This window comes from Solanum pennellii, chromosome 12 (genome assembly GCF_001406875.1).
Source record: "Solanum pennellii chromosome 12, SPENNV200".
NCBI classification, from domain to species: Eukaryota; Viridiplantae; Streptophyta; class Magnoliopsida; order Solanales; family Solanaceae; genus Solanum; species Solanum pennellii.
The window spans coordinates 5,549,155-5,620,830 of NC_028648.1; the positions used below are offsets into that span (position 1 = coordinate 5,549,155).

General features: G+C 33.0%; 8 protein-coding genes across 18 annotated transcripts in view; 2 read left to right on the forward strand and 6 right to left on the reverse strand.

The window, feature by feature from the left end:
• The first annotated feature begins 3,229 nt into the window (after positions 1–3,229).
• Positions 3,230–6,353, forward strand: LOC107005856 (receptor-like protein 7). Its single transcript, XM_015204508.2, has one exon. It carries the CDS (start codon positions 3,280–3,282, stop codon positions 6,250–6,252), a length of 2,973 nt encoding a protein of 990 aa, XP_015059994.1. The 5' UTR covers positions 3,230–3,279; the 3' UTR covers positions 6,253–6,353.
• Positions 6,354–14,698: 8,345 nt separating this feature from the next.
• On the reverse strand, positions 14,699–16,451 carry LOC107006831 (mannan endo-1,4-beta-mannosidase 3). Its single transcript, XM_015205349.2, has 5 exons — positions 16,050–16,451; positions 15,763–15,957; positions 15,565–15,687; positions 15,288–15,490; positions 14,699–15,206 (listed from the first exon to the last, which is right to left on the reverse strand). Exons 1-5 carry the CDS (start codon positions 16,368–16,370, stop codon positions 14,834–14,836), a joined length of 1,215 nt encoding a protein of 404 aa, XP_015060835.1. The 5' UTR covers positions 16,371–16,451; the 3' UTR covers positions 14,699–14,833.
• A 1,199-nt stretch (positions 16,452–17,650) lies between these two features.
• On the reverse strand, positions 17,651–20,280 carry LOC107005972 (gibberellin 20 oxidase 3-like). Its single transcript, XM_015204611.1, has 3 exons — positions 19,778–20,280; positions 18,877–19,207; positions 17,651–17,908 (listed from the first exon to the last, which is right to left on the reverse strand). The coding sequence occupies exons 1-3, from the start codon at positions 20,278–20,280 to the stop codon at positions 17,651–17,653; spliced, it is 1,092 nt and encodes a 363-aa protein (XP_015060097.1).
• A 1,256-nt stretch (positions 20,281–21,536) lies between these two features.
• Positions 21,537–25,133, reverse strand: LOC107005510 (RNA-binding protein 25). Its single transcript, XM_015204119.2, has 8 exons — positions 24,562–25,133; positions 23,565–23,610; positions 23,264–23,313; positions 23,101–23,142; positions 22,748–22,861; positions 22,102–22,180; positions 21,930–22,001; positions 21,537–21,855 (listed from the first exon to the last, which is right to left on the reverse strand). Exons 1-8 carry the CDS (start codon positions 25,083–25,085, stop codon positions 21,808–21,810), a joined length of 975 nt encoding a protein of 324 aa, XP_015059605.1. The 5' UTR covers positions 25,086–25,133; the 3' UTR covers positions 21,537–21,807.
• A 1,878-nt stretch (positions 25,134–27,011) lies between these two features.
• On the reverse strand, positions 27,012–29,722 carry LOC107005321 (E3 ubiquitin-protein ligase RMA3-like). 4 transcript variants are annotated; one of them, XM_015203886.2, is made up of 3 exons: positions 29,581–29,692; positions 28,158–28,229; positions 27,012–28,036 (listed from the first exon to the last, which is right to left on the reverse strand). In XM_015203886.2, exon 3 carries the CDS (start codon positions 28,029–28,031, stop codon positions 27,279–27,281), a length of 753 nt encoding a protein of 250 aa, XP_015059372.1. In that variant the 5' UTR covers positions 28,032–28,036; positions 28,158–28,229; positions 29,581–29,692; the 3' UTR covers positions 27,012–27,278. The 4 variants fall into 4 exon arrangements, with proteins under 4 accessions (XP_015059372.1, XP_027769651.1, XP_027769650.1 ...); XM_027913850.1 differs by having other exon boundaries at positions 28,154–28,229; XM_027913849.1 differs by having other exon boundaries at positions 28,130–28,229.
• A 1,215-nt stretch (positions 29,723–30,937) lies between these two features.
• Positions 30,938–33,720, reverse strand: LOC107007428 (thioredoxin 1-like). The gene is made up of 2 exons (XM_015206052.2): positions 33,387–33,720; positions 30,938–31,418 (listed from the first exon to the last, which is right to left on the reverse strand). The coding sequence occupies exons 1-2, from the start codon at positions 33,610–33,612 to the stop codon at positions 31,105–31,107; spliced, it is 540 nt and encodes a 179-aa protein (XP_015061538.1). The 5' UTR covers positions 33,613–33,720; the 3' UTR covers positions 30,938–31,104.
• A 2,276-nt stretch (positions 33,721–35,996) lies between these two features.
• Positions 35,997–42,497, reverse strand: LOC107005689. Of its 3 annotated transcripts, none has more exons than XM_015204334.2 (8): positions 42,340–42,497; positions 40,057–40,159; positions 39,075–39,164; positions 37,769–38,953; positions 37,626–37,689; positions 37,276–37,415; positions 36,823–37,134; positions 35,997–36,456 (listed from the first exon to the last, which is right to left on the reverse strand). In XM_015204334.2, the coding sequence occupies exons 1-8, from the start codon at positions 42,378–42,380 to the stop codon at positions 36,172–36,174; spliced, it is 2,220 nt and encodes a 739-aa protein (XP_015059820.1). In that variant the 5' UTR covers positions 42,381–42,497; the 3' UTR covers positions 35,997–36,171. The 3 variants fall into 3 exon arrangements, with proteins under 3 accessions (XP_015059820.1, XP_015059821.1, XP_027769142.1); XM_015204335.2 differs by lacking the exon at positions 42,340–42,497 and adding an exon at positions 40,647–41,342; XM_027913341.1 differs by lacking the exon at positions 42,340–42,497 and adding an exon at positions 40,552–40,636.
• A 25,856-nt stretch (positions 42,498–68,353) lies between these two features.
• LOC107007180 (protein SPA1-RELATED 4-like) overlaps positions 68,354–71,676 on the forward strand; it is an 8,540-nt gene continuing 5,217 nt past the window's right edge. For 3 of the 6 annotated variants that reach the window (XM_027913347.1, XM_027913348.1, XM_015205680.2), the window contains exons 1-3: positions 68,354–69,598; positions 69,711–69,868; positions 70,626–71,616. In XM_027913347.1, coding sequence (XP_027769148.1) covers positions 68,843–69,598; positions 69,711–69,868; positions 70,626–71,616 — 1,905 coding nt within the window. In that variant the 5' untranslated portion in view covers positions 68,354–68,842. The remainder of the gene's footprint in view (positions 69,599–69,710; positions 69,869–70,625; positions 71,617–71,676) is intronic. The other 3 variants (XR_001455015.2, XR_001455016.2, XM_015205679.2) reach the window with 1 other exon arrangement.

Here is a 71,676-nt window from a genome sequence, read left to right on the forward strand (position 1 = left end):
TTTTGCTAGTCTTGAGTTGTTTACAAATGCCTAATACCACTTCTATTTATAGTTGTGTAAGGATGATTCTAGATACTAATATAATAATCTAGACTATTCTAACCTCTTCCTACACATATCTAAAACTCTGGGACTATTTAGATTTTTTCTAACTATAAATATCCAATTCTCTAGAATATTAATATTTTTCTTAGATACTACAAATATTAAAAATATCTCTATAAACTCTAGAAAATTCTAATAAATATCTAAAATTATTTGTACCTTCAAAAAATCATCTTTATTTTTCACAACTATTACTCATCCATCGACCACAATCTGTGTATTTAGTGATGCCAAAGTTATATTATTTTATCTCAATTTATGCCAAAGTTGAGCAAAACAAATATTGTATAATTGTTACTATCAACAAAAGACTGAAAAACTCGGTCAGTCTTTTTGGAAATAGACTTATGAGGGGTAAAGCCCCCACTTTTATTTGTATGGATATTTTTCTTTTATTTAATCCAAATAAGTTGGGGCCGGTGATATGAAATCTTCAAAATAGTAATAACTATATTGATATAATGATCAAAAAGCCATTTATGATAATAAAGATTTTAGGGCCATTTTTAGCATAACTTGATATGACATACAATAATAAAAACGAGATTGATGGAGGTTCATAAGAAAGGAGTCCAAAGTCATCAATTTGGATTTAATTAATGATGATCTTGTATCAACGTGATGTTCCACTTTACTTGGGAGCAGGGGCGGACCCACCTTATAGCAAGGTATGTCACCCGACACTGCTTCTTCGAATTTTTTTTTATATTTATGTTCATATAAAACCTAAAAAACAAAATATGTTACTAGTAAAATGAATTGTAGTAGATGGTCACGTAAGAGATCTTGGTCTATTGGTTGGGCGCATGACTTGTGTGCAGGAGGTTGTGAGTTTGATCCTTAGCAGAGCAAACCCTTTTTTATGAATTTAATTTCATGAAAACGTTTCGTTAAGAGTTTGACTAGTTTACATAATCATGTTTATTAACACGTCTTGAGTAATTTTTATTAATATAATATTGTTATATTATTTATTTTAAATATCGACACCGTTTACACAAAATACTGCGTACGCTACTGCTTGGTAGTGTTGTAGTTCGACGTTTTTTGTCTCTTTTATAACGTTTGATGTTGTTCTTTATAACTTTTTGGAATTTAAAAAATTTCTTTACATCTGACCAACTATTTCTAGGGAGATTTTCTTAGACTTTTTTTTTATACTTAAAATCATCTTCTATGACTCATAATTTTTGTATAACAAACACAAAAATTATTCTTGACAATTTAGTGTATGTATCGAAAAGACGAACATTATCGAATGATCATATGTAAGCTTAATAAAATAGTTCAAATCTCGTGCGAAGCATGAATAATTTACCTAATTTAAAATAAAAGTAAAGAAAAAAGATTCCCCCTTTATATGTAATATGTGAGAATTATATTTTATTTTTGCTATTTTATTTTAATTTTAATTTTATTTATTTCTAACTCAAACGAACACTAAAAAACAATTTCTTGATTTATCGAAACCACAAATAAATTCTAATGAAAACTACAACCCTTCAGTTTCCATTGAAGCACCACTGCCACCATCTCTTGAAGAGCAATCACTGTAGTGGCTACCTATTTAATATTTTCTGCAACTTTTGAAAATTTAAAATATCCAATTTTGCTATGCTAGTAATTAATATTTTTAGGTAATGTTCCCAACAGACACAAAAATAAATTAATATGGGTAAATGTGTAATTTATTATTTCAATACATGTTTAATTAATATTTACATAACTTATTCTACATTCTAACATCATAATTTATACATAAATTTCCTCATTTCTTATGTTAATATTAATTATGTAGGACTACAAAAAACACAACCAAATGCAGTATAAAATTTATACATAAATAATTTTTAAAATCCTACCAACCAAACATGGTATAAGTTAGATTGATTTTTCTACCAAAAATAAAACTTCTATCAAACATAATAAAACTAATATATTTTTTTATACATGAATAAAATGCAAGTTATACAATAACCAAACAGCGCCTTTGCGATGCCAACACTGTATTATTTTCTCTCAATTTATGCCGAAGTTGAGCAAAACAAATATTTGGTATAGTTGGTACTATATCAACCATGACTAAAAACTTGGTCAGTCGTTTTGGAAATGGAATTATTAGGGGGAAAGTACCCCATTTTATTTGTCTTTCTTGTCTCTTTTTAATTTAAACCTATATATCCAGTGTAATTCCTTAATTTGGGGTTTTAAAAAGGTATAGTAAACGGAAATCTTATCTCTATGAGATAGAGATAGAGAGGTTATTTTTGAGGATAAAATACAAGTTATGAGATAGAGATAGAGAGGTTACTTTTAATTTCTCACTTTTCTTAGTCAAGCAATAATATCTCTCATTGGAATTTGTTGCAAATTTACATTATTTTGCGTAACACAAGATAGTGGATGACCTCCAAAATGAAAACAACATTTAGAGAAAACAGATTGGTACTAGCAACCAAGACTTAAAAGACTTGAGAGTCTTAATGGAAATTGACTCAACATTTTGGACAACTTTTTTCATTTGTGGTAGATGGGGGGCAAGTACCCCATTTTGTTTGTCTGGATGTTTTACCTAACAGTCCGATAGACAAGTCAATAACAACAATAACATATTCAATATAATCTTATGAATGGGTCTAGAGAAAGTAGAGTATGCGACTACTTTATCTCTATGAGAGGTTGCTTTCGATAGACCTTCGACTCAAAATAAAGTATGGCAATAGCATTTTGATGAAAGCAATAATTTATTTCCTACATGCATATGGTTAAACTATTTGTATTAACATCATAATATGAATTTTTAGAAATAAATTATTTTTTTTCATTTTAATAAATTGTAAATAATAAAGTATATAATTCATTTAAGCTCTATCTACTAAAACATCTAAAAATTAAATCGTAAAATTCAAACACTAAAAATAAATTAAATTAAGAGTCTTTGTAAGAAAATAGCTCTCAATATCTTTTTTTCAATATATTTTATGTGTGAAGTTCAAATGGATTGTTTGTGTGATATAGTTGTTGTGAACAACTATAAAACAGAAAAGTTGGTTGTTATGTGTACACACTTGACACTACCTTTTCATGTATATATATATATATATATATATTACGATTATGATGATTGATTTAGCAACATCATCTTATTATTTGCTGAAAATAAGCAAAAAGAAGATGGGAATTCTCTTTTTGTTTTATTCACTTGTCTGCTGTATTTTGTTGATAGTTAGTGAAAGCTTTTCTTCATCCATGCATCATCTTTGCTCTCCCACTGAAGCTTTTGCTTTGCTTCAATTCAAACAATCCTTTCAAATCGATGACCTCTGCGTATGTTGGGATGATAGTAATCTGAAATATGTTGATATCCCAAAAACGAAGTCTTGGAATGAGAATAGGGACTGCTGCAGTTGGGACGGGGTCACTTGTGACATGTTAACCGGTCATGTTATCGGATTGGACCTTAGTTGCAGTTTGCTTGATGGAACTATTCATCCCAATAGTAGCCTCTTCCAACTCCATCATCTCCGGACACTAAACCTTGCTTATAATAACTTCCATTCTTCTTTAGTCTCGCAAAACATTGGCCGATTGGCGAATTTGAGGCATCTCAACCTTTCTCATTCTTTCTTTGAAGGGGAAATCCCAACAGAAATCTCATACCTTTCCAATTTGGTTTCACTTGATCTTTCTTCTATACTGGTGTATGGATTACAACTTGATGAGACAACATTTGAAACAATGCTTCAGAACCTGACAAATCTGGAGGTAGTTTCTCTCTCTGCTATCAACATCTCATCTCCGATACCTGTGAATATTTCTTCTTCCTCCTTAAGGTACCTGGATCTTGAATCTACTAATCTGCAAGGTGTTATCACAGAGAGTTTTTTCCTTGTGCCAGAATTGGAAAATCTCAAATTGGGTGGAAATAATCTTCTCAAAGGAGTTTTACCAAAGATCCACCCGAGCAACAATACTCTGTTGGAGTTGGATATTTCTAAAACAGGAATCTCCGGTGAGCTGCCTGATATAATTGGCACCTTCAGTTCCTTGAATCGCTTGGACATGTATGGATGTCAATTCTCTGGTTCCATTCCTGATTCCATTGGCAATATTACACAAATTAGGTATTTGGATTTCAGTTATAATCATCTCACCGGCCATATTCCTTCCACAATCTCTAAATTGAAGCACCTCACAATTCTAGGTCTTTCGTCCAACTCCTTTTCAGGTGAGATTCCCAATATTTTTTCTAACCTCCAAGAGTTACGTTATTTATGTCTTTCTAAAAACACTTTCATCGGTTCGTTTCCTTCTACAATTGTAAGCTTGACACATCTTCAAGAGTTAGACTTGTCAAGTAATTCCTTATCTGGCCCACTGCCTAATAATTTTAGCATGCTTCAAAAGCTAACCGAACTGGGTTTGTGGAACAACTCACTGAATGGTATCATACCATCTTCGCTGTTTAGCCTCCCTTTGCTAGGTAAGTTGTGTCTCGATAATAATCGGTTTAGTGGACTACCCAATGAGCTCAAAACAAACCCAACATTGGTACGCCTGGGTTTAAGCCATAATCAACTCAGTGGTTTTTTTCCTCAATCACTTGTGAATCTCACAAATCTTTCTACCCTTGACCTCTCATCAAATAACATCACCATCGATGAGGGAATACAAATCACTTTTCCTAACCTAGAAATTTTGCAGTTATCATCATGTGAACTGAAGGATTTTCCACACTTCTTGAAAAATGTAAAGAAACTTTGGGTCTTGGATATTTCTAACAATAAGATTCGTGGAGAAATCCCAAACTGGTTTAGCGGCATAAGGTGGGACGAATTGACGTACCTAAATCTTTCGCATAATTCTTTAACAGGCCACCTACATCAATTTCATTTCCATAATCTGAAGTTTCTTGATCTTAAATTTAACTCCCTTCAGGGTCCACTACCATCATCCATTTGTAACATGAACAATCTTGAATTTCTAGATTTATCACGCAACAACTTCAGTAACTCGATTCCAAGTTGCTTGGGAAGCATGTCTAGTCTAAAAGTGTTGGACTTAAGAAGGAACAATTTCACAGGGAGTATTCCCCCATTATGTGCGAAGAGCACTTCCTTGATTACTATTGTCTTGAATGACAATCAATTTGAAGGAACTCTGCCTTTCTCGTTGATCAACTGTAGTAATTTAGAAGTTGCTGATATGGGGAATAATGCAATAAATGACACATTTCCAGCTTGGCTAGGAACACTTGAAGAACTGCAGGTCCTAATATTGAAGTCTAATTTGTTCCATGGACCAATTAGTTCTTGTCAGAGTACACTTTGCTTTCCCAAGTTGCGAATTATTGATCTTTCGCATAACCAATTCAGTGGCTCACTTCCAGTAAAAATCTTTGGAAACTTCAAGGCAATGATTAAATTAGATGGTGAAGACACAGGAAAGATTAGGTATATGGAACCAGATATGATTTCATCGTACACATCGTATGAGGATTCTGTGAGTTTGGTGATCAAAGGCCATGACATTGAGCTAGAAAGAATCAGCACAATTATGACAACCATAGACCTCTTGAGCAACCATTTTGAAGGTGTCATTCCAAAAACACTAAAGGATCTCAGCTCACTTTGGCTACTAAATTTATCCCACAACAATCTCATAGGTCACATTCCAATGGAATTGGGGCAATTGAATAAGCTTGAAGCGTTAGATCTCTCCTGGAATCGTCTCACAGGAAAGATTCCAAAGAAATTGACAACAATGAAGTTTCTAGCAGTCTTAAACCTCTCTCAGAATCTTCTTATTGGATCGATTCCTCAAGGTCTACAATTCAACACATTTGAAAATGACTCGTATGGTGGTAACCTTGATCTATGTGGTCCTCCTTTATCAAAGCAATGTGGAACGACTGATCCATCCCATGTTCCTCAACCATTGGAATATGAAGACGAGTCATATTTTTTTAGTGGCTTTACGTGGGAATCAGTAGTCATAGGCTACAGCTTTGGACTAGTTGTTGGAACTGTTGTGTGGAGCCTCGTGTTTAAATACCGTAAGCCAAAATGGTTTGTCGAATTTTTTGAAGGCATTTATCCCAAGAAAATGAGAAGGTCAATGAAGAGAGCTCAGAGACGACGCACTTAATGGAAGAATGCAAGAGTGAACTTTTCTGTTTTTTTAGTTATCTTTTTTGTTGTTTGTATATGTGCTTGATAACAATATAACTGCATGTGTTATTTTGTGAATTTCCACTGGATTAAAATAAGTGTTCTTGGTCTTTGCTTTCAAACTTAAAAATTAAACTAAAAATAAAACACCACTTTCCTTTTTACTAAAACAATTTTTTTAATTACATTCTTGAGTTTAATCAACTTGAACATGTTTGGTAATATTATCTCAAATTAATAATACTAAAAATGATGGATTATAAATTGATTATTATGATGTCTTCACTCATGAATTGAGAGAATGAGCCAAAGCTGTCATGGTATGAGCTTGGTTTGAAATAATTTGTGTAGTTGAAGGATTTAGTCCCAAAACAATAGCATAACCATCATCATAATTCTCCATTCCATGTGCCATTAGTTGCCATACTAATTAAACTTTCTCCCATTGTTCCACCTTCTTTTGCCAAATTATACACATTTCTATACACACTACTCATAAATATATCTCTTGATCCTTCACCTGATCTACTAGACTTTCCAAATTCAGCAAGTACTAAAGGTTTCTTCGATATATTTCTTACATCTTTCCAATGACTTGTTATCCACTTCTCCATCCACACCAATTGTGCTTCATCACTTTGTCCAGATACCCTGTAACCATCGATCTAAATAAAAATTTAAACATATGAAATTATACGTACAGGATAGATCATGTAAAAACTACGTACCATTGGTCAATCTATGAACGGATTGTAGCAAAATCAATTTCATTGATAAGATGGTTACTAATGAAATTTGTTCCAACTTGATAACCAGGATTCACTGATTTCCTTTAGGAATTGAATCACCATAAAATCCTTCAATTTCAACTTCCATTTCTTGAACCCAACCCTATAACAATATTCATCAAAAACGTCATTCACAGATTTAATATTGCTAAAATTAAACTTAAATGTAGAACTTACATTAACAGTTTTTCCTGAATCATCAGCTTGATCGCGAGGCTCATTCATAAGTTCCCATGCCATAATTGTTGGATCGTCTTTGTAAGCAACTTTAGTGATACTATTCAACCTTGTAACAACTTTCTCTAACAATTTCATAATATTATTTATAAAAAAAAAAGTTGTTTATATGTATTAAATAATAATTACCCCATGAATACTCAGGTGCCACTCGACACATTTGCTTTGCAAAAGAAGCCTTTGCAACGTACACTCCTGCTGAGTTCAATGAAGATTTGTTCATGGAAAACACAACAACAACAAGAATTGCAGGAACTGGAAAACTAATGTTGAAAATGACACTCGACAAGGTGTTGACTTTGAAGAGTGTTCTGTATGTCCCTACTATTAGGAAGAATGTAGTTTCCGCTGCACTGATCATTAAGAACAAATTTAAGTGTGTCCTATTTAGTGACAATATTGTAATAAGTATGAATATGTTCTTAGGAAAGAGTTGCCTCAATGAGGGCCTCTTCAAACTGAATGTAATGATTGTTGGCAATATTAATAAGAATTCTGCTTCTGTTTACTTATTGGAGTTAAATGATTCATGGCATATCCGTTTGGGACATTTAAGTTATAAAGCCTTGCGAAAATTGTTTACTTTAGAAGTATTGCCTTATTTTAAATGAGATAAATCGAAATGCGAAATTTGTGTGGAAAGTAAGTTTGTTAAACATCCTTATAGGTCTGTTAAAATAAATTCAAAACCTTTATACTTAATTCACACAGATATATTTGATATGAAGTCGACACCATCTCGTGGTGGGAAAAAGTATTTTATAACTTTTTTGATGATTGCAGTTGATTCTTTTACGTATATTTGATTAATAGTAAGGATGAAACAATTGATGAGTTTAAGCAATACAAAAATGAAGTGGAGAATCAAGTGAATCTAAAGATAAAAATGATTCAGAGTGATAGCGATGGAGAATATGAATCTTCTTTTGAAGAGATATATTTGGAATATGGTATTATTCATCAAACTACTGCACCTTATGCACCACAATCAAATAGTTTGGCGGAACATAAGAATAGAACATTAAAGAAAATGATGAATACATTGATAATCAGTTCTGATTCACCGCGAAATCTTTGGGGGAGTCCATCCTTATGGCTAATACGATACTCAAAAGGGTGATTCGTATCAAAACACAATCAATTCCATATGAGTTGTGGAAATGAAGGAAACACAACTTGAAATATTTCAAAGTGTGGGGTGTCTAAATTGGACCTGTCACGCCCCGAGCCTACACCCTGGACGGAACTGACACTCGAAGACTCTGGCCTCGAGCGGACCCTTGGTCTGACTTACTTAACTCAGCAGAAGACAATAATCATATCTATCACATCAATGAACATAACTAAACTGAAAAAGGATGTAATAACTGAGAATGTTTAAAACTGAAACATTCAACTTGGCCAAAATTGGCAACCTAAGTCTTAACAATAAGAGATAATATTAAAAGACTTAAAGAACTAACATCTGATTGTCAATCTATGGAGCCTCTAGAACTGAGATGGATGTTGGGACAAACCCCACAACATCCTAATGAATTAAACAATAAAACAAGTAAAAGAGTCCTCTGGAATGCAAGGAGGCTCACCAACTTACTCTAGAGTGACCAATTGTATCAACGGTGCGCTAGATGTCGATCCTTGTTACCTGCATCTGCATCACAAGCCAACTGGTATAAATACATTAAATGTACGAGTATGCGAGTTAGAATGGTAAATAATACAATGTACGCTTGAAAGGAGAATATGAAGAACTTACCTGACTCAACTCAACTCTAGAAGACCGAACTCATTTCAATATGAAACAATTTTAAAACAAGTGCAATATAAAGAAAAGTTGTTTGAAACATGTTGTCAACTCTTTATGTATGCAAAGATACAATATAACTCTGAGGTGTAAGTAAAAATACAAATAATTGTATATAAAATTCATTTAACTTCTGTGGGAGTTTTCTCTAACCGACAACCATCACTTAGGAGTTATGGTTATGATACAATATTTTGCCTCACGCTGCCAAGGTCGTCCTATTCTGTGCCATTGGTATAGAACCTGAACTACTAAGTGGATCCACTAGTCTATGCTAAAAAACACTACAAGAATCATCTAAAAAGTTGACCCTTTTCTATCCATGGTGGCTACATGGTTTATGGGGGTTGGGAGTTATTTGAACTCTCCCCCCATAAAGGTGCTCAATACTACTCCCAAAAATATTATTATATTAGCTCTTATGTTTTTAAAAAATACTTACTTCTGTGATTTGAGATTAGTGCTCAAAGGATATCTTGGAAATCTTAGTTTCCCTGCTTGTTTTATTTAAAAAATTATTAATCTTTTATAAAAACTAGTCTGAGGGCTCTTTGAAAATCTCAGTTTCCATTCTCATTAAATCTGAACTCTTTCTCATAAAGGTGCTCAATACTACTCCCAAAAATATTATTATATTAGCTCTTATGTTTTTAAAACATACTTACTTCTGTGGTTTGAGATTAGGGCTCAAAGGATATCTTGGAAATCTTAGTTTCCCTGCTTTTTTTATTTAAAAAAATAATTAATCTTTTATGAAAACTAGCCTGAGGGCTCTTTGGAAATTGTACTTCTTTGTGAATACTCAGTCCCTATGTACTACTTTGAAGAAAAGACTTCACCTTACTATGAACTAAACTCAAACTTAAATCTTAAAACGGCGTTAAAACATTTGTGAAAGACTTATGAAACTTGAAATGAATTTATTATCATTATCTTTACTCTTTACTCAACTTGATCTTTAAGTCTTAAAGCAAAGTTAAAAGCATTTGTAAAAGACTTTCTGAAAAGACTCTAAGAACTTTCTGGACTTGACTCTTAACTTTCCTTGAATTTGAAGTTATAGATTCAAGGTTTCAATTAATATTTCTAGATGATTTCTATATGATTAGAAGTTATTAAGAATAGTTAGAATCATTAGGAAGTGTTAAAACACTTTAGAAAGGCTTAAACGGAATGAACTATGAAAACTGGATGAAAAATACTAATTCAGGCATATTTGGGGGGCGCCGTGCCAGCCTCACTTGACTGAGGCTCCATTTGGAAGAACTGTAGCATGCCACCCTGGTCCCACTGGCGCAGATGGGGCACGCCGTGCCTAACCCTCCGCAGATATGCCTGCCAAATTTTTCAACTCGTTTTCTTATCTTAAATCGTTTTAACTCGTTTCTTTTTCTCACTTTCACTTTAAGATTCATGTACCCACATCATATATACAAGGATATAACCCAATGAATTCAATAAACAACACTTAGATCATCAAGGAACTCCTAAATCACAACTTATGTTCAAGAACAAAAGCAATTCAAAAACAACATTCAAGAAAATTCAAAATCCAATCTTTTTAAGATGAAATCACGTTGAATCAGACATGATTGACACGTGGGTGAACAAACCCAATGTTGAGATAGACTCACATAATAGATCGAAGTAAATCCTTGGCAAAACCAGTATCAATCTAGAACGATCTTGGTCAATCTTGCCCTTTTCTTCTTCTCCTTTCTCATTAGCCCTAGCATGAAAATTTCCAACTTCTAAAATTGATTATGTTCTGATTTGGCCCATATTAAGCTCCTAGAAATGGATTTAAATAATAGGATTGTGAAAAGACTAAATATCTTTTAAAATCTTGGATTTGGACATTTTTTCTTAATCTGATAGCCCAACTTCCAAAGTGCATAACTCACTCATATGAAGTTAAAATTGCAGAAACTTGGCGGTGTTGGAAATATCGTTCCAAAAGCTTACCATATCTGGAACTACCTCATTTATCCTGAGCTAGAAGTTATGACCATTTGAAGTTGACCAAAAACTCTTTTTTCAACTTTTTTAAATTTCTAGATTTTCTTATACTTTCCAAAATAAGTATCTCCAGATTTTAAACTCCTTTCTAGTTATGTCTAGTCGCGAGATGTTACGAGAACCAAAACGGTAGATCGTGTATTTATTGAACATGTTGTGAACAGTTAGGCCTGCCGATTTTGATTCACAAATATAATAATCCTGAGATTCATGTTAATATGATAATTGAGTAAGATAAAACAAAGTTTTTTGAACATATTTATCCGTATAAAACTGAATGTGAATCGACAAGTGAAAGACTTAAACGACTACGAGAAAAATCAACAGAAAATACACTACCTTAGTGAGGATACTAGGCGTAGCACTCGCCAACGGAAATCCACTTCTAGCGGATCAGATTTTCTGGCACTGTTGCTTGAAAATGAACCTCAAATATTTAAAGAAACTATTTCTTCATCTGAGTCAACTTATTAGAAAGAAACAATCAATAGCGAGATCGAATCAATTTTAAGTAATCATACTTGGGAATTGGATGATCTTACTCAAGGAATAGGCCTTTAGAATCAAAGTGAATATTTGAAAGGAAAAATGAAAGTTGATGGGACTATTGAAAAATATAAGGCTAGAGTTGTAGTCAAAGGATACAGACAAAAGGAAGGTCTTAACTACTTTGACGCGTACTCTCCAGTGACAAAGATAACATCAATTAGAATGTTAATAGCACTAGCGGAAGTGCATGGTCTTAAAATCCACATGGATGTAAAGAAAGTCTTGTTAAATGGTGGAGAGTTAGAGAAAATTTTTTACATGAAACAACCTAAAGGGTTTGTAGTTCCTAGTAAAGAAGATAAAGTGTGCACACTTGTGAAGTCGCTTTATGGGTTCAAGCAAGCACCCAAACAATGACATTCTAAATTTGACCAGACAATGTTGGCAAATGAATTCAAAATTAATGAATGTGATAAGTGTGTTTACATTAAAAATGTTCCAAATTATGAAGTCGTTGTTTGTCTGTATATTTATGACATGTTAATAATACGTAAATTTATTGACGATATAAATGCTACTAAGCACATGTTGTCTAGAAAGTTTAATTTGAATAACTTAGGAGTTGCTGATTTGATCTTAGGGATCAGGATTCTCAAAACTTCTCACGGACTAGCATAATCTCAATCTCATTATATTGAAAGAGTATTGGATAAGTTCAAGTACTTGAATTTCAATGTTGTCAAAACTCCAATTGATTTAAGTTTTTTACATTTCAAAAGAATGCAGGTGAAACTAACTCTCAATTGGAATATGCAAGAGTAATGGAAGGTGTTGCAAAGTTTTATGTACATTATGAATTGTACGCGACCAAATAAAGTGTATGCTATTAGCAAATTGAGTCGGTTCACTAGTAATCTGACTCTAACTCACTGGATGGCAATGAAACGTATGTTGGGGTAACTGAAACATACACAACACTATGTTTTGAAGTATAATAAATATCTTGTTGTGATTGAAAGATATAGTGATGCAAATTGGATCACCGAGTCAAATGAAGTATAATCTACAAGTGATTATGTGTTTACACTTTGTGGAGGAACAATCTCTTGGAAATTGTCCAAATAGACATGTATCGCTCACTCAACAATGAAATTTGAATTTATTGTTTTAGATAAGGCTGGTGAAGAAGCTGAATGGCTCCGGAATTTTCTAGAGGATATTCTATTTTGGCCCAAAACTGTGGGACCTATTTGAATACATTGCGATCGTCAAGCTGTAATAGCTAGGACAGGGAGCGTCATGTACAACAGAAAGTCTAGTCAGATAAGACGGAGACATAATATCATAAGACAACTGCTCTCTAGTAGAACTATCACAATAGATTATGTGAAGTCAAACAATAATGTGTTAGATCCACTAACGAAAGGCCTAACGAGAGAAGCAATTGAAAGATCATCTAAGGGAATGGGGGTACGGCTTAGGACAAGTCATCATGACGGTAACTCTATCTAGCAGACTAGAGATCCCAAGAGCTATATTCTAGGAGAAAAATAAAGTTGTGACTGGTGGTTCAGCATTGTCAATCAACTCAATTCATTCTCATGATGAAGACAATGTTCAGGAACAAGGTTAAGACTTTAAGACTTGTTAATGAGTTAATAAAGCTTAGAGTTTTTAATGATTTGCTAAGTTTGACATATTCGACCAAATAATGTATCTACGAGATGACAGTTAGAAATCACCTATTTGAGTGTGAAGTGTAAGCCGCTTCAAAGAGAATTTTATGTCAAAAGTCTATTCTCTATATACTCATAAAACCAGGAGGTATTCATGGTTGAAACTAACACAATTGCAAGAACCATAAACGGTAAAAAGCTAATTTAATGACATATGGTTGTCTAGGTATACATCAAAACTCGATAGTTCAAAGATATCGCATCTACCGATTGACTGAGTATGTTCGACATATGTTCACTAGAGAAAGTCCAAGGCAAAACCTACTTATCCAGATGCAATTGGTCCTTTCTTGTAAAGTACACATTTTTCCGTGCATTCCTTCTGTTATAATCATTCTCCATTCATGTGTGGAACTGCTGGGTATGTATCAAAAGATGAAAAGAAGAGCAACTTGGAAAGTTGAGAACTTGAAGAGTAGGGAACTTGAAAAGTCCTCTTATGCTTTAGTGAAAAGGCATTTGTCCCTCATTGGTGATGGAAAGAAAAACAAGAGAGTTTAAATATAGAGTCACTCTTATTAATTGTTAAAAGTGTTGGAAAGAGGAACCCCCTCGAGCCGTCATCGTCACTCGCTCGGCTTCGGACTTAGAAATGTTTTTTTGTGTACTTTACTGTTGTTGAGTGGTTCGCTGATACCAGAGTTTTGAGTATCAATACGCTGGTGATTGAGATCATTTTATCCAAACTTCGGATACTAGAGGGAATAATTTCCTTAAGAAGACATTGTACATTCAGTGGGCTTGATCTTTTACGTTCTGTCTTTTTCCAAATTCTGGTACGTTAGCAGATTTAGTTGTTGTTAATTAATTTTTGTTCTTCTTAACTTACTGATTGATTAAACTTTGGTTACTTGTGTTTCTGCAAAGTTATTTCTAGCCGCCTTAAACCTCTCTCAGAATCTTCTTATTGAATCGATTCCTCACGGTCTACAATTCAACACATTTGAAAATGACTTGTACTGCGGTAACATTGATCTATGTGGAACGAGTGGTTCATCCCATGTTCCTCAACCACTAGAGCTGGAATATGAGTCATATTTTTTAGTGGATTTACGTGGGAATCAGTAGTCATAGGCTACAACAGTGGACTAGTTGTTGGAACTATTGTGTGGAGCCTCGTGTTTAAATATTGTAAGCCAGAATGATTTGCCCAACTTTTTGAAGGCATTTATCCCAAGAAAATGAAAAGGTATAGAAGATGGATTTTTCTGTTTTTTAGTTTTCTTTTTGTTGTTTGTATATATGCTTGATAACAATACAATTGCATGTGTTACTTTGTGAATTTCCACTGGATTAAAATTAGTGTTCTTGATCTTTGCTTTCAAACTCAAAATAAAAACATGTGGACATATAACATAACTTTCCTTTTTACTAAAACAATTTATTCAATTACATTCTTGTGTTTAATTAATCAACTTCAACATGTTTGGTAATATCATCTCAAATTAATAATACTAAATATGATGGATTATAAATTGATTATTATCATGTCTTCACTCTTGAATTAAGAGAATGAGCCAAAGCTGTCATGATATGAGCTTGATTTGAGATAATTTGTGTAGTTGAAGGAATTTGTCCCAAAACAATAGAATAACCATCATCATAATTCTCCATTCCATGTGCCATTAGTTGCCATACTAAATTTCCTCCCATTGTTCCACCTTCTTTTGCCAAATTATACACATTTCTATACACACTACTCATAAATATATCTCTTGATCCTTCACCTGATCTACTAGACTTTCCAAATTCAGCAAGCACTAAAGGTTTCTTTAATATATTTCTTGCATCTTCCCAATGACTTGTTATCCACTTTTCCATCCACAACAATTGTGCTTCATCACTTTGTCCAGATAACCTATAACCATCGATATAAATAAATATTTAAACTTATGAAAATGTACGTACAGATTCGAAAGATCATGTAAATACTACGTACCATTGATCAGTGTATGCATGGATTGTAGCAAAATCAATTTCATTGATAAGATGGTTACTAATGAAATCTGTTCCAACTTGATAACCAGGATTAACTAATTTCCTTTCAGGAATTGAATCACCATAAAATCCCTCCATTCCAACTTCCAACAAGTGTTTGTTATCTAATGACTTCACAAAACTCGCCATTTCTTGAACCCAACCCTATAAGAATATTCATCAAAAACGTCAATCATAGATTTGATATTTCTAAAATTAAACTTGAATTTCGAACTTACATTAACAGTTTTTCCTGAATAGTCAGCTTGATCGCGAGGCTCATTCATGAGTTCCCATGCCATAATTGTTGGATCGTCTTTGTAAGCAACTTTAGTGATACTATTCAACCTTGTAACAACTTTCTGTAACAATTTCATAATATTAATTATAAAAAAAAGTTGCTTATATTTATTAAATAATAATTACCCCATATATACCTCAATGTGATTCTTCAAGTATTTTTTGAGTATAGGATGAGTATAAAATTCATCGTCATTACTAATTTGAGCTCCTGCATTTCGCGCCCACCAAACATATTCAGCTTTTCCTCCAAAATCATTCCATTGATTTACAAAGCTCAATATTAAACGAACACCATATTTCTTAGCTTCCGCGATCACAAAATCCAAACCCTAAATTTAGAAATAAGTAAGGGACTCACATGCATTGAAATGCGATAATGCAAAAAAAAATCATTGATACCATAATAACAAATGTCCTTTACCTGAAAAACACGTTCATCATAAACACCAGGTGATATTTGTAATGCTCTATCACCTCCATCACTAAAAGCCCAAGTACGACAAACAGAAAGACCAGCGATAGAAGCATCTTTAAGAACCTCAGTGACTTTGTACCTTTCAGCAGGGTCAGCAGCAACATGCATCAACCAATATGAGTTGAAACCATTGAATAGAAAAGGGGATCCATTGAGTACAAAATGAGAATCTTTAACTCCTATAAACCCCGAATTCGCTTCACAAGCAAGAGCTAACAACAAGAGAAAGAGCCCAGAAATACAACTTCTTCTATGTGTATAAGACATTTTGTATAATGAATAATAGATGTTATATGTGTGATATGTTAGATGTCACCTTTTATAGTGTGTTGAAGATAAGGAAATTTACTAAAAATAGCAAAACTTGCAAAAACTAAAAAAAAATCCTAGTGGATATAATTGGTTATTTTGAAAAAAATGTTTTTGTTCTTAAAAGGTATGATGGGATGTTGATTTTGTTGATAGAAGAATTAAGGCAGTTAATTAGTTAAGATAGAAAGATAGGTCTATTGAAAGAATTTTATAGGGTAAATGAAAAAGAAAAAAATATGGAAAACATTAATTGATTGGTTTTTAAGGTTTGTTGAGTGTGGATTTGATGATGAAATAATATAATGGAAACGTGTACTCATAGTATCATATTTAATTTAATGCAATGAACTCTTCCATAAATTTAATTTCAAATACAAATGCAAAATATGTACACTAAACTAGTAGTAATAATGAAATATCAAAACTCATATATTAAATTATCAATTAGTTTGATTCGTGGAAAACAAGTTGATTTCTTTTACTTATTTTATTAGTATTTGGTAAGAAAGAAAAAAAAAATTATATCAACATATATAGTAACGGAACATAAATTTATGTGGGGCCTCGGGGGTAATAAATTTTGTTAAATAGTATATTTATGTTCATAAATTTATTAAATACGTATAAATATTGAATATACAAGTTAATTATTGTCACTTAAAATTATTATTATAAAATTCACAATTCATAAAATTGAAATCTTAGTTTCGCCTCATATGGATCATACGATACTACAGAGTTAGTTTAGCGTGTTAAGTAAGGCACGTATTAATTTTACCCGCTACAATAATTATATTATAATCAATTTTGAGGATGTCAATCTATTTGTCCTTTGAAGTTTTTACTTCATGGCCTATCTCAACGTATAACTGATAATAAACGCGTAACTTTATTCTTAACTAAGTCCATCAAGCATAAATATATGTTTCTTCGTGGATCTTCCGTAACATTATCCAATAAAATTGTATTTCTTATCTTTAAGGTTGGTTTTTAAATTATAACATATGAATATTTCTTTATATTAAAAACTAGTATAATGCTAATTATATTTGGTCACACTTTGTTTATTTTTCATGATCGTGTAAAGCGCAAACAAATTCACTATTAACAACAAACTTGGTCCACACATTTCAATGATAAAAGATTCTCAAGTCTTGATTAGAAATAAGAAATTTATTCAGTTACATTTTATTTATTTCTCTCGATCGCATAGAACGCTGAGAATTCTGAAAGTCTCAATTAGATATAAGAAATTTATTGAGGGCAATTGCTTTGCCCCTAACCCTCCTAGTAGTCAAAAGAAGGTGTCTCAATTGAGCCCATGTAAAAGGTACATATTTTCTTGGATTATAAATTGGATGTATTAATTGAGGTGGGCATTCAATAATTGCATTACTTGTTGGACTCATAAAATATGCTATTGATAGCCTTTGCTTCTCTTTATTCACCACTGCCCTATGTATAACACTCTTTAATCTTCCATTTGTCCAAGCCTACAAGAAACACAAATGTTTAATCATAATTACTCAAACAATCTATGAAAATTAAAAACATACGTGTTTGGTACGATAAAAAGTCTTTTTTTCATTAAAATAAAATACATATTCTCTGGTGTTGGTTAGTGATGAAATTATTACGTTTTCACTAGTTTTTCTTAAATTTTATGTAAGATAATATAAGTTAAAACAATTATAAGGAAATCCACTAGTGACGGAAGTCAACGTTTGAATTACTGGAAAAAATGAAATTAGCTATGAACTTTATCATCAAAACATCCAGGGGCGTAGCTACGTACTGTTCAGGGTGTTCAATTGAACATCCTTTGTCGGGAAATTATATCATATATATACAAGTAAAATAATATATAAAATGCTTAAATAATGTATTTTGAACACCCTTAACACAACCAGGTGTTGCAGCCTAGTGGTTTAAGGTGCCTTGAAAGAGCCAAGTTTTTATGCATTTTTTAGTTCAAATCTCGCTAGCAGTAGCTTTAAGCCCCTTCTTTTAAAAAGTTTCATGTATATTTTCAAATTTTTATCTTCTTTTTTTTTTTCAAAAAGTTTCATGTATATTACGTACTTTTTTTAAAAAAAAAATCATGTATATTACATACTTTTTTCAAGAATTTTCATATATATTATGTAGTTTAATTTTTAAAATTTCTAGTGCACTCTTTTATCTTTTTTTTTTAAAAAAAAAAATCAGGTATATTTCATACTTTTTTCATGTATATTACGTAGTTTAATTTTTAAAATTTTTGGTGCACTGATTCATCCAAAAGAAAAAATGTACTCGTATACAATTCTTGCACACCCTTTTTTGAAATTTCTGACTGCGACACTGAAGACATCGTTAAATTGCTCGAAGCTAACAAATTTTCTTGATCGTTCCTTCCGTTGATAAATAGAATTAGCGATAAATTTTATTGTTTGAGTAAACATAAGAGAGAGAATATGACCTCAAGGGTGTCACCAATATTGATGACAAATGAATTTGGAAGAGGACTAACTCCAATCCATTGCTTATCATCTTTGAGGACTTGAAGGCCACCAACTTGATCTTGATGCAATATAGTTAAAGTTTGTGGGTCTGAATGGATCCCTATACCAACAATCTTCTCTGGGAGAGGACAAGGAGGATATCTACTAACCCTAAAATAAGTTGCCTCTTTTTCTTCAAAATTTTTGCTAAAGAAAAAGTCATCTTCAAGGCCTAATCCATGTGCCAACATTTTAAATATAACCATTCCTAGCTTGTCCATTTCTTTCATGTACTCAATCATTGCATTGCTGTTTTATCATAAATCAAAATATTAGTATGTTTGGAAGAATAATATAATATTACTCGACACATTTCGTTTTTCAAGAATCAAACAGTTTAAGTTTGATTGAGAATTTGCTCATGGAATCCTCACGGAATCATTGCATGGTTGTTTTTATCATAAGTCAAAAGATTAGTGTTTTTCGAAGAATAATGTATAGTGCATGCATCCAATAAGGGGCGGAGTCAACCTTAAAAACTAGGGGTTCGATAAAACTCAACAACTTTGGTAGAAGTTTATTTTTGTATTAGGATGGAGGTAAGTACAAATTAGAGCAAGACAAGATTTTGGATTAAAATTTGATCATTAAAATGAATTTTTATGTGTGTATACTTGTGAAGAGGCTTATTAGAAATATATTTGAAAATAAATATATTATACTTTATCGAAACGTCTTAATCTGTATAAGATTGTATATATATGTATATGTAACTAAACATGGTTTTTCATGTACAAACAACGTGCTACTAGGCAAAGCAGACCGAATATTACACCCTAGATAGTAAAAAACAAGTGTGGTATGTATGTGTATACGTACCTAAACGTGTGATATTGATCACCATATACCTTTTTCGCGAATTCAACAACCATTTCTGGCGATTGAAGTAGCTGCAAGACTTCGGCCCAAGGCAAATTTTCCCCATACTCAGGATTCGAGGCATAATACCCCAATGGCAAACTTGATGTCTTGCCACCTTTAAGCTTTTGTTCCATTGGAAGATCAAAAAGTTCATGCAAACGAGTAATATAATTCTCAACGATATCACTAGACACCCCATGATCAACAAGCTTAAAAAATCCCCAATCTTCACTTGCTTTCACCATAACATTGCATAGATTGTCATAAACTTGTTGATCATCGTTGTCACGAACACGATTATTAAGACTTATCACCGGAATATCATCTTCAACGTCTCCAAAATCGTCGTGTTTTAAAGTAGGCCATTCTTCTTTAGACCATATGAAGTTTTTTACTTGCATTTTCTTGTTTTCATTCATTGAAAGTGTCTTAACATGCTCTTCTTCAATTGCATGTTCCATAATTGGAAGTACACTATCTAGTATATTTATGAATATACAATCCTTTTATAGGTGTGCAACTAATATACATACAAAAAGATGGAATCTTGCATTGTTCAAGATTTTTTAATTTGTTGTGTTGTGTGGAACATTAATTGTTGCCACCAATGTATAGAACAAAAAACAAGTCTAGGATTCTTCATCACTAAGGCATCCTCTAACATGAACATGTTTTTATATGTGGAAACGTTTATTAATCGAGACGTGTATATGTCATGTTGAGTGTCCCACGTTGGTTATGGATAGAATATTTACAAAGTTAACATGAAAAGAAAATACACTAGTTAAGAAGTAAAGGTTGAAATATAGGAGAAATAAATCGTTAGTAATAGTGATAGGATAAACTAGACGATACTCGATTACCTACTCATATTTTATTTTAATGCTCGACCTTCATGTCGTCCTATCTAAGGTCATGCCCATGATAAGATGAATCATAGTTTGTTTAATCATTTCTCCTCATACTTCTTCATCCCTACCCCCAAGACCAATGTAGCTAACCTCTCACACCTACTCACTAGGACAACTGATCATTTTCGAGGAAAGGAATAACAAATTATTCCGATAATTTTTCCTATAGAAAATCTAGTAACAAGAAGATTTAATCGGAAATATCGACAAATTCTTGTGGAGTCCTTAGGTCTTCTGTCTCTTGAAAAATATTGTATTCTTATGTTTGAGATCGCCTCTGTGTGATTCATCCTAAGTAGCTAACCGAAAAGAAACTGACTGAAAGGACTGATAAGAGAAGAGGCTCTAACTGTTTAAAGGTAAAGGAAAGGAAGCCCGTTGCGCCCCTTGATATCTTAACCATCTCAGACTCCTACCCCTCATCTTGTTCACCACGAGGCCACTCCCACCTTGTCAAGAATATCCTCTTTCTTAGTCCTACCTCTTCTAGTATTCTCACACATCCATCTCTATATCCTAACTTTCTCTACTTTCATCTTCTGAACGTGCAAGTACTTAACCAGCGAACACTCTACCTCATACAACATAATTTATCTGACCACCACTTTAGAAAACTCATCTCTCAACTCTTGGTGTACATTCTTATCTTTTGCAAGTTTACTTACATTAGAAATGATCAAACAACAGCAATCTAATCCGTCAAATTCAATTTTTCAAAAGGTTAAACAGGCAACTTTTTATAGGACGAATTTGACACGCTTATATTTCTTGTTTGTAGAGTTGCAAGAAAATAAGAGGCATCGACATCAGTCTTAATGCAAGGTTAATTTGCCACTAGGGATTAACATCAATAAGGTGGAGATCGAACAGAGTAAAAAGATGGGAGTGCAAATGATATTACACAACAATACATGAACTAGATTTCAACTCATCTAGCCTAGTGATATCTAGTAATAAGCTTAGACTTGCAGATGAATCTGCAAGCATATTTACTCAACGAAAAGGAGACAGAAAAACTAAAACATGTAGTCTAATGTAATCCGTAGTAGCGTAGACCAAAATTTTGCAGAACCTCGTCTACATAGGGAGATCAGGGTCCAAACGTCTTTGAATAGCAGCTGCAGCCTATCAGGACATCGGAGAATAAGATCGATGAGCGGAAAAAGAAAATAGTGTATCATGATAAGGCTCATTCTCACCTCAAAGTTACCAAGCTTGTATTGATAAGCCATCTCTTCTCTTAATTGAGCTTGTTCTTTCATTGCTTGCGCCTTAGAGATTCAAATTTACAAACAAAAAGAGAGGAGTTTGTCACGTTATATACTTTTCACCTGTTGTATGGAGAAAGGACCAAGGTAGCAGAATACATACCATTCCACTCTGCATCTCGCGCTTCAATGCTTCCACCTGTTCTTGCTTGTGCTTCTCACGTTCTCGCATCAGTTCTTGCCTACAATAACAGAATAGGTAACGACTCAAAAACCAGACTATGCCAATTTAATGGAAAGATGAAAATCTCCACGCCCTTTTTTCCCTTTCAATGACAAAAGTTGGAGCCGATTTGTCTTCAGGAAAAAAAAATACTCTTGTATGTTTAACTACATAGTACTTGCTTAATGTGGGATCCTATAGCTTCCAGGATGCTAAATTTTATACATACCACCATCTTTGAGTATTATAATGTGGTTTCAGGTCTGAAAGATTAAACTAGGGCAAAGCAATAATCTATACCACCACTGCAGGATAGTGGCTCTGTTCAAATAGTTCCAAAGAGCACGAGATCACATTAGAAATTTGGAACTTCAAAGTTATTTCCTCTAAATAAGAAATCCGATGTTCCAGCTTTGAAACTTGAAATTCAGTGGATAATAGGTGTATCCTTATAGATTTAAAAACCAAAAGTCCAAACTTGGTTCTCTAACAGTATTTGAATTTGTGTCATGCCCTTAGCTGACTTCATACTACTCAACCAAAAAACGATTTTTCAAATGAAATGGCAACCGTGTCCATGACTTACCTGCGCTGTTCTTCATCATCGAAGACAGTACGTTCATCGTCCACAACCTTCTTGACACCTCTTCTGCTTTCCTTTTCCATTTTACGTCTGTAATAGGCGTCAAGGTTATAATATCTGCAAAAATGAAGAATAACAGAAGTACTGTTAGATGATTATAACATAACTCAAATATCAAGCATCTGTATGCCTATCTCTCTGCGTGTATATGTGTGTACAAACACATATCATCCTGCAAGGAACTAGAAGCCTCACACAGAACACCCAACTCAATACATTTTTTGTCAATATAGGAAAAAAAAAACCCATCCCAACCAGAAAAAAAAGTTTAGATTGAAATAGTGCAGTAGCCTTACTTTTTAGAAGGGAAGGTTGCAGTGTTATGATCCTCCATGAATCTGCACAATAGCTGACTATAAAAAATTGGAAGCTCCTTGCATATATTGCTTAAACAGAGGTAGAGAAAGGGAAAGAACAGGTGCTAATAAGAACAAGCTTATCCCTTCTTGATTTACTTACTGCTTGAACAATTGCTTCTCTTCCCAATTTGGCAGGCTTTCCAGATTCACCTATAAATGACATAAGAAATGAGAACTTCCACAACTAGATATAATATCTTACACAAAATTGAATAGAAAGAGAATGTAGATAAGTACTATGCAATGGAAGCTTTTTAATGGGGACCTTTGGAAATGCACTATAGTGCACTAAATGGAAAATGAAGACCTATCCAAAAATATTTATCAAAACAATTGGCATATCCTGCAACAAGTCCTGTGTGGATGATCAACATGCATAAGCTTAAAAAGCCACTACGTACCTTCTTTATTTCTGCCAACCATGCGGTAAACTCTGGCCGTTTATTCCTACAACAAGCAATAACTAAAGTTGAAATCTGTACAAAAACAATCTGATCATTAAAACTGACACCAAAGTGAAGAGTAAAACATTTCCTGCAACCTTCTGAAATAAAATTGGAACACAAAAGAAGGTGACGAGAATCCATCGTAATTAGTTCAAGCATAAACATATTATCACCGTAATGATGCAGGAATTCAGAAATTTCCACTCTCCTTTATATCAATAAAAGGTACATCTGCACAGATGAATGGTCCAACCACAATATAAAAAAAAGGTATATCTTCATATACAGCAATATGACTGACTTCTTTCTGGACAATATAGGAGTCAATAGCATGTCTCTCACTACTCAAAATGCTGCATCCTCTTAACGATTATGCCAGAAAATGATCCAAAAGTAAGGCTCTGTCTGGAAATCATATGTTCTAACCTATATAATGGAACAGAGGATAGATTGAATGATTGTTCAGAGCATTCAAGTTACATTAAGGGGTAAAGCCTAAAATTTGTAGAATAATCACTCGCCTGTGTGAGCTTGCTCACAAAGCCAGTCTCAAGGACAGATAACGGAGCCAACATAAACCTTATCACAACCAAAGATGTGTAGGGTGGGGAGTGTAAAGACAGCATTGTCTCCTTTTTTTATGAAGTAAGATTATATCTTTTAAAGGCATCAAGAAGATGCATAAGAAACAAGAGATACAAACCAGAAGATATCAATAGCTCCAATACAAAAGGTAAGCATAATGCCGGGTATGTTGTTGTAGTTTGCTTACAATCAAGTAGTTAAGTCTTTCAAGTATTAGCCAAAGAATACATTTTTATCAAAAGAGAAGTCATTTCCTTTACTAATACACTTCAAATCACTACTCCGAACCAACATTTCAAGCATTAATTCAATTCATAATCCAAACAAGTAAACACTACAAAAGTTAAAGCCATGAAAAGTTGCTCACCACATATCAGTTTCCTTGATGATTCCATATTTTCCCCAAGAGTTTGTAACAGCACCAGTTTTCCCCTTCTCTTTCTTTTTCTTCTTCCTCTCCTTCTTCTCTTTCTCCTTCTTCCTCCTCTTCTTCTTCTCCTTCTCTTTCCTCAGCTTCCGTTTCTTCTCTCTCTCCTTTTCCTCTCTTCTCTTCCTATCTCTCCTCTTTCTACGCCTCCTCTCCTCTTCCGAATCCGAATACTCCGAACTACTACCCGACTCTGAATCCGAATACGAGTCTTCAGAGTCCGAATACGAATCTTCTCCAGATGATGAAGAATCCGAATCGTCATAATCATCCCGCGATCTTCTTCTAGAACTTCGACTTCTCTTTCTGCGGTGTTTTCTCACTTCTCGTTCCGGTTCGGATTCGGATTCGGATTCAGATTCAGATTCAGATTCATCTTCTCTTTTGGATTTTGATTTGTGTTGCCGCTTCGATGGAGTCGCTCCATTTTCGTCTTCTGAAGCTTTTACTCGCTCTTTCGCCATTGTAGGGGTTTTGGTTCTAAGCAAGTGAAAAATCGAGTTGAGCTAATCTTTAAAACTAAAAAATTAGTCACACTTATGACCCCTTAAGTTTTAGGGATTGATTTTATTCGTCCCTTTTTATATGATAAATGAACAAGTATGATCCTTTAAATGTACAAAGTAGGACGTTTTTGGTAAGTAGGTGGATGAGATTATTTCACTCTTAACGAGAAGTATTAAGTTCGAAATCTTGAGAAGAAGAAACTAAGTATGTTAAGGGATCGATTAGGTACCTAAGTCTAAGATGAAGTTATTGGACTAGTGTGGGCATCGACTAATTCATCTTCTTAAATTCACATTCATATTATCATAATCACGACGATAGTGTGTTTGTAAATTATATCATGGAAGCAAGGTGTTGTTTAACATGATTGTAATTATCAGTGGGATGATAATTAGAAATACCAATTATTTTTCTTACCCTTGAACGGATTAGAATGAGGATATTTGAGATAACAAGATAAAAAAAAAAAAAACAGAATGAAATGATTCAAACACGTGAAAAGAAGATGAGCAGATGCCCTAATGAAGCAGTGCAAGAGATGGATGTAGCAGGTACAATGAGAGGTAGGTTATTCGAAATCAAACTGAATCGATAACTCAAACTGAAAAAAAGTTATTGGTTTGTCCGTAATAGATTATTGGTCTAGCGATTTTGATAACGAATATGATTTTTTTGTTATCGATTCATAACGGTTTTAGTTTTTTTCTTAACGAGTTAACCGATAGCTCGATAGTAAATTTAACAATTATATTTGTACCATTTTGTATATAAAGTCCTTGACTTAAGATTGGTTTCTTACTTCCACTTTTGGTTGTCCCAAGCTTTTGGTTATTCTACAATATATATACAAGTGTTTGCTTTTGAGAAAAATGTAACTTGTGAACTCATGTGAATGGTACATTTGGTTTGTCACCTTGTTTTCAAGTGTTTTTCAATGCTTTTTTTGTCAAATCTTAACGGTTAAACCGATAACGATAAAAACTGATAAACTAATGACCGATAAGACAATATCTTAATGGTTTAGCATATCTACAAATCGATAACCAATAAATCAAACTGATAAACTTCAAAATCGAACCGACCGATAGGCAGCCCTAATGAGAGGTAGAGGTAGACCAAAAAAGATATTGAAAAGAGGTGATTAAACAGGACATGACATTAAATAGAAGGGTGAAAAATCACGTATAAGAATAAAAGATTAGTAGGTATGAAGTGTTGTCTTGATTTTCGAGGGATTTAGTCATTTTCTTCTAGTGTTTTGCTTTTGATTCCACCAGCACTTGTTGTTGATTGCATTTAGGTTATCACATTATTCTATCTTTATTGTTTCCTTAGTAGTTCTTTTGTTTCTCCACTATCGTTTTTCCCTTTTTCACTATTCTGATATGTTATACTCAAACCGAAGGTCCTCTAAGATTCTCCTTACCTTCCTAAGGTAACTCTACTTTCCCATACCCCTTGTAAAATTTTACTAGGTATGTTGTTGTCATGGACATACATTTATGAATTAGTAGTAGAATGAGATCAGGTCCTTAGGAGCATCAAGCACAACAAAGTTTAAGCTATGTCATGCAAAATGATCATCATTTCCATTTGTGATGGCAACTAATACACATTTTAGAACCATTTACTAAGAATAAAACTTCTGTCAATTGCGAACCTTTTGCTTGTTTAAACACGTCTAACTTTGCATAAAATGAGTAATAGTTAACCAAATAAACACTAATCACAATACGAATAAGCCCTCTATCGCGGTGAAACATATTCCATTAATTAAGCATAACAAGATTCGAACATGCAATCTTCAGGTCATAAAACCTAATGAGTTAAACAAAATTTGTCCACCTAGCATTCTCTTGCAGAAAAAATCGAAAACATTGTCATTCCATGCACAAAGCAACTCAAAGTATCAACAATATAAACAAACTAACATGTTTCATCTGTTGCTATTTTCTGAAGAAACAGTACAATTTTGCCAAAAGAGGCATAAAGATAAGGAAATGAAGCAACATTAGCATGGTGTATAAAGCTATATTTCTACTAAATCTCTTACTAGTCTATATTAGTCTACTATGAACTATTACCTGATTGTTGTAAGCACAACCACATGTTTATACAAATATATGATGAAGATAAACATTATATGAACCTCAAAACAGGAGTAGGCACAAGATAGAGCAGCAGAAAAGAAAGATGAACAATCTGTTGAGAAATTTGTCCATCTGCATTTCTTCCCTTCTCATTCTAAGACCACTGCGTCCTCGGATGAGATAAGATCTAGGATGAGGATAAGCGATTCCAAACATTCTCGAAGAAAACATTTCTCCAAACACACCAACCACTGGGCTGAACAAACTGGTCATTGCTGTGCTCCCAAAGCTAGATGGAGCCAAAGCTGCGTAGCTACCAAAGGCTTGGGGGAGATATTGCTGGTGATGTTGAAATGTGGAGGGTCGTGGAGGGTAGACAGAAGTTTGACGAAGTCTCTGATGTAAGCGAGGAATTGGAGAGACTGAATTATGCGGTGTCATTGTCCTAATAGCTCGAGGCCTATGAGGTATGTCTACATCTGCCTGATCCTTCTTGGGTTCAGACTCTAATGATGATATCCCACGACCATAGAGAGGCACCAGAGAGGAGTTTGAAATGTGAGCTTTACAGACTGGACATTTAGGGTTCTCTACTGATCCTGGTCCAGAGCTCTCAACCTGGAGCCACTTGTAAATGCAAGGCCAGCAGTAGAGGTGACCGCAGAGGGTGACTACAGGATCATGTGCTGAGTCAAGGCAAATGTTGCAATCAAAACAGGAAGATTCATTTTCAGAGGCTGATGTTGGAAATGGAACTGAGTTTTTCTTATCAACGGAAATATCTTCATCAGACCCAACGCGGGTGATAGTCATGAAATCTGTAAAAGATGAAATTCACAAATAATCACGGACCTCACAATCACAAAATGCACTATAGAAATCAAACATATGTGTATGAGCAAGCAAACTACGTGAAATGCACAAATGGGACTAACAAACTTTTGATGAGTGATAATTAGTTTGGTCTTCGCGGATTAATCAGAAAAGCGGCTCATTGTTTTCTCCTTCTTTCTGTTTAAGAATCAAATGGGAGTGAGAGTATGAAAGCAATTAGTATGGATTGGATACAAAATCACGTCAATTTAAACAACTCTTTAATCAAGTACTAAAACAATGCCCTACAAAGTTTCATTTTACTAGCTTGAGTCTGGCCTATCTCGAAACCATCCGTTGAAAAAATATAGTAGTTCAAGTTATCAAAAAGAGAAATAATTTATGATTGCTTCTCAAAACTGAATATATAAACCTGGATTATTAATTGGGTTAAAACACTCAAACATCCATTAGGATCCATGGATTTGGAGAACTTGTTTGTATAAAATAACTGACATGTATTCCCAGTCATATTCTCCATATCATTTTTTTCCAGAAACCCACAAACGCTATCCTTCAGGTGCACACTGAGTAAACCCGCTCCTGTGCAATAAGTTGCTAACCACACAGGATACTGAGAAGGCTGCTGGTGGGGGAAATCGATCCAAGGCTCCCATGTGGGAAACCACTCACCCAACCAACGTCGCCAACCCTTGCAGGTTTTTCTCAATCATCATTTAGTCCCACACAATAATGAAAAGTATCAGATGGAAATATAACACCAGATAACATAAAACCAGTCTCTAACTCAAACCCCCCCCCCCAAAGCTCAAACCCAACCCAAATATCAATACTGTATTCATTCCTATGTTCAACAATGATGCTTTAAAATATCACAATTTTACAACTACTACGTTTCAACCCCAAGCTAGCTGCAGTCAGCTGATTAGAACTGATATATACTTGTTAAATCAGTACCAGAACCTAAAGTTTAGTTTCATTTCTCCCAACCTATGCTGCTCGAACTCGTCAAAAATGTTGACGGATACATGTCTGACCCTCAAAAAGTATCGAACTTTCGAAGGATCCGACACAAGAGCAGCAACATTTTCTGAGAGTACAAGCAACATAGCTCCCGAGTGACAACAAAAAAACTGAAACAGTAAAACAGCAACATCTTAACCACCATTTTCGAATGTAAACCAAAATAGCAGCAACACAATATTCCATTAAAAGCCATAACAATCAAAACAAATCCTACTAAGTGTAAAATAACCAAAATTTACTCACATAAAAGAGTAACTAGAACTAATACCAAACACCCAAATCTCATTTTTTTCAAAATCCTCCAGAAACTTTTCAAAAGATTGATTCTTTCAGTGTTCCTTCCTTATTTCTCAAGCTAATCAAGCGCACTAACCCCTTTTCATTGAAATTAAACACCTATAATCGATCTCAAGCATCAAAAAAATCAAAAAAAAATTCATACTCATTGACAAAAAGCAATCGATTGATAGAGAAAACTCGTTGAGAAAGAGAAAAATCATACCGATAGATGAAAACCCCAAAGGAGAATTGGAAGAACCGCTAGAGAGGAAAAGTATAAAGGAAACGAGTAGTACCAAATATACTGAATAGGGTATGATTTATAGCGTGAACCCCATAAAAGCAAAAAGCCTCATAAAGGCAAATATGACAAAAAAAAAATTAATAATTATTTTTTATAGTTGATGAAATATTTTATTTAAAAAAAATTTGAATTCATTCTATATTTGCTAAATAGGACAAGTAACGAATTTCATTAGTTTCGATTTATTTGTTCGGTCTTAATATAAAGTTTAGTTTTAATTGAATACGAGATGAGTTAGAGTGTTTACTCTCAAATCACTCTAAAGTGATATATTTTTTTTGATTGACTATTTGAACTTGATTATAACATAATTGTGGTACGATGATATACCTGAGAAATGAACATGTTGTGGTTAGTGTGGAGCTATAGATGAAATTTGCTTGATTTTTCTATCGAAATTCAATGCGTTTATCGAGATATCGCGTGATTAAATTTTTCGAAAACATATGTCGCCACCTATCGAAGGGGAGTACAAAATTTAAGTCTTATTAATTTTTACAACGACCTTTTTAAGTAAATAGTCTTACCTAACATCTCCTAATCTTTTAATTTTGTTTCCCTTTCATTTAATTCATAAAGTCAACAAGACTGAGATTAGAAGCTAAAATATCTTCTTTTTTTCTTCTATTCAAAACAATGAAAAAATGACAAATGTACCATCGAACTATTATAAATGATATGTATATATCCTTCGTCATATTTTGAGAACATTTGTGTTTCTACCGTCTAAAAACTAATAGATATACACATGTCATAATCTAATACACCGACTCGATATTTATTAAATAGCATATCGACATGTAAGATTGAGTCATGTATCCCTATTTAGTCTTCCGTTAGAGTGAATGACATATATGCCCTAGTTTTTGGACGACAAGAGCACCAATGTCCCAAAAGTATGATGAAAAAAATATCTGCATATCACTTACGGTAGTTCGAAAATATATTTGTCTTTTTTCCTTTCAAAATATTAGTTTAATAGGAGTATGTAACTGAGGCTTTGTATGTCAATCCATAGATTTTATCTGAAAGATTAATGTGTTGATGTTGATTAGTTAAACTAGAGTTCATAGAAAGGGGATGACAGAATCAAATATACATTCCTAATAGCTGATATTAACACTTTGTGCACTATATAATTTTCCGATGAAGAGTCAACACTGAACCATCTTTAACCTAAGGTGGCTCCACCCATGGTGAAACCCAAAAAAAAAAAAAAGTGTTAGCGGGGAGACCATCTTCATTGATGGTGAAATGAAGCCAATATAGAGAATTTTACCACTGAAATTTGAACTTCAGAAACATTGAAGCAAACACAATGCCAAAGAAGAAACATAGCATATAACACAACTATACAGACGAATCTCAGATTTATCAAGTTATAATTCTTGCAGTGCCAAAGGCAAAAGAGGGAAAATATAAAAGAGCTACATATGTACCATTTTACAAGAATTTTTCTATGCAGGCTGTCAACGTTGTTTTAGGGACTGCACCAATGACTGTATCTTTCTTCTCTCCATCCTTGAAAATCATGACGGTTGGGATACTTCGAATCCCATATCTGGTCGCGATGCCAGGACTTTCATCCGTGTTCACCTTGAAGAATTTAAACTTGTCAGCAAATTCCTGTGATAGTTCATCAATAACCGGGTGAATCATTCTGCATGGACCACACCATGGAGCCCAAAATTCAACCAGAACAGGTAACTTAGACCCGATTACAAGAGTCTCCCATGATTGATCATTAACACCAGGCACTGCATTTTACAATAACTATGTTCAATAAACAAAAAAGCTGATAAAATATGGATTACAGTTTTAGCACCCTAATATGTATTCCACTTCATGTAATACCTCGACAACCAAAAATTACAACGTAAGACACCGGTGCATCATATTTGTTGCATTACTCCTTGTAATTAGTCAGAGTGTTGGCTAGCATGGAAGATTTGACAACAGAGGATTACATTTTTCTAACTAGGATTATTATTATTATTACAAGGGCAACGCCTGTGCTCTCACACAAAAAAGCACAAGTGATTCATCCCCTTTTTAGCGAAGAATGAACGAAGCATGGGATGTAAACACACCGTACTAAATCCTGTGATCTGAAAATAGTTCCACATGATGTCAAGGAGAAAGTAGAAATTAGAACATATATGCAATTATCGCTTTTACTACAATAGTAATGTACCTCAAAGGAGTTCAAATATTTAACAGTAAATGAAGTTCAAATGGTAGGTTTTGTTAGCGTTTACACTCTCCAAATATGTATTCATTCCACTTTGATGGATTTACTTCAATTCTTTTACACGCATCAGGTAATTCTAGTTTATGTTGTTTGGACTCTTAAAAAATATGGACGAGTGTGTGTAGGATCCTCCACAAGTAGTGCATCACTGCATTTTTGAAGGATTTAACACAGGTACGGCAACAATTATGGGGAGTCCAAACAACATAGATTCTAGTAGTCTTTCCACTCATTTGATTTCTGCATTGTTCATAGAAACTTGATTTACTCTTTAATGAGCTGTTGAATATCCAACTTGAATGTCATGGAACTGACTTCTCATCAAATTTAAGACTGTATGATAATCTGGGAGCGATAATGTGGTAAATAATAGACAATCGTAGCAGTAGATAGCTAATATCTTTGAATCACGACAACAAGACTGGTTTTTATGTTACGGATTTGTCGAAACTCGGTAGCTTTTGCTCATTAGTCAGTACTCACTCTGCCCAATATGTGAAAAGAGTACAAAATACAAGGGACAAAACATTTGATTTTAACTACGAATTCGCATACAAATTCTTAAAAATTTTTAAAAAGTAAAATTTGTAAACAAGAAAACACACTATAAGTGAATACAGCTAATAATTTAAAACAACAAACAACAACAATACCCCCAAGATAATTGCGGAGTGTAGAGTCAGTGGCGGAGCCAGAATTTTCACAAAGGGTGTCCAAGTGCTAAAGTGAATTTGCTCTTCTTAAAAAGTGAAAAAAAGAATTACTACTAGTGAATTTCGAACACACAAACACTTTAAATTTGTGCATCTTTACTCTTTCAAGACGCCTGAAACCACTAGATTAAATCATATTGTTGTGTCAAGGATGTCCAAAATATATTATTTAGCCACTTAATTTATTATTTTACTTGTATATACAGTATAATATTTCGACACAAGTGTAGCTGCGCCACTGGGTAGAGTGTACACGGCCTTAGCCCTCCACTTAGGAGGTAGAGATATTGATTCTAATAGACCCTTCGCTCGAGTAATGCACATCAAAGAAGTTTAAAAAGAAAATTACAGGACACAACAAATATTAGGGAAAACATTACATAACATGATTCAGAAAATAGCCAAATAATACGATAACCAAAACACAGAAAAATTACGAGTAGTAACAAAAATCATCTGAAAAGAAACTACGAGAACAATGCTACTAAAACTAGTATGAACATAGAAACAGCTACAGTGCATCAAACTACCATCAAGCTCATCCAGCTGGAAAGCAATACAATACTCAACTACCTACTATACTAGAAATGCCAAACTCGAACTCGTAAAGTTCAAATCCTGAATTATCTTTGCTTTGCTACTTTCAATTGCGTGTTAATTCATTTTTTTGGTCATAATTAAGTTTTAACAAAAAAAAAATCCCCAATCAACTTTTAATCTACAGGCAAAACTCAAGTAAGGATGAGAAAAGAGATAAGCACCTAGAACAGCAGTATCCTGAGCCTCACAGACGATTCTTCCTCCTCTACTGGGAACAGATTTTGCAAATGAGCTAAAGGATACTGATGAACGAGTCGACTGGATCTTAAGACCATTGAATAGAGAGAATTTAACAGAAGACCGGCGACCGGAAACAGGAGACAACGACGGCGAAGCAGCGCCGGCGGCGGCACGAGGAACTGCGATAGTTTCCAGCAAACCAGCCATAGCAGAGTTGATAAATTTGTGTGGCTGAGTAGAATTTGATTGGGCTTTTTTGAGAGTTTTGGTTTAGTGGTATTGTTGGATAAAATGGATGAGGTGATGAATGTGTGTTGGTTGATGATTGGATGAGGAAGAGCTAATATTCACATTACACGTTTCAATTTCACTTTATTTTTTATTTATTTTTGGAAAATTTTGATAAATAGAAATCATTTTTTAAAAAAAAAAAAAAGAAAGAAAGAAAGTTAGTACTTGAATTTAAAAGCTTATTTCAAAAAAAAAAATATTTATGTAGTAAACATATTCATAAATGTCTATTATTATGTGGATTCATTTGGAGAAAAGCTAGGGAATCTATTTTGGGATCGAGTCAATAATTTCTGTAAAAAAAGGTGTTTTAGTTCGGGATATTTTTTTATATTTTTCTCTTAGTATTGATGTTGTAAGAGTAAATTTGAGGCATGAAAAGTAGAGAACAACATATCAAAATCATTAATCGGTCGTTTTTCCTCATAGAACTGAGAGTAATTTTGAACAAGACAGAATTGTACTCATTAATAAACTTAAAGCCTTGTTGCATTAGATGCATCCATTTATATCGTATTTTTAGATATATGATCATCTTCAAGTGGTCATATCTTATAAAAATAAGTAGAGAATTTGATCAAGATGATGACATAAGAATATCATAGGTTTAACACATTTTTGTTTTGATACTTTATTGTCATCGTTAAATGATGTCTCCAAGTCCCATAGCATCCAAATGGATTTCAACATCTAACACTAATGAAAGGTAGTTTTTGTTTGAATTATAATAGGTAACGAACTCAAGATTAACCATATTAAAAAGAAGAAAACTAAATAATATATTAACCTTCAAACTTAACTCATTACCTTTCATAATTCAGATAAAAATTGTCTTTCATGAATGTTGGATGCTGAAATTCTTCTGTGAAAAAGCATGAAAAAAAATATAACCACTTCAAGATGGCTATAATTAAACGCATAATATGATTGAATGCGTCTATGGGGATACTTTTTCTAAATAACACAATAAGCAGTTTTGAAATTTTAGCTGGACCAGCTATATGTTGATGATGAAATGCAGATACTTAGCTCTAGTAGGTTCTTGTAATATGTCTATAGACATAGTTATAGTTAGATACAAACGAAAGAAATCATGAATAAGCTAACAATCTTGTTACCAACCCCCTAATGATTTGGACTTGGGACTTCCATGTTGGAGGTCTCAAGTTCGAAATTTCTTATCAGCAAAAGCAAGAGATTTAGGGTGTGTTTGGTATGAAGGAAAAAATGTTTTCCTGGAAAATAAGTATATTTATGACTTATTTTCTCTTATGTTTGGTTGTGGGTAGAAATATTTCCTAAAAATATTTTTAGTGTTTGATTTATGAATGAAAAATATTTTTGAGAAATATTTTTTATTTTTACTAGGGTTAAAAAAAAATGGAGTGGGGAGGAGGGGGGTTGGCAGGGCGTAGGGGGTGAAAAATAAAAATTTTAAGTTGAAAATATTTTTTAAAAATAAAATTATTTTTTTTGAATGGGGAAAGGGAAGGAAGAAATGGAACTTTGCATAAAGTGAAGATCGTTGGGTATGTAGAAATGATTATTTTTTTTCATAAATAGTAAGATTCCATTGGGGGGGGGGGTCAAATAACAAAAATTTGAAGTTGAAAATATTTTTTAAAAACAAAATGCAAATTTGTTTCGGGAGGTGGGGTGAAGGGATGGGTGTTGAGGGTGGGGGTCGAGATAGGGGTGAAAAAATAAAAATTTGAATTCGAAAATATTTTTTAAAAACAAACTTAAATTTTTTTTATTTCTTTTTTTTGGGGAGAGGGGGAGGGGTAATGCTGGGGGTGGGAGTCCGGGATGGAGGTGAAACAATAAAATTTTGAAATTGAAAATATATTTTTAAAAACAAATTTAATTTTTTTTGGAAGGGGGTGGAGGGATGATCGGGGTCGGGGGGGAGAGTGGAGTAAAAATATAAAATTTTGAAATATAATTTGAAGTTTTATGCAAGTTGAAAAATATTTTCCTTAATTTTGAGAAAAATGAGTTGATTTGAAAAATATTTTCCACGGAACCAAATATAAGAAAATTGAAAAACATTTTCCAAAAACGTTTTACTTCACACCAAACACACCCTTAGTGATTTGGACTTAAGACTTCCATTTGGAGGTCTCAAGTTTGAACTCCCTTCCCGATGAAAACAAAGAATTTGCCTTTTGGGGTGAACTTGTCACACGGGGGATTACCTCTCCTTATGATATGCAAGTTATTGCATAAGATTGGGAGTAGCGACTGCGAATTCCCCTCGTCATCAAAAACAAACAAAAAAAATAATGTTGACACCAACATTTAACAAACAGTTGCTTCATCATTTAGTTCAAATGAAAAACTATTGTCATAGCAGCCATATACAAATTTACCATCCAAAACATGGACATTCAGCTGAAAGATGCAAGTCTGAAAACTAGTTGTCAACATTAGGTGTATAACACAGTATTGAAATCTACATATGGTCAGCAGTCTCTATCCGTCTATCTTAACTGGAGTTGCTCTGGTTGACGCTTTTTCTGCCAAGGGAAGAAACTTATCACAATCCTCGCAACCAATCTTTTTGAATGCCTCTACAAGTACCTCGATGAATCCTGCCAACATGGCCTTGAAACTCCGAGAACCACCCTTAACACCATCCCCGAGAACACACCCTCTGACAAGGCTACCCACACGAGCACCTTCCATATATGCTTTACATGCCACAAGAATATCTTGACAGCTTTGAAAGTAATGCCCTATAACAAAATCCTCAAAGTGCTGCAGCAAGAAAGCAGAATGTTCAAATTCATAGTACTTGATTTAGAACGAAAAAGTCACACAACTATAACAATAAAGTCACCTTGACGAGTAAGTTTTGTTGTTATAAGGAAAAGTCTAGTGACTAGACTGTTATAATGGTGAAGTTCTGCATCTCTATCGACAAAATAGTCATGCTTTGTTGTTGTTACAAGGGGGGAAAGTTTAGTCACTTTGTTGTTACAATGTTAAAGGTTCAGTTACTTAATGAGACGTTAAAATTTAGTTTTGTAATTTTACTGTTCCAACAGATAAATCCCAAGGAAAAAACATCGCAAGGCATAATTGAAAAGTTCATTAAGTTATAGATGGTCATAAACGATATACCTGTGGTGGTCGCCTCATACAATAGACCATTGTCTTGAGATTAAAAATGCAAGTGTTCTCGTTATAGCGCAGTGAGTTTCGTTCCCCTGAGGCTGAGCCATTCATCCTGGCATATCCAGGCTCATTGAAATAGGGCTTAGCGTTCAATATTAGCCCTTGTATGGAAACCAAAACTTGCAGCATAGTTGATTCACCAGGGATCCATTTCTCCTTCCCACTACCATCCCAAGTGTTCAGAAGGCTCAGGCAGACTTTTCCACACTCATACAAATTTGGATTGATCCGGAGGCCAAAAGAATGGTAGTGTACATGCTGGCAGCAATAATTAGCAAGGTGTTAGGATTGAGGTTAAAATAAAGAAGAAAAAATAGAACAGTTCCACAGATAACTTGAGGCATCTTAGGTGAAAAAGAAGCAAAAATAAAGGAGTCAGAGAAGAAATGAGACACATACCGGTGGAACATTGGGATAGTTGCTAGGGAAGTAAACATCAAAAAAGAACAAACCGTCATGGTAAGGAGTTCCATCAGCTCCAATAATCACTGCTCTCAACAGATCCATCCTTGTTTCATACACTCGGACAAATATGGTATCTGCTCATGAAAAGGCATTCAGATGAGTGTGGTTATATGAAATACGACAAGCAGATTTTTATCACGGATCACATTATGAGCTCCTCAGAAATTCATTACTTAAACAAATCCTGTAAGCATGTATGCCAAATTTCAATAATTTGATGCCAAGATAATCATCACAGATCAGGTAGGAATGCTAAGAAAGACTGGAAAATTTGCTCATGTTACCAGGTAAATCTTTCTCCAGTATCTTCCACTCCTCCAGTATCCTCTTGGCACAACTCTTAGAGGCCTATACAGAAAAACAAACATTTAGAAATAAGATAATGAACGACTAATCAAAACTATCAACCACTTACAGTCAAACTAACCAGGTTGTCAAGAGATGCAAGTCCAGAAAAGTAATGGCCTGAATGATCTTGAACAGTATCAAATTTCTTGAAAAGACGGAAATTCTTCAGGCTTTCACCTAAATTCCCATGTTGTTCCTTACTAGGAGCTGATTCGGATTGGAGTGATAGACTTGCACTGTTATGCGGACCATGAGTCCAGAGTTCATGATCCATTTCCTGATGGAAATAGTGCATAGCACCTGGTGCAAGAACAGGCCCCGTAGAAAGCAGTTCTGGAAGAAAATAGTTCATAGTATCTGGTGGGAGAATATACCCTGGATGAACCTGTTCTAGTGGAAGAGAGATCATATCACCTGTTGCAAGCATAAACCCTGGATGAACCTGATGCAGAGGGAGAGGGTTCATATCACCTGGTGCAAGCATAAACCCTGGATGAACCTGATGCAGAGGGAGAGGGTTCATAGCACCTGGTGCGAGCATAAACCCTGAAGAAGCTTGAGCAGTTGGCATATTAGGGGGAAAATTCATCCAACTAGGCATTGGTGGAGGTACAAAGTGAGCTGTAGGGAACGGAACTCCACCAGGAATAGATGGTGTATGCCAACTATGAGAAACTGTTCCAGGGGATAAATGTATCTTCCTTTTAAGATGAGACCCTTGAACGTTAAGAGATTTTTCTACCCCGGGCGAAATATTTGTAGAACCATTTTGTTCTTTAAAACATATCCCCTTTGAGTTTGCTTTGGCAGAAAATTTGCCCTCGACAACAGCAGGTCCCAGAGATGACGAAGATAGCTCAAATGGTGTAGGCTTAAAAACATAATTTAAGTCATAAATTGAAGTGGACGGGTACTTTAGTACCTCAGGGGTTTCTCTTCCAAAAGGAGAACTCAGAGCTTTTGAAGTGGACGATGTGCTTGTAGTGGCTGATGCCATTTTAGCTTTAGCAAAACCAGACATCAATGGGATTGGAACCTCAACTCCAGGTGGAGTATCCATATGATCAAAATGTGATTGCAAAATGGCATAGTCATAATTTGCAAGCTCACTAAAGTACATGTCGATAGACGGATTATCTTCATAAAATAGGTTCGCAGGCACTTCACCTGATTCTGAAGGGCAGTGCTTCTTCGAAGACTGAACTTGACTCGGTCCAACACTATATGCTGAATCACCATAGCCAAGGGATAGCTCGAGAAAATCCTGCGAATGAGGCAACAATTTAAAAAATAATCCCCAACAGAAAACACATAAAACACAGAGATAATCAGTACTTCAGGAATATGCTAAGTTCTTTGTAATATCTATGGTAAATTCTGATTACCTTCCCTTTGCCACGGGATCCAGTATTCCCATCAATGAACATCACATCATTATCACCTCCTTTCATGTCAACATCTCCATGGTGAATAGGCTACAAAATGAACACACTTCATCAGCGTTAGTACCATGTACTACAATCAAGTGTTACCCCTGCAAGTAATAATCTCAAAACACAAAAAAATAAAGATTCACACCAAAATATCTATGCAAGTCATGTATAAAAAATTGAAAAAGTAAAGACAGAAGTCTTGCATATAGCAAGTTATATGTAATTTTTTAACGGAAGGTTAGTGGGCCACATTGCACGCTGTAAGTAATGAAAAAGACTATTTCATCCCTATATAGCATTAAGCCATTAACAATGTGCATTTTTTTTAGGTCAATAATCGATAATTATGCTTCTCGTTTGTTTCTATTCTAGCCCCAACATTAGTTTATCTGTTGAAGGAATACACTTGTGCACCATGAAGACAAAAACTTTGAGAAACCTGATTCTAGCCGAAGTCTACAGCTAGTTTGCGTTTCTTGTACTAGGACGAGTGAAAACCAACAACAAAATTTTTTTATCTCTTACAACCTCCTAAACTGACTTGCCATATTCTTAACAGATTTGAAACTCATCACTGCTGTACTTCACACTAACTCGTGAATCTTAGGACAGCTGTGATGTTATTCAACTTGACTTCAGTATTTCAAAAGAAAAAAGCGGGACTTCTGCATTACCTAATCTAACTTTTATTGTGATTCAAGAAATTGTACATCTCTAATACAGAGAATTATTGGGTTCTTAACAAATAGCCGGACAGATTTAGTGTATACTTTTTCTAGCCGGTATACATAGATCATAGATATTATATATACACCGGCAATTTTTAGTTTAATCAATAGGGTGGACGACTATTTAGGTTAATGGCGAAAACTTCTTTAAGAAACTTCACAGTACAATTAATCTTAGAGAAGAACCAAATGAAAGGATTTTATACCTCCTTCTGTTTAGCATTCTCTGATTTTGAAATCCAAGCAATCGTAGGTGAGACTTCCGGCACCTGCGCATTGGTTGAGCTCCCACCAGGGAACACTCTTTTCCTGTGCATTAATTCCATCAGAATCACACAGACCAGCACAATGAAAACAAAGAAAATCAAATTGGTCTGTTTTACTTGTAATTATGGGAAACACTCTTTAACTGTGCATTAATACCATCAGAATCACACACTCACACAATAAAAACAAAGAAAATCAAATGGGCATGTGTTTTACATAAACTCTGCTGAAACACTCTTTTCCTGTACATTAAGAACATCAGAATCACACAGACACACAAAACGAAAACAAAAATAAGAAGAAAAGAAAATCAAATTGGTATTTGTATTACTTGAAGTATTTTGGAAACACTCTTTTCCTGGGCATCAATAACATCAACACACAAAATGAAAAGAAAATAAAAGAAAACAAAACCATATTAGTATGTTTTTTACTTGAAGTTCTTTGGAAACACTCTTTTCCTGTGCATCAATAATATCAAGAATCACACAAAATAGAAGAACAATAATCAAATTGGTATGTGTTTTACTTGAAATTCTGTGGAAACACTCTTTTCCTGTGCATTAATAACATCAGAATCACACAAAACCATGGCGGAGCCAAAAAGTTTACCAAGAGGTTCAAAATCTGAGGAAATAAACACATGAAAAAGCCAAAGAAGGTTCGGCGTCTACTATATAGATAAAAGATAATTTTTATTCGTGTATAAACAATGTAATTTTCTATCAATAGAGGTTTCGACTACGGATGAACCCCTCCGGGCCCTACCTGGCTCCGACCCGACACGAATCCACATAAGGTGAATAAAAAATCCTAAAAGAATAACAGTATCAACAGAATCACACAAGAAAAAAAGGAACCAAATTAAATGAAAAGCATTGAATGGTTCTGTATTTTGCTCAAAATTCTGTTGAAACACACTTCATTAAAGCATCAGAATCACAAATAAATGAAATAACATAAAAAGATTCAATCTTTTTGGACTTTGGTCCAACTTCAGGTGGAACACTCATTCCATATGCACAAACACCATTAAAATAACACTAGAAAATAAAAATGAGCACTTAAAAAACACCAAATGACCCTTTTCTAATGCACTAGTATCATCAAAATCACAGTCACCATATCAAAAAAAACCATCAAACATGCATTTTTTTTACTCAGAATTCTAGTGAAACACTCTTTCCTGTCAAAAATCACATAAACAAAACACAAACAACAGAAGAACATCATTTATTAATCAGAATTCTCCACTTACATACAAAGAAAAAAAGAAAAAAAAACATTTTTAGGTTAAGGGACCACATAAAGGAGGAAAAAATTAACTTTTTGTGACTGTTTTTTACTAGGAATTCTCTTTCTATATACATGATTAAAAAATAAAAATCCTCAAATCAAAATGAACACAGATTAAAATAAAAATGGGAACTTTTTTTAAAAAATTCACCAAATGGGTAATGTTTTTTTAATTCAAAAATCGCTTTATCTACACATCACTATCATCAAAATCAACAAAAAAAACCAGACACCCAGGTGGGGTCTAGATGATGTACTCAGCTTACGCATAAAATTAAAAAAAAGACTATTTTCGATAAACCTCTGTTAAAAAAAATACAAAAAAAGGAAAAAGATCCGAATGGGTATGTGTTTATACTAAAAAAAAAACCTAATTCTTTATCTACACATCAAAATCAACAAAACCCAGATACCCCAAATGATGTCTGGATGAAGTGTAGAAAGACTGTTTTCGATAAACTTTGAATATAAAAAAGAAAAAGATACAAATTGATATGTAATTTTACTGAAAAAAAGTAATTTTTATCTACATATCAACAAAAATAACCAGACACCCAGGTGGGGTCTGGATGATGTGGTCTGGATGATGTACTCAGCTTACAATAAAAAAAAAAAAGACTGTTTTCGATAAATCGATATAAAAAAAAAGGAAAAAGATCCGAATGGGATGTGTTTATACAAAAAAAAAGAAATGGGTATGTAATTTTACTGAAAAAAAGTAATTTTTATCTACATATCAACAAAAACCCAGATACACAAATGGGGTCTGGGTGATGTGTACTCAGGTTAGAGGTAAAAAACGATTGTTTTCGATATAAAAAAACTATAAAATCCAAATGGGTATGTTTTTTTACTGAAAAAAAGTAATCTTTATCTACATATCAACAAAACCCAGAAAAAAAAAGTTGATGAATCAGTGTTTTTACTTGGAATTCTGAGAGAAGTATCTAGACGGCGGTAACTCCATTAATGGAACTGCAATTTTCAGAAGAGAAAATGTGAATGAAGATGAAGGAGAGGCAGCTAGGGCTTCAACTTATATAGTGATCAAAAATCTTGTTTTTATATATATATATATATAGAAATTACGTTATTGCAATTCCCTTCTCTTCAGAAAAACCAAAAACTATTTTATGGCTGATTTGACAATTTTAAGTGTTTTACTGTTTACTTGCTTTTTCAACGTGTCTTCCCCTTTTTGACACGCCTTCGCGCCTCCACCTCGGTTTCAAGGTTTCACACTTGTCAAATGACTAAAATACCCCTTATATGTAACGAACTTTTTCGACACGTCTTCACGTCTAGTTAGGATACGAAGTCGTAGGGTTTGGAGAGCATCGAGTGTGTGCAGGTTTTATCTTTATCGCAGTGATGGAGACACTATTTTCGGTGGATCCTAAGTTTAAGATAAGACACGTTGAAAAGGCAAGAAAACAGTTAATACTCTCTCAAAATGACTAAAATACCCTTTTATATATGTAACGGATATTTTTGACACGTCATCGAGTCTCGTTAAGCTTAAGATAAGATATGTTGAAGAGGCAAGTAAACGTTAATTAAATACTCTCTCAAAATGACTAAAACACCTCATATATATGTAACGAACATTTTTGACACGTCTTCACGTCTAGTTAGAATACGACGTTGTAGGGTTTGGAGAGCATGGAGTGTGTGCAGGTTTTATCTTTATCACGATGATGGAGAGATTGCTTTCAATAGATCCTAAGTTTAATATAAGACACGTGAAAAAGCAATTAAACAGTAAATACTCTCTCGAAATGACTAAAATACCCCTTATATATGTACCGAACATTTCCGACACGTCATCAAGTCTCGTTAAGCTTAAGATAAGATATGTTGAAAAGGCAAGTAAACGTTAATTAAATACTCTCTCAAAATGACAAACACCTCATATATGTGTAACGAACACTTTTGACACGTCTTCACGTCTAGTTAGAATACAACGTCATAGGGTTTGGAGATCATGGAGTGTATGCAGGTTTTATCTTTTATCACAGTGACTAAAATACCATTTATATATGTACCGAATATTTTTTACACGCCATCGAGTCTATTTAGAATACCACATTGTATAGTTTGGAGAAGATAAAATGTATGCATACTTTATCTCTATCTTAGTGATGGAGAAATTGTACTCGATAGATCCTAAGCTTAAGATAAGACATGTTGAAAAAGAAAGTAAACATTAAATACTCTCTCAAAATGACTAAAATACCCCTTGTATATGTAACGGATATTTTTGACACGTCATCGAGTCTCGTTAAGCTTAAGATAAGATATGTTGAAGAGGCAAGTAAATGTTAATTAAATACTCTCTCAAAATGACTAAAACACCTCATATATATGTAACGAACATTTTTGACACGTCTTTACGTCTAGTTAGAATACGAAGTTGTAGGGTTTGGAGAGCATGGAGTGTGTGCAGGTTTTATCTTTATCACGATGAAGGAGAGATTGCTTTCAATAGATCCTAAGTTTAAGATAAGACACGTGAAAAGGCAATCAAACAGTTAATACTCTCTCGAAATGACTAAAATACCCCTTATATATGTACCGAACATTTTCGACACGTCATCAAGTCTCGTTAAGCTTAAGATAAGATATGTTGAAAAGGCAAGTAAACATTAACTAAATACTCTCTCAAAATGACAAACACCTCATATATGTGTAACGAACATTTTTGACACGTCTTCACGTCTAGTTAGAATACAACGTCGTAGGGTTTGGAGATCATGGAGTGTATGAAGTTTTTATCTTTTATCACAGTGACTAAAATACCATTTATATATGTACCGAATATTTTTTACACGTCATCGATTCTATTTAGAATACCACATTGTATAGTTTGGAGAAGATAAAATGTATTCATACTTTATATCTATCTTAGTGATGGAGAAATTGTACTCGATAGATCCTAAGCTTAAGATAAGATATGTTGAAAAAGAAAGTAAACATTAAATACTCTCTCAAAATGACTAAAATACCCCTTGTATATGTAACGAACTTTTTCGACACGTCTTCACGTCTAGTTAGAATACGACATCGTAGGGTTTGGAGATCATAGAGTGTATGCAAGTTTTACCTTTATCGTTTTGATGGAGAGATTGCTTTCGATAGATCCTAAGCTTAAGATAAGACACGTTGAAAAGGCAAGTAAACAGTGAATACTCTCAAAATGACTAAAATACCCCTTAAATATGTACCGAACATTTTTTACACGTCATCGAGTCTATTTAGAACACTACGTTGTATAGTTTGGAGAAGATAAAATGTATGCAAATTTTATCTCTATCTTAGCGAAGGAGAAGTTGTATTTAATAGATCATAAGCTTAAGATAAGACATGTTATAAGGCAAGTAAGCATTAAATACTCTCTCAAAATTACTAAAACACCTCATATATATGTAACGAACATTTTTGACACGTCTTCACGTCTAGTTAGAATACGACGTCATAAGGTTTGGAGATCATGGAGTGTATGTAGATTTTATCTTTTATCACAGTGACTAAAATACCATTTATATATGTACCGAATATTTTTTATACGTCATTGAGTCTATTTAAAACACCACATTGTATAGTTTGGAGAAGACAAAATGTATGCATACTTTATCTCTATCTTAGTGATGGAGAAATTGTAGTCGATAGATCCTAAGCTTAATATAAGACATGTTGAAAAAGAAAGTAAACATTAAATACTCTCTCAAAATGACTAAAATACCCCTTGTATATGTAACGAACTTTTTCGACACGTCTTCACGTCTAGTTAGAATACGACATCGTAGGGTTTGGAGATCATGGAGTGTATGCAGGTTTTATCTTTATCGTTGTGATGGAGAGATTGCTTTAGATAGATCATAAGCTTAAGATAAGACACGTTGAAAAGACAAGTAAACAGTTAATACTCTCAAAATGACTAAAATACCCCTTATATATGTACCGAACATTTTTTACACGTCTTCACGTCTAGTTAGAATACCACGTCATAAAAGTTTGAGGAGGATAGATATTAGAGTGTGTGCAAATTATATCTATATTGCAGAGATAGAGAGACTATTTTCAATAGATCCTCAATTTAAAATAAAGATAGTCTAGGAAAAGAAGTAATAAAGAACATAAGAATCAAAATAGAGTAACAAAAACATGAGGTGGAAATGAGATGGGAAATAATAGGATAAACGACGTCAACAAGATAATATTATAATTAAACTATGTGAAACAACAATTAGTAATTGAAGTCGAAAAACAAAAAACTACTAAGATTAATATTATGAATACTAGTATGGACAACAAGTCGATACCTCTTATCTATTACTATGAACACTTTCTTACTTACTATTGTCACGATCCTAGGATACCCCCTAGACTAACATGGCACATGAAATACCGAAGGGAACCCAAGTAAGCCACTTAGCTTATCATCATCACATAAGTATAAGTATTGAATAATAAGGAATAAAACACAATTTTAAATCTTTAAGAAATCTTTCATAGAAATAAAGTGAAAGTCTAGACAAAGTCTTATCAATCCATCTGCTATAATCGGGGTCTCAAAATAATAGGGACACAACCCTTACAATAGAGAATATGAAAACGTCTAGTACAACTAAAGAAATGAAACTACATAGACTTGTCCTTGGGTCTATGAGGACATACCACAAGTTTGATGAGAAGTCAGCCCAAGCTTAAACTAGAAGAAGTCATCTTAAATTGTCGAAACCTACACTTTATAGTAAAATAGAAGAAATATGAATTAGCACACAAAAATATACCAAGTATAATAATTATGCATAAAAATCATTAAAATGCTAAAAAGGGACATTTTAGTTGAAAACTATGCATTTGATCAAGTTTATGAACTATCATAGATTAAGTGCAAAAGCATAATACACTAGCATATTCACATATTTATCATCTCAACATAAAGGAAACAAACCTTAAGAACCATCAAAACAACCTTGTGCAGTGTATGGATAAGGTTTCATACCCCTATCCACTCTAAGGAAAGTTCATTAAGTGTTTATAATTCATAACTCCAATTCTAGTTCATTATATCATACTGTATTAGTTTTAACCAATATAGACCATGAGAACTTAATCATGAAATCTGATTTCTATTCCACACCGAAAAGGGATTCTCCTACTTGCCTAAGGTAGAACTACAACTCTTAGCTCATGTGAATTCACTAGCTAAAGACATATATGGACACATAGTTCATGGGATAAGGGAATTACTTCTAGAAACTCATCCTCTACTAGCGGAAAAGCTTCTATCCCATGATACTTCTTCTAGAAATTCGTCCTCTACTAATGGAGGACTTCCGCTCATAACGATATTCGCTCAGTGCTAAGCATGACTCCCATTAAATTTACATTAAGTTTTGACTTAAGTTGATAATTAAGGAAGAATGTTTTGACGTTCAACCAACAAACTCATACTAAAGCTCCTAAGTTCAATAGGTGAGACTAGTCTCCAAAGCTAAGAACCATTATATGTGACAAACCTTTCATATTGCATTCTGTTCGTATCTAAGTGTGTACATGAGGATAACTATCCAATCAACACAACAATTACATTATAATGTAGTTATTTCATTCTCAAAATAAACTCATTGTATACACACAAATCTCACACACATAGTCAATTTCTCATATTTTTGCCCCTCAAGGGCTATAGATCACATTTCATCAATATCTCTAAAATTACCTCATTGAACATGTATAGTAACATAATTCATATAAGAAATCCATCACATTCATAATTCAAATACAATCTACTCACAAAGACGACCCACATTCATGCTTTAAATCCAATTTAGGAAAACCTAGAAATTCATGGATTCTTGCATAATTCTTTAGGAAAACAATAATAATTCATCAAATTGATCATAATATAAGACAATAAATACATTGAGATCGTTTTGAAAGTGAATACATGCCATAGAGTCAAAACCTTAGGTTTTGAAAAGTTCAACTTTGAGACATAGAGTTTTAAAGGGCGTTATGGAAGGAAAATATCCATAAATCAATATTACAATGCCTTGATTAGAGAACCTTCACAAAATTGAGGAAGAAAGATGTGTTCATGAACCTTTGTCTCCCAGTTTTTTTTCTTCTCCAATGGTGTTTTCTAGTAAGAGAAATTTTGAAGGGGAGAGCTTTTGATTTGGTTCTTCAGAGACTGAGTTAGTTTATTTAGTTTAAGGGTCTTATTAGGTATTTGTAGGTTTCTTCAAAAATATTAAATGAATCTACTAGGTTACTTGATTAACACTTAAACCCCAACTTAAAAATTAAGGACCAAAAATTATCCACGAGACTCTCACCCACGGACCGTGGGTGGGGTCACGAGCCGCACAGGTAGTCCGTCGTTTAGGTCTGCAACTTCGGAGGAACGGAGAGGCCAAGCCTCGACCCAATACCCCTACTTATGGCACTACTACAAAAATAAATTTTAGCGGCATTAAATATTGACATTAATAAAGAGTGCTAAAGTCTTTACCGACATTAGTTAAGCGTCAATAGAACCAATATCACTAAAGGCTTTAGGGACATATACAAAGAGTGTCAATTGCCGCTAAAAATACATATTTAGAGGCAATTAAGAATCAATTGCTGCTAAATGATCATTTTTGTTGTAGTGTGGGGCATGTGTTCACCCACGGTTCGTGGGTGCCCAACCGTTGACCATGTTGTTTTTGACAGCTTTTGGGGGTTGCCTTTAAGGACCCCTCAAGGGTCCTTGGTTGGTCTTTGAGGGGTCATACCTTGACATTTACACCCTAAATGTTTATACCAAGTCTCATAGGTTATTTTATGACCCTAATCATAACACTAAACCTCAATTAGGTTACTAGGTAACACATTAAGCTTTAGTTGGTTCATTAGTTTTCCGGAATGTTACAACTATCCTTCTTACTCTAATTTGTGTTCTCCACACTTATCTATCTAATGCTATCTTCGATTAGCTATAAATGTGTCATATTTTGTTTAACCATATCTCTTTGTGGCATTTCTTCGATCTAAGTATATCTACCTCTCTTGAATCTATCATAGACAACTTCGCACACCTCCGTACTAAGGTAAATGTGTTTTTCCTAACCACACATCTCAACCATTACAATTTCACTTCTCACGTCTTGTCTTCCATTGAAGTAACTCTCACTTTGTCTCGGATTTCCTCATTTTAAATATATTTTTTCTAGTATGCGCACACATTCAACACAACATTCTCATCTTTGGCACTCTTATTTTCTTATTTTTGGAGTGTGAGAGTTCTTGAGTTCCAAACACTCCTCGTACAACAAAGTTGGTCTTGTTGGCACATTCTTATCACATAAGGCATCGGATACAAGCCTCAATTTCATCATACTGCACTACTACCCGGAATGACATATCCTCGTTAATCTCCCTATTTTCTCAGATAAGACCAGAGATATTTGAAATTGCCTCTCCTTTGAATAAATTATGTATCAAATATTACTTTTACGTCAACCTCATGCATAATATCACTGAATATGCAGTACTTCACGTATTTTATCTTGGTCCAACAACCTGAAATTTTTAGACTATATGATTTCTCTCCAACTTTCTAGCTTAGTGTTTAACTTTGTCGCGAGTCTCATCAATCAAAGCTATATCATCTGTAAATAACATACAACATGACATATCATTTTAAATTTGTCACGTACATTATTTATCACCAAGGCTTATAAAGATAGGCTAAGGGTTGATCTTTGTTGCAACCCCATCAAAATGAAAAAGTGCCCTGAGTATCCTTTCAATTTCTTTACTCAGATCTTGGCTCCATAGTATTTGTCCTTGATCAATTTAATGTATGTCACGGATACACTTCTAACTTCCAAGCATCTTTACAGAATATTTTCGAAGAATCTATCATCCTTTTCTAGGTCAACGACTCAACAAAAATCATGTATAAGCCTATTAATTATGTTAGAGGTTAGGTTTGAAATAACCTCTTAAATATTGAGCAATTTGATTTTTTAAATTGATCAAAATAGGAATTATTTGATACGTGAACGGGATAAAGTAAATTTCAAATTTTATATTAAATCTTAATCTTTGTTAAACTTTTCTCAAACTTCGTTAAAGGAAAATATATATATATATATATATATATATATATATATATATATGAGTTCTATATGTAACAGTAAAGGTATATATAAATTATTTTTATAACAATAATTATATCGGCTTTAAAAAGTATTTCAAATGTACAACTATTAAACACAAGGGGTATTTTTGTCATTCCTCTTGCTGGTCGCAAATGTTATGGTTTAATCATTATTGGAGACAAAGGAATATGTGGGCCCAGCTTGCATTATCCAGCCACGTAGGATAAAGTTATTAACCATTTGGAACTTCAAGGAGAAAAAATGTACTTTAAACTAATACAAATATTAAAGTTTTGATTTAATTGTGCTCAAAGGAGAAAAAATGTATCTTAAACTAATACAGCTGGGTTTGATTTAATTGTGCTCCATAGCAAATGTTAGCTAAAGTTTGTCAGGCGTCTCTCTCCCAAAAATCTCGCTCGCCACTCTCCATTCTCGCTCGCCTCTCTCGCTTTATACACAGAAGTGTATAAATTCTGTTTCTGTTTTATATAAAGCGAGAGAAAAACATATATCTTCTTGCTATACACTTATAATTATGCAATATACATACATTTTAATTCGATTCAACTGTATGCAAAGCAAATTTTATAAAAATATTGCAGCGAAACAGGCAGCGAATTATACAATTGCGAATTATACAATTGCAGTGAAATATAATTTTCTCTAGCTTTATACAACAGAAGTGTATATATTGTGTTTCTGTTTTTGTATAAAGCGAGAGAAAAACATATATCTTCTTGCTATACACTTATAATTATGCAATATACATACATTTTAATTCGATTCAACTGTATGCAAAGCAAATTTTATAAAAATATTGCAGCGAAACAGGCAGCGAATTATACAATTGTGCATTATACAGTCGCAGTGAAATAGGATAGCGAATTATACAATTGCAGCGAAATAGGCCAGCGAATTATACAATTTAGGCCAGCGAATTATTTTATTGTATATGTATAGCGAATTATACAGTTTTATGTTTGCTATGGAGCGCAATTATGCAAACTTTGCTATAGCATACAAATATGAATTTTTTATTTGCTATATGTGAAAGTTGCCCTTAATTTAAAGCAAAGTTTACCTTAAAAGAGCATTTTAAAAATAGAAAAGTTACGTGTATAAATAAACATATACAAGTTGATTATTTAATACATTTTAAGTTAATTATAATTTGTGATTTACTTTTAGTTATAATTTTGCGGTTTAATTTTTTAGTTTTGTATTATTTAAAATTCGTATGATATAATTTGTATAATTTTTATATAATACGGAAATTGTATAACTATCCACACTTATGATGTTTATAATTGTATAAATTCATTATTTCGAATTTATATAAAAATAAATTAATTATGCAAATATACTCGTAAATTATACGATAAGGAAATTTAAACTATAGCAACTTATAGCTACAATTCGTAAATATATAAATTACGACTATAAAGTATAATTGAACTTATTATAATGACTATTTATAAAAATTCCTCTTTTAAGAATTACAACTGCGAACTTTCATTTCAACAAAGAAAAACTACTAAGTATTTTTTCCTATTCTTTTCATATTTCATATGTATAGAGAGAGAATGCATAAAGGGGCAAATAGCTATCATTCATTTTATAAGTTTTTCAAAATTCAATATTTTTTTTATTAGTATCTCATTAAATAGATATAAATTATTTATTTATGAATAATTTATTTAAAATCTAATCATCAGATTTTTCTACAATTCAAAAATTATAAGTTCAAAGATTTAATTCTACATTTGATGAGATTTCACTATTAGAATCAAATTAACACGAAATATATATACTACAATTTTAAAGATAGACAGAAATAAGAGAAGAGAAAAGACGAAAGAAGAGTTAATTGAATCCAAAGTTAAGTAATCTTGAAGTGAATATAAAAGAGAAATTCACTTAAAATCTACAAACGGGTGACTCAATATAAAATCAAAAGCAATTAACCTTAATATAACTTAACAATACATGAAATATACACTAACTATATATGAAGTATATACAAACTATTCAATTCTGACTAACTTAAATTCTCATAATAAATCTAAATTTTAGATATGAAATTCTCTCTATATTTCGAATTTTTTGATATATTATTTACTTAAAATGTGAATCATTTACAATATATTAATTTTTTTAAAAGTGGAAAAGTAAATGTAGTCAGTAAAAAAGAGAAGGGTAGACAGAAGGAATTTGACACTAGTCATCCATAAACTTCGGTATATTCTTAACTTCATTATGTGTCTCGACAATTAATAATATGTTATTGACAAATAGAATATATTATGATATCACTGGATATGTTATTCATCACCAAAACATATAAAAACATGCTAATCATGTTACAGTTTCATCCTGATAATTGCTCCGGCCTCTGCATCTCCTTCAATAGTCCTCACCCAAGTCTTGACTTCATCATATACCGTTGTCTTTAATAGTCCTAAATATAAGTAGACATTTAGCTTCCAAACATCTCTATAAAACACCTAAGGACTTTATCGTATATTTTTTTAGGTTAATATAAACATTATATGTATGTTTTTCTTCCTTTCCCTATACTACTCCAATATCAATCTCCGAACGAGATGAATAACTTCTAAAGTGGAGCACCTCAACATGAATCTAAATTGGTCCTCAGTAATAGACAATTGACCTTATCCTTATCTCCATCACCCTCTCTCAAATTCTTATAGTGTAGCTTGATAGTTTGATACCTCTATAGTTATTGTAATTATGAATATCCCTCTTATTTTTATATAATAAAGGGAAAAGACTCAATTATGTCATCGAACTTTTAGAAAAAGACTTATTTATATCACCAGTTAAAAGTTTGGCTCATTTATGTCATTACCATTAAATAAAAGGCTCATTCATGCCATTATTTTTTAACGGTGATTTTGCAAAACCATTTTAATACGTGACCAATTATAATTCGACCACGTCATCAAATTTTTAAATAAGAAAAATCATAATTCTGAAAAAAAATTAAATTAATCATGATTTTAACAAATCAGTCGATCATTTTTAATATCCTAAAAGTAACATTAAATCATCCCATAACATTAACTTATTTTTTTTATTCCCATTGTTAGAATTCATGATTTTACCACTGATGAAAGAGACTATCCTTTGAACTCTCATCTCATGTAAAACTTTATCATCAAATGTCAAATAGAAAATAGAATATTGGAATTTTCTTTTTTGATAATTTGAATATTGAAATTTTCCATATGTCCAATGTAGATATACACAATTTGTTAATTTTGTTTGTTTCCAAAATAATTCAGTTGATTATTGAGGACCATGGAATAAAGTACTTTTCCTTTAAATAGATTAAAAGGGAAAAGGCATTTTTCACAAAGAGTTTCAAGAATCTAGATGAATAGTGAAGGTTGAGAGCAATCATCTAACCATATTTTATACTGATTTAATACCTAAAAGAACCCCTAATATGTTTCTGTTTTATAAATTTAATACTTAAATTATGGATTGTTATTATTACCTAATTAATAATGCATAATATCATATTGTTGGGAAAGACAAGGCACTAACAAAAATGCCTGACAGGATAACAGCGGAAGAATACTCAAGTCTATACTTTCCCTTTTCGCTTTGAACCAAGAGAAGACAAACAACCACAAGCAATATGATAGTAAGGCAGCAAGTAATTCAACCAAACAAATATAACAAGGCAATAATAAACAAATCACACAAGACACCAAGATTTACGTGGAAAACCCTTCGATGTGAAGAGTAAAAAACCACGGGACCAAAAGCTCCACTATAATCACCAAGAGTTACAATATTGTTCTCCAAAATTGGCCACAAAACAAGTGCCAAACAACGAGCAACAACAAAATAAGATTGCACCAAATCTAGAGAATTAAAGGAGCAAAATCACCAATTTCGCAGCTACTGTTCACGACAGCAAAACTGAAGCTGCAGGCCACCAAATCCAACTCTGTCAGTTCCTAATCAAAGATTGAGATGAAGATAATATGCTGTCCAAAAATCAGCTCAATCGGACAAGAAACGAAGCGGGAATCGCAATTTGAAGTTGGCTGTTAGGGCTGAATTTTGACTGCGAAAACTGCTCTCTTTCTCTCTTTTTGGCTGCTGAAAAAACTCTCTGTGTATATGAAAATAAGACCTAAATAGGCTTATATTTGCCTCATAAGAATGGGCCTATGGGCAAAAATGGGTTGGTCCAAATTGGGCTTTTATTTATCCACATAGGAAGGGAAAAAGGCCCATAACCCAACAATTCTCCCCCTCACGACTATGTGGAGGAGACCGCCATCCCGGCGACCATGCAACAATCTTCAAACTTCCCTCTTGGCAAAGCTTTAGTCATCATATCGGAACCATTGTCATTTGTATGAATCTTTTCAAGCTCAAGCAACTTAGAATCCAACACATCTCGAATCCAATGGTATCTCACATCAATGTGTTTAGACCGACCATGGAACGTAGAATTCTTGCCAAGATGTATAGCACTTTGACTGTCACAATAAAGCACATACCTCTCTTGAGCACAACCAAGTTCCCCCAAGAATCTCTTCATCCAAAGCAATTCTTTACAAGCTTCAACGACAGCAATAAGCTCAGCTTCTGTAGTAGATAGAGCAACACATTTTTGCAACCTAGATTGCCAAGACACAGCTCCCCCTGCAAAAGTAACCAAGTACCCTGAAGTAGACTTGCGAGTATCAACATCACCAGCCATGTCTGAATCAGTATAACCACAAAGAATAGGCTTCCCTGTACCAAAACACAAACTCAGACTAGAAGTGCCACAGAGATATCTCATAACCCACTTCACAGCATTCCAATGTTCTCTTCCCGGATTAGAAAGAAAACGGCTAACAACTCCAACAGCGTGAGCAATATCCGGTCTTGTACAAACCATCGCATACATCAAACTACCAACAGCTGAAGCATAAGGAACTTTCTTCATATCTTCCTTCTCATCATCACTAGAAGGACACTGTTTCGTGCTCAATTTGAAGTGCATAGCTAAAGGTGTACTGACAACCTTAGCTTTGTCCATGCTGAATCTGCGAAGTACTTTCTGAATGTACTTCTCTTGTGATAATACCAATTTCTTGGCCTTTCTATCACGGACAATCTGCATGCCAAGAATCTGCCTTGCTGGTCCTAAGTCTTTCATAGCAAAAGACTTACTCAACTCTTGCTTCAACTTCTGAATCCTGCAAGTATTATGACCAACAACAAGCATGTCATCAACATAAAGCAACACAATAATAAAGTCACCATCAGAGAACTTTTGCACAAAAACACAATGGTCTGAAGAAGTCTTCTTGAAGCCCTGCTGACTCATAAAAGAACCAAACTTCCTGTACCACTGCCTGGGAGCTTGTTTCAAACCATACAAGCTCTTCTTCAATTTGCAAACATAATTCTCTTTACCCTTGACTTCAAAACCTTCCGGTTGCTCCATATAAATTTCTTCATCTAAGTCACCATGGAGGAAAGCAGTTTTAACATCCATTTGCTCAACCTCTAAATCTAGACTTGCAGCCAAGCCTAGAACCACACGAATGGATGACATCTTCACAACTGGAGAGAATATCTCATCAAAATCAACTCCCCTTTTCTGATTAAATCCCTTGACAACTAATCTAGCTTTGTACCGTGGAACTGGATTACCATCTTCATGTTTCACCCGAAAAACCCACCTGTTTTTCAAAGCTTTTCTGTCTTTAGGTAACTTAACCAAATCAAAGGTATGATTATCATGCAAGGATTTAATCTCATCTTCCATAGCATCAAACCACCTTTCTTTTTCTTCACTTTCCATGGCCTCATCAAGACTCTCAGGTTCTCCCCCGTCAGTCAAGAGTACATACTCATTGGGAGAATAACGAGATGAAGGAATTCTCTCTCTACTAGATCGTCTGAGAGAACTCTCTGGAGCATCTATAATTGGTTGTTGGACAACCACATCATCTTGCACTGGAGCATCAACAACATCATGCCGGTCATTCTGAACATGATCACCATCTTCATTATCAACTTGATTTTCATCATTATGAAGATTTTCTTCCGGTGCAATAGTCAAAGGAACTGGATCAACATCAACTAAGCTCTCACTACTCTGAAAATCAGCCTTGTCAGCTTTGTCAAAATCTTCAATTGTTTGGTCTTCAAAGAACACAACATCACGGCTTCTAACAAGTTTCTTCTCAACAGGATCATAGAAACGATAGCCAAATTCATCTTGACCATAACCAATGAAGATACACTGCCTAGTTTTAACATCCAACTTTGACCTTTCATCCTTAGGAACATGTACAAAGGCTTTACACCCAAAGACTCTAAGATGATCATAAGAAACATTCTTACCAGTCCAAACTCTGTCAGGGACATCACCATCTAAAGCAACAGCAGGAGATAAATTGATAACATAAGCAGCAGTATTAAGTGCTTCTGCCCAAAAGGAATCTGACAGCTTAGCATCTGAAAGCATACATCTAACCCTCTCAACTAGAGTTCTGTTCATCCTCTCTGCTAAACCATTTAACTGAGGAGTCTTTGGAGGAGTTTTCTGATGCCTAATACCCTGCTCTCTGCAATATCTATCAAAAGGACCAATATACTCACCACCATTATCTGAGCGGATGCATTTCAATGTCTTCCCTGTTTGTCTTTCAACCAAGGCCTGAAAACTCTTGAACACATCAAGTACTTGATCCTTGGACTTCAAAGGAAATACCCAGAGTTTGCGAGAATGATCATCAATAAAAGTCACAAAGTAAAGTGCACCACCATGAGATCTTACCTTAAAAGGACCACACAAATCAGAATGTACCAACTCCAGCAAATCAAGCTTTCTTGAAGGCGGATGACTCTGAAAAGAAACTCTTTTCTGTTTACCGGCTAAGCAATGAACACATTTCTTCAACTTTGCTTGTTTCACTCCAGAAAGCAAATTTTTCTTAGCCAAACTATCAATCCCCTTCTCGCTCATATGACTCAGCCTTCTATGCCATAACTCTGATGAAGTATCATTCTCCACCAAATTTACTGAGTCTCTGGACATGGAGCCCTGAAATACATACAAGTTAGACAACTTGTCACCACGGGCCACAACCATCAAACCTCTAGTAAGCTTCCACTGGCCAACACCAAGTGTATTAACATAACCCTCATCATCAAGATATCCCACAGAAATCAAATTCAAGCGAACATCTGGAGCATGCTTGACATTATTGAGAACTAGTTTGGAACCATTGTTACTTTCCAAACAAACTGTCCCAATGCCAATAACTTCAACTTCATGATTATTGCCCATTTTCAACGTTCCAAAATTACCTGGAGTATAAGAAGAAAATAATTCCTTCTTTGGCGTGACATGAGAAGTAGCACCAGAATCCACAAACCAGCTAGACTCATCACGAACAAGATTAATGGCATTTTCATCACAAGAAACAAGAAGATCATCATTAGCAACAACAGCAACACGATTTTCATTATCGCCTTCTCTCTTTTGTTGTCTCATATCTCTCTTGTGCTTGTAACAATATTTCATGATATGCCCATTCTTGTGGCAATAGTCACATGTAATATTCTTGTATTTAGACTTTGACTTGCTTCTACTTTTACCTCTATCATTCTGACCTCTGGACTTGTTTCTCCCCCTATCTTCAGTAACCAAAACATCGGAGTGTGAAGCTGAAGAAGATGAGGCTTGAGATCTTCTTCTCATTTCTTCATTCAAGACACCACTCTTAGTATATTCCATGGTTACAACACCACTGGGAGCAGAATTAGTCAAAGAAACTCGAAGAGTTTCCCAAGAGTCTGGCAGAGTATTAAGAAGCCAAAGTCCCTGTATCTCATCATCAAACTTTACACCCATTCCGGACAGCTGGTCAAGAACACCCTGAAAATCATTAATATGATCAGAAATAGGAGTGCCCTCTTTATACCTGATATTCATTAATTGTTTCAATAGGAACAACTTGTTGTTGCCAGTCTTCGAAGCATAAAGTGTCTCGAGCTTGTCCCACAAACTTTTGGCATGTGTCTCATTCACAATATGATTTCTAACATTATCTTCAACCCATTGTCTAATATAGCCACAAACCTGCAGATGCTCAAATTCCCATTCTTCATCATTCAAAGACTGAGGCTTATTAGAAGCAAACACAGGTAAATGCATCTTCTTGACAAATAGAAGATCTTTCATCTTGCCTTTCCAAATATGATAGTTACTACCATTTAAACACACCATTTTGCTCATATTTGCCTCCATCATTCAAAACGACAATCAACAATAACCAATGCTCTGATACCACTTTGTTGGGAAAGACAAGGCACTAACAAAGAATGCCTGACAGGATAACAGCGGAAGAATACCCAAGTCTATACTTTCCCTTTTCGATTTGAACCAAGAGAAGACAAACAACCACAAGCAATATGATAGTAAGGCAGCAAGTAATTCAACCAAACAAATATAACAAGGCAATAATAAACCAATCACACAAGACACCAAGATTTACGTGGAAAACCCTTCGATGTGAAGAGTAAAAAACCACGGGACCAAAAGCTCCACTATAATCACCAAGAGTTACAATATTGTTCTCCAAAATTGGCCACAAAACAAGTGCCAAACAACGAGCAACAACAAAATAAGATTGCACCAAATCTAGAGAATTAAAGGAGCAAAATCACCAATTTCGCAGCTACTGTTCACGACAGCAAAACTGAAGCTGCAGGCCACCAAATCCAACTCTGTCAGTTCCTAATCAAAGATTGAGATGAATATAATATGCTGTCCAAAAATCAGCTCAATCGGACAAGAAACGAAGCGGGAATCGCAATTTGAAGTTGGCTGTTAGGGCTGAATTTTTGACTGCGAAAATCTGCTCTCTTTCTCTCTTTTTGGCTGCTGAAAAACTCTCTGTGTGTCTGAAAATAAGACCTAAATAGGCTTATATTTGCCTCATAAGAATGGGCCTATGGGCAAAAATGGGTTGGTCCAAATTGGGCTTTTATTTATCCACATAGGAAGGGAAAAAGACCCATAACCCAACACATATTTCAAGTTACATATATATTTAAATATATGTATTTTTGTTATAAGACACTAAAATAGGGAGAAAGACAACCGCAATAAGGAGAGATCTGAATGAGAGAGTCAGATACCTATGAATCTAATTGGATACAATGTATATATAGAGAGATCAAATTGGGCCTAATTTTGACTTCATGTATTCGTGATACATGTATCTCGACGTATTTAAACGTGTCATATACATATATTCGAAGTACAAAATCTAATAAAGTTCGTAATATTGTAAACTAGAGCGAATCTAAGTATTTAACTCCTAAATTAGTGACATTTATGTAAGTTGCTTGTAAATATATTATGAATTTTATTAGGCTATTATAAAATGTAAAAAATCATCTATCTAAAAGAATCAATAGTGTTTTGAGTAGTAAATTTGATCAAGAAAAGAATATTGGAGAACATGAAGGTGACATGAGAGGATGAAAAAAACCCACGCCTAAAAGACTCTATTCAATATTCAATATTCAATATTCATTTTGGGGTCTGACAAAAAATCACACCTAAAAAGCCTAAAATATTTCCCATATCAAAAGCGATTTCATATTCGAGGCTCAAACTCAAATGCGAAATCTCTAATTATCATTTCATCACAATTTTTTACGGTAGAATAAGGTCCTCCTCCCCTTTTATAGATTCTTTTTTTCCAAACTTTTTTCTTAAAAGATTTGTGCTCTCTTTTAAAGCCCTATATGCCAACTTGACCTTAATTTCCATCTATAAATAGCAACTCAAACTCATAGTTATAATTCAAGGTATACCAAATTCATAATACACACTTGCTCTCCTACATAACCAAAAACTCTATTTCATCCCCCTTAGCTTCAATATCCTCAAAAATGTCGGACAAGCGTGGTAGTTTCAATTACGCTGACGTCAGCAAATGTGTGTAAGTAATTATCGATCTTTAAATTTATATGACATAATTTAACTGAGCAAACATAATTTAATTAAAAAAAAAGTACTACTTTTTAACCTTGTGAATGGATGGAAAGTATTGATTTAATTTGCTTCTAATATTAGTTAAGTTTAGATGTATAATGATGTCTAAGGAAAAAAGTGCCTTTCCACTTTCGAAATAGATAGAAGTGGATTTAATATTTTATATTGATTGGTCATGTGAGACATTGTTACAATTAAAATAATCAGATGTCAATATGTCATGTAAAGCTAGCAAAATAAATTTTGGAAAATCACAAATAAGAAGCGAAATTATCATAATTATTATATTAAAAGAAATATAATTATTTAACATGATTCGAACAATAATCGCTCTAATCCACAAATAGATATGGATTAAAGTTATTAAAAAACAAGTAAAAATAACGTAAAAAAAATAGCCTCATAAAATTTACTCAGAATATAAAGATATACACAAAAAATAACGTAAATTTTATATATATCTCACAAATATTAGCTATAACATCCACTAATTCTTTATCATAATTTATGTGAATTTCTATTAATAAGTATTTTGATTATTTTTTTTTAATTTTAGTATATATAGTTCAAATAAAAAATAATGTATATTAATGTAAAGTAATTTGTTAATGTAACTATTTCAGGAAGAAGGAAAACCAATATGATATGGCCTTCATCGACAAGAGGTAATTTGGCGATTTTTAGCAATACGGATATGGATTAAAATTTACCTTCTAATTTACTTGATGTGTCCTATTTTTTAATTACAGAGTCAAATAATTTTTGAAAATTATAGTTTATTAATTAATGTGATTTTATAATTCTTATGTAGTTTTTTAAATATGTAAACTATATTTTGTGTATTTTTTAAAAAAAAATACTTGCTGAATTAACACCCAAAATGTTAGTTGATTTTTGACACTCGTATTTCAATCAGAATGCAAAATAGTATTTTTTTTTCATTAAAATTTTCCACTAAAAAATAGTTATATGAGAATATTTTTCATTGTCAGTTTTCCTGAAAATCTCGAAAATGAATGAAAAAAATCATATCTTATAGAATAATTGTTCTTTCATTCTTGGTGAAAAAAACTTTATGCCTAGTAGATTAAAACAAAGGCAGAGCAAAATAGATTACTAATTCCCATTAAATTTGTTGGTGCATGTGTTGTCTTTTTGTCTTTCTTCATATAATTAGAGTCGTCTATATGGGCTAGACCTGTTGGGTCGGTCTGGCCTAACCCTGTATTGAATAGGGCTGAGCTACGATTTTTCAAATCCATTTTAGAAAAGGGTTTTTTAGTTCGGCTTGAATAAGCCTGCTGATTTGGGAGGCTTGAGAAATATCGATAGGGCCAACCTGTGGGTCATTAAAAATTAATTAAAATATATGATATAATAATAAATTTTAAAATTAAAGAAAGTCCAAACTCAAAATAATTAGTTTAATATTTCTATTTAGATATTTATACTTTTACTTGAAAAAAAACTTAATATATAATATAAAGATAAAATTCTTTGTGGATTTGATTAAAAAGTAGTAATATTAACATAATATAATATTATTTTGTTGATATTTATGATAATATTTTTAAATTATAATTTATAATTTAATTTAATAATTCTAAAAAAAATATAACTTTTATAAAAGTGGGCTGGCCCGGCAAGCCTGTAGCCCATATACTTGTGGGTTGGGCCGGTCGTTTTGTGGCCCACATAAAAAATAAGCTAGCCCAACCTGACCCGTAAAATATCGAAGCATGTATGAATTAGCCCGGATGGGATGAGCTAGCTTATATTGATAGCTTTAGCTATAATAGTGAGATGTGCTGAGTTATAAGTCTGAATATAAATTTATCAAAATTTATTAATTTTTATTTAAATAGTATAATAATTATATTTAAATAATTATTATAAAATTAAAATTTTAACTTCGTCTCTATTATTGATACAGCGAGATGATGTCAATGATGACATTGGAGTTGAAGAAAATGATGGAAATTGAAAATAGAAATTGCAAATGTGGCAGCACTTGTGCTTGTGTTAAACGTACTTGTGCTCATTAAAAATGTCATAAACAAATATTCATCTAAAATTATATGAGTGCTATGTTTTTAAATGAAATAATCGTACTTTGTTATTTGTGGTGTAATAAGAGTTCCTTGTGCTTAACACAAAATGTAAAGGGGTCAAGTACTCTAGTTAGTGTCTTGTCTCTTTTGGTCAAGTGTGTAGCATAAGTTTCGATTGTTAAATAGACTACTACTATTTATTTCGTCTGTTTCAATTTATCTGATCTACTTAATTTTGTTTTTTACTTTATAAAAAATGACAATAATTATTTCTATTAGATTTTCAATAGTTTTAAATATTACTTCATCTACCATATTTCATACTTGGGATACATAAGTTTGAATTTGTGAGATACACGAATCTGTCGAAAATTAATTGGTTATAATCAATTTCCTTAATATAAGGCGGAAATCAAGAAGTGCATCTATTTTTAATTAATTTCATTTTATTATTATTTGAAATAATAAATTTGTGAATATTATTTATAAAAAACAAACATATATATCTTGGTCATGCAATTTGATTAATATCATGTTATTACTCTTTAATTAATAAAATTCATTAATTTGACGTATTTATTATCAATATATGATGTATCCAACAAACAAAACACTTAGATACATGAGTATCATACAAAGTAGAATCATATGTACCATAGAAGTATCTAATATTAATTTGTGTATTTGTTATATGTGTCTACTATTAATTTCATGTATTTATTATATGATCTAATTTTAATTTCATTTATCTATTATTAATTTGATGTATCAAGTATCAGTTTCATACATTATATCCAAAAGCATGTATCTCGGATACATAACAATATTCACACTATTTTCTGAATTATGAGTCATTGAAATGAAGCAAACAATATATAAACCTGTAATAAATTGGCTAGAAAAAATCTAAAGCATTGAATCAAATATATGATATGATTGAAAACAAATATACAATAGAAAAATCAAAGAAAATCTTACTTTGCACTTTAACTAATGTTGATTATGTAGAGTTTGGTATGAATTTAGCACAGCAAAAGGAAATAAAAATGGTTAAGGAAAAAGGGGAATGTGTGGGAGTGGGAATGAGATACAAACTTTTTTTTTTGTGTGTGTGGTAGGAGAAGGAAACGTTTAATGAAGAAGAAGAAGGGGCAATGGTGGGATACATGATATATCTGTTTTGGGATTTGGGGAGGGAATCGACTGAAAAGAATAAAGATAAATTAATTTGAATTGTTAGTGTCCTACTAATTGATATGTAATTTTAAGATAATGATACATTATCATATTTAAAAGGATTGTGTATCTGATTTTTTTAATAAAAAATATGGTATATTTTTTTAAAAGTGATATTCTATGTAATATTTTTAAAATAGAGATAAAATATGTATATGTGGTAGTTAAGTATGGATAGATAGGTAGTTTTTCCTTTAACTTTTCATCTATAATTTTAAATAATCACATATCTTACAACTATAGATAGGTAGCTTTTCCTTTAACTTTTGATCTATACTTTTAAATAATCACATATCTTACAATTAATTAAGAATTTTCTATCATATATTGAGAAAAATACACCTATATACATGAATTTTTAGTACAAAATACACTAAAGTAGGGAGGGAAACAAGCAAGATAAAGATGAAGGTGAGTGTGACAATCATGTATCTCTAAACATGTGAATCATACCATATACATGTATCTGATGTGATTCGCATGCATTTGTGATATTGATACATAAGAGACTAAAAAGGAGACGACCGAGAGACGTATGTATCCCAAATATATGCGAATATACAATGTATTTAAAATAAATTATACCTAATTTTAACCTCATAAATCTGTATACATCAAATCTGAAAAGAAATTATAATTGTAATTATAAACTAAAGTGTATCCAAGCAATAAGCTCTTAAACTAATTTTGATAAGCTTCCCTATCTAATTATTTTTAGGATAAATTACCTATATGCACATCTTTATTTTTCATAATTTCTATTTTTCCCTACCATTTTAAAATATTTCTAAAATTCCTTATTTTTTTTCAATTCTCAAGTCAATAAGATACATAAATATCACAGCCTTAACACACAATTTTCTTCCTTTTTTCACTCCTTAAATCTCTCCCTAATTTCATTCCATAATCTTATCATTTACAATTTTCATATCAATTTGATTTACAAAAGGATTCTCTCTCCACTAAATCAAATTTAAACTACTTTCTTCAATTTTATTTTTTTTCTTCAATATTTCCTGATATAGTGTGTCACCTCCATAGTCGTCTTCTTCAATTTTCTTTTTCTTCTTATTTCTTGATACATACGGATTAAGATCCTTATTTTAATATTATAATTGCTCAACTAGTCGAAGAAGGATGCATCTAAGACTTCTAAATAGATTGTGAATAAAACGTTCAAAAAGACGGAAAAAGTTAATCTATTGGTGGCTTTAGTATGGACTTTGGATCGAGATTGATGAATGATGTCTACGTTAATAGTTAAAAAAACATACAAGGATAAATGTAGAAAAAAATGGATGTACATTTATCTTCTTAAGTGAATTTTGAGAAGGAGAAGTCGAAATAGATCAAATTGTTGATTTTCTTGTTCATCTTTTTCTGATATATATGGGTTCAGATTTTTAATGTATTATGTTGTTTTTGTTTCTTAAATTAATGTATAATACCTTAATTTCAACATTATGATACATTACAAGTTCATCATGTACAATGTATCGCGGTTAAATACTAAATAATCTTATGATTATAGTTTGTGATTCATTGACTGTTTTTAATGTATCTAGTTAACTTTGTTGCTCAAATTAATGTATAATGTCCTTGTTTCAACACTTCGATACATTACGATTTTATCATGCATAATGTATCGTGTTCAAATATCAGTTTTGATACATAAACTTAATTAGTTTTCATACTTGATACAAAAATTCTACCAAATGTATCATGTATCTAGGTGTTTCTAGGTATCTTCTATCTTGTTCAATTTAGAAGGATATGTATCCGTACACAATACATGATACATTAAAGTGTCACACAAGTATGTATTATATTCATAAATGGTGATACGTAAATGTTAATATCAAAAGTCTATTTAGTTTGAGGCGATATGTGAAGATCTTGAAGATCATGTACACAATATTTTGTCATTTAAACAGTGCTAATATCAAATATATTTTTATCAAACACAACTGTACAAATTGTGTGTTAGATATACAGTTTTATAGAACACAATTTTACATCTATTAAATCGTATAACTAATACATGATACTCTATATTGTATCAGATACACAACATTCTATTTTTGCATGAGCAAATACACAATTTTTTAGACATGATACATAAATTTGAATTTATACTAATGGTATCTAATACGTTGAAACTACCACAAAGTAATATATCAATCTCAAACCTAACATTTGTATGGAAAACAATTACATAATGTATCTAGTAGAATTATAACACTTATCAATTTAAACGAGATACATAAATAGTAATGTATTTATAAATATATCCATATCAAAAATAAAATTCGAAAAAATGATTACGCAACATTACAAAAGGTATGAATGATCTATCAAAGCTATGCATATCTTTAGCATTTGTGTTTGTTGTTTCAATGCATAACAAATATATTGAAAATCCTAACTCTTGTTTCTTCACCTCAACGATGTATTAGATCTCCAAAATTTTCAACAACTTATCGATCTTTAGTTCAACTACGATGGTTGATTTGTGATTCACAAATCAATATTTTGACCAACAACAATTTCATCACTTTTGTATCGTTCATATCTCACCTCACATTCTCATATTTCGAAATGTCTCAACAAGATCGACATGTTCAAATTGTATCAGTACAATTTGTCGACAAGTTGATTCAAAAAATTGAGATTTTTCTTAGAAAGAACCAGAAGAAGAATTTTGGGATACATTAACTAGATTTTAATGTATTATGAAGTACAAATTGAAATGGACAGTAGCTTCTTTGGTCATCTCCTACTGGTGCCCACGATCGAGATGAGATGAAGAGGAGGCCAAGCAACATAATCAACATTTTCCTATGATTTCCTTCTGCTATATATCGAATTTTCAAGTTTTTCCTCATCTCATCGATATACTGCAATGGTGATTTGAGATTCACACAAAATTATTTGTCCAACTACTATTCATTATGCATCTTATCAAATTTTTGACAAATTTGAATGATTATTTGATGAACATGAGACGATGATTAATAAGAAAAAAATGAATTTTGTATTTTTTTATTCTGAAAGGATTTGCATTTGAATGAATATTTGGAAGAGAATTGATGGAAGAAAATTGGTATTTTGAATTGATTGAAGTTGTTACCATTTGGGAGAGATTAACATTAAATTAATTAGCATGATTTGGGGAAGTCACATTTAAAATGAATTCTCTTTTCTTTAAAAGTGTAACTGAATTTGTTTTAATGTATCAAAATTTATGTATCCAGCTCGTTTGCATGTATCCGAATAGCACTTATTTTGAGAGATTTTTATAAATTAACAAAATAGTAGAAATAGAATGTAATTTAGGTCATCACACTCTGAAATTTAGGTAAGTTATACTTATTTTTACACTATTATTATTAGGCTTCTTTATGGTTAGGCCTTTGGCCCAACAACTTGGCCAACCATTGTCCAAAATAAATGGCCCAGAATTATCTGAGTTATCCATATTATTACGTATAACTTATCTAAATTCCATAATTTTAGTACGAAATTACAACTTATCCTATTTAGTTTGTAATATGTATTAATTTCTTAAAGATAAAACACAAATTGGATATATAATATATAGCTCGAATATATTATAACATACCTCGGATAAATTAAATATTGACTCAAGTATATTAATGTGTCACTTGGATACATAAAATAAATAAAGAATTTTAGAAATTATTAAAAATAGAAAGGGATATTAAAAACAAGAGAAACATAAGACGTGTATTTCAGTAATTTTTTTTAATTATATACCACAATTTTATGCATATATATGTTATAAACCCCTATACAAAAAGCATTGATGTCTCCATCTCTACATAATCTCTATGGACGTTTAACTATATTTCACTGTGAAATTCAAAAAAAAAAAATTGGAATCTTCATCATTATAGTAAAAAATGATTTTGAAAATTAAAGTTATTCATTAATCATAAATATAAATCGAAGTTATTTTTTACTTTTTATGAATAATTTAGTGTGAAAAAAATAAAAATATCTTTTTGTTAGTATTTAAACTCTTAAGAATTCTGAAATTCTAGAATTTTAGGAGCAAACATATATATATTTTTTTCTTCTTACTTAAATTCTATGATAAAAAGAAATTTATTTAGTTTGGGCCAATTTCATATAATTGGACCAATTTAGGGTTCAATTGTTGTAAACATTCTAAATGCCCTAATTTGCTGACAGAGGAGTTTGATGAAAAAGTGTCATTTTTCAGTTTTAATAAATTATTGATAAATCAATTCCCAAATTTACGTCATCTTTAGGGAACTTTTTTTTTCAAGTGGCTGTGAAGTTCCCATCTTGAAATGATGTAAAGGTTGGTATACTTTATTTCTATTCTTTAATTCATATACGATATCGAAATCAGAATTTTCATTAAAAAATGTCTTGTCTAAAAATATTATGAGGCTATAATATGGTAGTTTATTACAATAGCATATTAAATTAAAATGTAATTTTTATATATAATGTAATTTTTTAACGACAAGAATAACTCCGCACTGATGTACATGTTTATAAGAGATAATGATAAAATATGCTATTTTTTTAATGACTTTTGCTTTTTTTTTCTTGTTTCGTTTCTATTTGAACTATCATCTTATCAAAACTCATCTGATTTAGTAATAATGATAATTTAGTTGAAAAAAAGGAAAAATGCCCAAATAGCTCAATCTATGTCTGAAATTTTAAAAACACACTTATACTTTACTAAGTTTATATTACTCTCGAACTTATTTTATAAATAATATTCTATTCCTTTTCGACCTACGTGATACTATCATTGAAAAAATTATCAATACGCGCTGGATCAAAAGATAGTGCCATATAAGTCGAAAATAAATAGAAAATTATTCATAAAATAAGTTGACGATGTTAATATAATATAAGTATGTCTCTGAAATTTCAGACATAATTTAAGAAATACTTATCTATTTTTCCCTAAAAAAAATTAAACAACGGATAGTTAGCTTGAATCAGATTTGAAGTATATTTTAATTTATAAACATGATGATAATAGTAAATAATAATTGAGATGTGTTTTTGAGTATAGAAATATTATTTTAGAGTTGCTTGGCATGTTGTAATATGACTAAAGTAGAAAGTATAGTCAAGGTAATAAATGAGTAGTTTGTCAATCTTTGAAATCAATGGTCCTTGTTGTTATAGATGTTTTTTTTTTTTTGTGTAGAATTATTTATTAATTTTTTCTTGGTATTTGGTCCACAGGAAGATGAGCTACATTACTAGTGAGTATTTGGCATCTCTGCTTACTCTCAGAGCCTTTGAGGATGTGAATGTGCCACGTATTTGGGATGTAATAGAACCTAAAAATCAATGAGTTGTAGATAATGAGTGGACCCTTTAAAGCAATAGAAAAATCCATTGACATAATTAAATTAATGTATAGTACACTCTTTTTCCCTTAGAAGAAATGTTAAATGGTTAAAAAAAACCCTTTTTTTTGTTCACACATCCTGTTTAAAGAGGAAAAAGATTTGATTTTTATCACCAATTATCTGAGGTTGTACTTGTTTTACAATAAAATATAGTAATACTATACTATTGTTTTTTTTTTTTTTGTATGTTTTCTATAAACTGCAGTATCTGTTGTGTGGTTTGTGGTTCTTGTGTTTTTGTTTTCTTGCTCTTGTGCTGATATACAAGCTCAGGTTAATGCTTTTTTCTCTGTTGATATTATTTTGAGCGGTGCTGTTAGTCTTTGCTCAGATATCTTATGTTGTTGGTGTTTTGAAAGGTGATAGAAGTACAGTTGTGTTTTTTGATATTTTTGTGTTGTAAAAATGTGTTCTTGATTCAATATGGCTATGTTGGAAGTAAAGGGTTGTGTTAGGTGTTTGAGGATTTTCCAGTTTCTTGATTGTGTGGGTGTTATATGCATTGTCCTATGTGGATAACAATGGAGGGTTCATCTCAGTCTGGTAGGGAGAGGTCTGAGAGTTCAAGGGGTTTGAATAGTTCAGGTGTTGTGGATTGGAATTCAAGATTTCGTTCTGCAAGTACTATAAGGTTGTCTAGTGATGCATCTCATGATTCTGGTTTTGTTTCAAAAGGGTGGGAAAGAATTGAGTCATCTGATGTTAATTGCTTTAAAGATCAAGGGGTTCGAAGTATCGATCGTAAAGATGTTAGTTTGAGGCACTGGTTGGATAATCCAGAGAGAACTGTTGATTCACTTGAATGTATGCATATATTTACTCAAATTGTAGAGATTGTAAAACTCGCACATACCCAAGGGATAGCTGTTCATAATGTGCGCCCATCATGTTTTGTTATGTCTTCATTTAACCGTGTTGCGTTTATTGAATCTGCTTCCTGCTCTGATTCGGGATCGGATTCATGTGAAGATGAACCAAGCAGTTCATCTTCACCTTTGCAACTTGAGATGATTCCTGGGAAGGACTCTGCTATAGCATCTGAAAGCAGTTGCTTGCAGTCAAGTTCAGGTCATATGGTGCAGACTTTGGAAGCTAATAAGAATAGACAAGAGGAAGATAACAACAAGCATAGTTTTCCAATGAAACAGATATTGCACTTGGAAACTAATTGGTATACTAGTCCAGAAGAGGTTAATGATGCTCCAGGCACTTGTGCTTCAGACATTTATCGACTCGGAGTGCTTCTCTTTGAGGTTAGTAGCAATACTTAGCAACTCCGTGGCGTTGAGGTGTGTGCTCATTTAAATTTTACTGTATACTCCATGATGATGTTTTGGCTTAACGATGCTTATAATTTATGAACAGCTATACTGCACCTTCAACTCATCAGATGAGAAAATTGCAAATATGTCATGTCTAAGACATCGTGTCCTACCCCCACAGTTGTTGTTGAAATGGCCTAAGGAAGCTTCGTTTTGCTTATGGTTACTACACCCGGACCCAAGTAGTCGGCCAAAAGTGGGGTGAGCATTCTGTTTTTTTTTGCATCTTCTTGGTTTATCTGTTTTTGCCAAAGAAAGTTTTCCTTCAAGGCATGCCAGTTTTTACTTGTTTACAATCTGATCAGGTTGTTGTTGAAGTCTTTAAGAAGTAATGTTTACTGATATATAACATTATCCTTGAGAGCCTCGATTGTGGTCCTGTAATTGTTGATTTCCGAAGTGTTTACTTATTAAGGTTTATGTTGGAGTATCTGTTTCCCTTTGTGGAAGAAAACTCGAAAGGGTAGAATCATGGGTTTTAGCTTATGCAGGTTCTAGCCGCAGGAATAAAGGCAAATGCAGCAATGAAAACTTATCTTTTTGCTATTAAACTAGAAAAAAAAAATATTGCACGTCATGCAACAGCAGTATCCTTTTTTCTTAATTAAGAATTGATCAGTATAATGGATCTAGGTTAGTGTCTTGGGAGTAAGAACATTTTCATTGTAAGAAGTAAACTAGTAACACCCACCGAGGAGAGGGTGTTTATATATGATTTATGAAGATATGGCAGTACTATATTTCATGCATAATTAGCTAACCAATCAGCAGTGAGTCCCTTTTATCTAATCATGAAATTCATTTCAGAGATCTCGCTGTTCTCCTGAACTTTCTACTTCATCTGCTGCTTTCAGCGGATTTTTATTAAAATGAATATTATGCAATTGATCATCTTAACATAAATATCCTTGACTCTTTGCCTTTCTTTTCCTCATTCATTCCTTTAAATTGATGACAGTGAGTTGCTAGAAAGTGAGTTCCTTAAAACTCCAAGGCATGACTTGGAAGAACGTGAAGCAGCGATAGAGCTTAGAGAAAAAATAGATGAGCAGGAACTATTACTGGAGTTCCTTTTGCTAATCCAACAGAAAAAGCAGGAGGCTGTGGAAAATTTGCACGAAATTGTGTCTTTTTTATCGTCTGATGTAGAAGAAGCCACTAAGATGCAGACAACCCTCAAATTAAAAGGAGGCTCAAGCGTAGAACAAGCAGAAGAGGCCACTAAGATGAAAGGAGGCTCAAGCTTAGAACCAGCTAAGCATTTGAATTCTCAGAGGACAAATATTACTGAAGATCACGATGCAGGGAGCTCTGGATCTCGAAAGAGGTCTAGGCCCAGCACAGGTGCGGAATCTGATGGCCATCCAGATGAAAGTCAGAAATTCGAAAGGCATATTGAAAATAAAAGCAGCATTTCGGCAAAAAGTTCTCGGTTGATGAAAAACTTCAGAAAATTGGAGGCAGCTTATTTCATGACGAGACGCAGGGTTACTAAAAGGGACAAATCTATGAGTAGAAACTGTCAAACAAGTCCGGAGTGTAAAAGTTCCGCTACAGCTACTGAAAGGAGTTCTCTGAGTAATTTGTCATCAAAGGGAGGGTGCAATGGTGATAGACAGAGGGGATGGATCAATTCATACTTGGAGGGCCTATGCAAGTACTTCTCTTTTAGCAAGTTAGAAGTGAAGGCAGATTTAAAGCAAGGGGATCTTCTAAACCCTTCCAATCTCGTATGTTCTCTCAGCTTTGATCGTGATGGTGAATTTTTTGCAACTGCTGGTGTAAATAAGAAGATCAAAGTTTTTGAATATAACTCAATTCTAAACGCGGATCGTGACATACACTATCCAGTCGTTGAAATGGCTAATAGATCAAAGTTGAGCAGTATATGTTGGAATGGCTATATCAAAAGCCAGCTTGCCTCAAGTAACTTTGAAGGTGTGGTGCAGGTACGTCAAATTCATGATCATTCAGTCTTGTTTATTTAGCAGTAGCAGAAAGACGTTTGC

Excerpts from the sequence above, each read along its gene's own strand:
- LOC107005856 (XM_015204508.2), top strand. The coding sequence starts at position 3,280 with ATGGGAATTCTCTTTTTGTTTTATTCACTTGTCTGCTGTATTTTGTTG.
- LOC107006831 (XM_015205349.2), bottom strand. The coding sequence starts at position 16,370 with ATGTCTTATACACATAGAAGAAGTTGTATTTCTGGGCTCTTTCTCTTG. Across the intron at positions 15,958-16,049 it reads ATGATGAACGTGTTTTTCAG|GGTTTGGATTTTGTGATCGC; the intron begins GTAAAGGACATT and ends TTCTAAATTTAG. Across the intron at positions 15,491-15,564 it reads ATTCAGGAAAAACTGTTAAT|GGTTGGGTTCAAGAAATGGC; the intron begins GTAAGTTCGAAA and ends ATATTCTTATAG.
- LOC107005972 (XM_015204611.1), bottom strand. The coding sequence starts at position 20,280 with ATGGAACATGCAATTGAAGAAGAGCATGTTAAGACACTTTCAATGAAT. Across the intron at positions 19,208-19,777 it reads GATCAATATCACACGTTTAG|CAATGCAATGATTGAGTACA; the intron begins GTACGTATACAC and ends ATGATAAAACAG. Across the intron at positions 17,909-18,876 it reads ATATTGGTGACACCCTTGAG|GCTTGGACAAATGGAAGATT; the intron begins GTCATATTCTCT and ends TGTTTCTTGTAG.
- LOC107005510 (XM_015204119.2), bottom strand. The coding sequence starts at position 25,085 with ATGGCGAAAGAGCGAGTAAAAGCTTCAGAAGACGAAAATGGAGCGACT. Across the intron at positions 23,143-23,263 it reads GAGAAGCAATTGTTCAAGCA|ATTCATGGAGGATCATAACA; the intron begins GTAAGTAAATCA and ends GCTATTGTGCAG. Across the intron at positions 21,856-21,929 it reads ACAAGCTTGGTAACTTTGAG|GCTGCAGCTGCTATTCAAAG; the intron begins GTGAGAATGAGC and ends ATGTCCTGATAG.
- LOC107005321 (XM_015203885.2), bottom strand. The coding sequence starts at position 28,031 with ATGACTATCACCCGCGTTGGGTCTGATGAAGATATTTCCGTTGATAAG.
- LOC107007428 (XM_015206052.2), bottom strand. The coding sequence starts at position 33,612 with ATGGCTGGTTTGCTGGAAACTATCGCAGTTCCTCGTGCCGCCGCCGGC. Across the intron at positions 31,419-33,386 it reads TCAGGATACTGCTGTTCTAG|TGCCTGGTGTTAATGATCAA; the intron begins GTGCTTATCTCT and ends TGTAAAATGCAG.
- LOC107005689 (XM_015204335.2), bottom strand. The coding sequence starts at position 40,762 with ATGTGTTTATTTCCTCAGATTTTGAACCTCTTGGTAAACTTTTTGGCT. Across the intron at positions 40,160-40,646 it reads GTGTTTCCACAGAATTTCAA|GAAAAGAGTGTTCCCTGGTG; the intron begins GTAAAACACATA and ends ATTAATGCACAG. Across the intron at positions 39,165-40,056 it reads AGAATGCTAAACAGAAGGAG|CCTATTCACCATGGAGATGT; the intron begins GTATAAAATCCT and ends TTCATTTTGTAG.